Below are 72089 nucleotides of genomic sequence, written 5' to 3' on the forward strand. Positions count from 1 at the left end.
GGGTTTCTTGGCTGAAAGTTTCCTGGAGGGTTAAAGGTAGACGGTCTTGCAAAGTTTTGTGGGCGGGGTGGTCCGTGCCATGGCTTCTTTTGTCCCCACTTGTTCTGGTTCCCTTCCCACTTCCTTTTGTCCCTTGGGGCTTGGGACGAGGTCTGCAGTGATATATTTGTAGGGTTAGGTGCAGGTCTTTCTTTAGGCAATGCAACTTCAATGTCTAAGGCCAGTTTTAGAGCTTCGGAATATGGTAGTCCGCCACGGCTAGCCAATGCTACTCTTATTTTGTGCCTCAAGCCAGCACAAAATTTATCGGACTTCTTCTCATCCGTATCCACTTGATCAGCTCTGTATCTGGACAGGTCAAAGAAGGCGCGATCATATTCCGTTACTGACATTCGTCCTTGTTTCAAGTTGTAGAACTCTGTTTCTTTTTGCTTTTTATAGCTCTTGGGGATGTACTTGTCATAGATTCCTGTCTTGAACTGTTCCCAGGTTAGGTCCTCTAGCTGATGCAGGGTCATTGTCTTTTTGCGGGCCTCCCACCAATAATCTGCTGACCCTGTCAGTTGGAGTGAGGCACAAATCAAGCGCTCATCGTCTGTGCATTGCAGTAAATCAAACAGGCGCTCTAGCGCACGTATCCACGATTCTGCTTCAGCGGGGTCGCCTTATCTGTCAAATGTTGGCGGCTTCTTTTTCAGAAAGGTGTTCACGACCGTTCTATCCACTGTTGGGGCAGGTGGAGGTGAAGGTGATCGAGGTGGAGATGGTGGCGGAGGGTTTACGCGCTGTCCCTCAGGCTCGGGGTGTGGCCCTCTACCACGTCCTCTTCCTCAGGGTTGCCCGATTATTCTTGGCGGCATTTTCTATCGATAAAACATTTTCTTATAAGTTACTATTGTTGGAAAAAAAAATTAATGATTAGGAGAGTAGAGAACTTCAATTTATTCAACAATCATTATGTTAAAGACATAAAGTAAAACATGTATGTATTCGTATAAAAGTTTATGTACACGGAAAAATTGTCTCCACCGAGGACTTTCTTACAACCATTCTTGATGTCGCAAAATATCACATCTGTTACTAAACAGACGTTAGTCAAAATATGTCAAGCCACGGAACACTCTCATGAATGTTTCTGGGATGTCAAAATACTATAGCTAGTCAAAACATAAACCAGAACGGTCTCATAACGGATCCGTTTCTGGAGTACACACATATATACAAAGCTCACATCCCTATCTAGTCAATGATCAGGCTGGTGTCGCAGTGGTACTCGCACCGGTCCCCGGGTCCCCCTCATCTTCCTCTGGCTCCTCTTCGTCCGAACTCTCATCAAGGAGAATAGCTGACTCAATAGTGCTACTCGGAGGATGTGGTCCACGGGTCACAGCTCCCCAATGGCGTATAGCCCATGCGACGGGCCCACGCTCCAGTGATATAGACTCATGGTGACTAGGAATAGTAGGAATCATCGCTCCTGGCAGTGTGTCAGGAGATGTCTCAGAAGGAATAGGCAGTGGCTGTAGGCGACTGGTGCCTACTATGATCTTCTGCTCAACTGACTCATCCTCGTCTGAAAGAGTGGCGGGGGCTTTGCCCCTCCTACGCCTCTCAGCTGCTGCAGCTCGCAACTCTCTCGCCTCGGTGCTAGCCGACCCTACTCCCTCTAGGCTCGGTGCAGGGTCGAGGCTGGCTGGGTAGGGGTCCTCCTCCTCTCCCAAAGGGGGACAAGATGGTCCAGCCTCAAACTCTCCGCGAGCCCGACGCCTCGGTGGAGAGGGCAGAGGTGGGAGAATCAGATCGGGCTGCGGATCTGCTGGCTGCGGGATGACCGGCTCGGGCTGAAGGTCTGCTGGCTGCGGGACCCTTGGGTCTCCTACCGGGGCTAGATCGCCCGGCCGCATATATGGCCCCCTCGGTGCCTGGCCATGTAGGATAAAACACGAGTGAATCTCCCCGATGAACTCAGGAAAATCACCATGAGGGTCGAATAAAGGGGCTGTAGGAAATATATAATCACGAGATCGGTCGATGGCAAAGCCTACCCAATCCGAGGGTAGAAACCTAATAAGCCGCTGGATACCGTCATAGTGAGTCACTCCAAATGGGTGCGCTCTCTCCCAGAGCCACCTGAACTGTGCTAGAAATATCCCAAGATCTACTCCTACCAGCATCACAAATGTGAAACTCAAATTGAAGCACCACTCAAAATTGAATTTTCCAAACAAAGAATATAATCCCAAATCCCGTCACTCTTTCATTCAATTCCATATCAGAAACCGCAACGTACCGGCAAACAGAGGACGTCGTCGTCGGCGCTGCAGACCGCACGGAGGTCGCCGCTGACTTCAACCGTGATTTGTAGTACCGCCTCCGTCAAATTCTCTGCCGTTAGACGCTCGCGCACCAGGTGCGAACTCGCGGTCACCGTCGTCGTCGCTTGGCGTCGCCGCTTCGGAGTGGAGGAATCTCTGTCGTCGCGGTCCAGATCCTCCACCATCGCGTCGATCCTCACGCCGGCGGCCTCTGCTGTTTCTCCGTCGCCGTCGGGTTCGGCCACAGCGGCTACGGTCAGCCACTGCCCCGAGTCGTCGCCGCTGATGTCGGCTTCTCCGCCGGTTCTGTCGCCCCGATTTACCCCGAAAGATGAGTTCTTTACCCAATTTTTATGTTAATTCGTATCTTCGCTTAATTCTGATTGTTGATTTAATTCTGAGTTCAGCGTGGGAGTGATGTATGATGATATGTTGCGCAGGGTATACTAAAAGTTCATGACTTGAAATTGGGAAGGGATTTTACCTTGATAACACGATATTAGTTGTGAAATTGTAGAACCGAAAGGAGTAGCCCACTGAATTTTTGCAGATTCAGTTTCTGTAATTCAATTGATTGAGCTCTCGGTTTCTTGAATTTGTTTCGATTGAGATAAGAAGAATATCAGCCATGTTCTTGAAACTTCTTGCTGATTTTAGTGGAGCAACTTGTGGGGATGGAACTTGATTGTGAATGAACTAATATGGAGGAGTGGCGGTATGGAAAGAGGAGATTAGGGTGGTGAAAGTGATTGTATCTATATGTATAAAAGATGGCTGTGAAAGTGCGTAGGTAGCAAGGCAGCAAGTTGCTAACATTCTCTCCTAATCATTCTCTTTTGTCAGTAGATTTGAAATTCTCTCCTTTCATTAAATGCAGTAATAAATGATATGTCAGAAGATTGATCCTAAAGGATCTGCATCAGATTTAGTTGCTATTTTCTTGCATTAGATTAATCATTTAGAAAAAAAAATTATTTGCTTATTTGTTTGATTTGGTGCAGGAAAATCCAATTCCAGTTCGGAGCTGCTCTCGTTGATGTACCCGATTTTCTTTAGAACAAAGGATGTATTAAATTAAATTTTGTTGGACTTTTGTTGGACGCATCAGACATTAAAATTTTGATTTTGAGATCTTATTTTTTTTTTTTTCAGGTTGTTACAATACAAAAAATATACAAATAAAATACATAATTTATGCATACGTGCCACATATTACAAATATTAAACACAATATAAATAAAATACACAAACACAATATAAATAAAATAAACAAACATTAAATGCACACTAGTACACAATTCACAAAATAAAAATACTAAACACCACTATACAAAAATAAAAACTTTAAACTATAGACAAAATACACTGTCCACACAAAATATGCAATACACACACTACACACACACTACACAAGATACATGCACACACTGTACACAAAAAAATTAAATACAAATATTATAAAACATACTATACATACTCGGGACATACTACGAATATTACACACACTATAAATAAAATACACAAAACACATGCACAACATAAATACATACACACATTGTGCACACACAACATATACTACTACAAAAAAACTATTTATACACTCTGCAACAAATGCACAAATAAAATACACAACTAATACACACGTGGTACATACTACAAACATTAAAAGCGTTATAAATAAAATACGCAAACACAATATAAATAAAACAAACAATACACACAATATTATAAAACATATAATACATATGAGGAACATAATACAAATAGTAATACAAAATACACTACTTGTACACTATACAACAAATGCACAATTAAAATATACAATTTCACACAAGGTACACACTACAAACATTAAACACGATATAAATAAAATACACGAACACAATATAAATAAAATACACACACACACACACAACTCAACGACGCACTATAAAAAATGAATAACATTGCATACATACTATGTACTATACATCATAGCACATAATACACATTGCACATCGTCTGCACATCACACATATATGCACACTTTACACACATACATATTATACAAATATTACACATTGTACAGGAAATACATATACAAAATACAAACATTAAAAAAACACTACACTCAGTACGCGGCACATACTATACACACTGAACATACTATAAATAAAATTTACAAACATACACAAAACACATTTACAATAATAATACTTACATACATTGCAAATGCTATGCTACATATACTAAAACAAAATACTCTATTTATATATTATACAACAAATATATACATAAAATTCACAATTTATACATACATGGCACATACTGCGCACACTCACTACAAACAATTTATACATATGTGGCACATATTATAAATATTAAACACAACATAAATAAAATACACAAACATTAAATGGACCGCACATACTACACACATTATATACAAAATACACACTAGTACACAATTTACAAAATAAACATACTAAACACCACTATACAAAAATAAAAACTTTACACTATAGACAAAATACACACTGTCCACACAAAATACGCAATACACACACTACACTACCCAAAATACGTAATACACACTACACTACACACACACTACACAAGATACATGCACACACATTAAACACATAAATATAAAACAAACAATACACACTGTACACAAAAAACTAAATACAAATATTATAAAACATACTATACATACTCTGCACATACTACGAATATTACACACACTATAAATAAAATACACAAAACACATGCACAACATAAATACATACACACATTGTGCACACACTACAGAAACTATTTCAAAATAAACTATTTATACACTCTGCAACAAATGCACAAATAAAATACACAACTAATACACACGTGGTACATACTACAAACATTAAAAGCGTTATAAATAAAATACGCAAACACAATATAAATAAAACAAACAATACACACAATATTATAAAACATAAAATACATATGAGGCACATAATACAAATAGTAATACAAAATACACTATTTAACACTATACAACAAATGCACAATTAAAATATACAATTTCACACAAGGTACACACTACAAACATTAAACACGATATAAATAAAATACACAAACACAATATAAATAAAACACACACACACAACTGAATGACACACTATAAAAAAATGAATAACACTACATACATACTATGTACTATATATACATCATAGCACACCCTGTGCACATCATACATATACGTACACTTTACCCACATACATATTAAACAAAAATTACACATTGTACACGAAATACATATACAAAATACAAACATTAAAAAAACACAACACTCAGTACGCGGCACATACTAGAAACACTAAACATATTACAAATAAAATATACAAACATACACAAAACATATGTACAACAATAATACTTACATACATTGCAAACGCTACGCTACATATACTAAAACAAAATACTCTATTAACATACTATACAACAAATATATACATAAAATTCACAATATATACAGACACGACACCTACTACGCATACTCACTACAGACAATTTATACTACGCATAAAATTTACAATTTATACTACGCACTAAATGGACTGCACATACAACCCACAGTCACTACGTACACAAAATACACAATTTAAATATACTATACAACAAACGCACACATAAAATACACGATATATACATGACACATACTACAAATATTAAATACTTTATAAATAAAACACACAAACACAATATAAATAACACACACTTCATACACATTGCGCACTATATACACACTATACATACCACAAATATTAAACACACTAAAAATAAAATACACTACACGTGTACTATAAACATACATGCATACATTGCACACACTACTAGCACTAAATACACAATTTATACACTATACAACAATATACATATAAAATACACAATTTATACATACGTGGCACATATTAAAAATATTAAACACAACATAAATAAAATACACAAACACAATATAAATAAAATACACAAACACAATATAAATAAAATAAACAAACATTAAATGGACCTCACATACTACACACATTATATACAAAATATACACTAGTACACAATTCACAAAATAAACATACTAAACACCACTATACAAAAATAAAAACTTTACACTATAGACAAAATACACAATGTCCATACAAAATATGCAATACACACACTACACTACACAAAATACGCAATACACACACTACACTACACATACTACACAAGATACATGCACACACATTAAACACAAATATAAAACAAACAATACACACTGTACACGAAAAACTAAATACAAATATTATAAAACATACTATACATACTCGGCACACACTACACTACACACACTACACTACACACACTCTACACAAGATACATGCACACACATTAAACACATAAATATAAAATAAACAATACACATTGTACATGAAAAACTAAATACAAATATTATAAAACATAATGTACATACTCGGCACATACTACGAATATTACACACTATAAATAAAATACGCAAAACACATGCACAACATAAATACATACACACATTGTGCACACACTACAGATACTATTACAACATAAATTATTTATACACTTTACAACAAATACACAAATAAAATACACAACTAATGCACACGTGGTACATACTACAAACATTAAACACATTATAAATAAAATACACAAACACAATATTATAAAACATACAATGCATATGCGGCACATACTACAAATACTAATACAAAATACACTACTTATACACTATACAACAAATGCACAATTAAAATACACAATTTCACACATGGTACACACTACAAACATTAAACACGATATAAATAAAATACACAAACACAATATAAATAAAACACACACACTACTACATATAATGCACATGTTGCTCACTATACAAAAAAACACGCACTATGCAACACACATTCTATACTCACCATACCATAAAAAAAACACGCACTATGCAACACACATTCTATACTCACCATACCCACACAAGACATTATGGTGTGCACATATTAACAAAATACATGCACTACAAACATACATACACAGTACATATATTGTACACTATACACAAAATACATACTCGTACATTATACACAAAAAAACATACCTAAAGAAAGTACACAAAAAATAACACCCTTTATGCGCCCAGTACAAACAAAATATACCCCCACTGTACACCATATACACAATATACATGCACTACACACAAAGTATACTTACACTACTACACAAAGTATACTAATACATATTATACACTACACGTAAAATTCACACACTTATATACAAAATACTCGTAGTGCCCACACAATAAACACACTGCACTTCACACACTATACACAAAATACACAAAATGTATACACTGCCGGCACTACACAAATACACACACTTTACACATACAGAAAATACAGCCACTATAAACACACTTCATGATGAATGAAGTTGAAGCATCTGCGACATCTGCCAGAAAGTTAAAAGATGAGAAATTGGAGAAAGATGAAAAACCTTGACTTGCTTCAGTATGCTGTCGAGGGAGATTAACGACACTAGCCTTGCATCTTCAGCAGAAGTGGAAGGACTCCGAATAGGTGCAGCGCCACTTTCTAAATTTAACATCTCTGCGTCGTTTTTCATTTGCTGTAAAATCTGATTCGAGTAAACAGTGTTTGCAGAATTTCAGTATTTGAGAAGTGAGGTAACCAAGAAAAAGAGATCCAGCGCGCTATAATACAGACCTTTCTTCTCTTGTGATCAACAGATTCAAGAGCTGAACGTAGCTTAGCTACTTGAGCAAAGTCTTCCGCTGCTTCAGTCGCCAAAGTACCAGCAATATCCTTATGGACCAATATAACCGTAGATATCAGTATGTGAACCATAACAAACCACATTACTGTAAACAATATAAAAAAAGCATACAGTAAAAGATCTAGATAATGGCACTCTGTCCGTAGCTGCACAAAGATGGGAATCTAAAGAAAATGGTAAGAGCATACCTTCAAATGTTGCAGCTGTGAAGTATAAAGACATCTGGCATATTCAGATAACAACTGTCCAAGAGCATCGGTAGTCGGAGGCTGGGCAGCACCAAGTCCAACCATCCATTATTGCTGTAGAGAGAAGTTCCAGCTGACCAGTTGCTCCTGCAGCCGTGTCATCAGCAATGGAAAGGAAATCATTGATTGTTGCTTTGCTTCTAAAATGACAAGGTTAGAATGGCCCATCCACTGTGTGTGGATTTGTTGCTTCGCTAATACAAATTACAAGGAAATCGTTTCAATTTAGTATCTTATTCAGGCTTAAGCTGTTAGAGAGGTGTAACTCATCTATACAGAAATAAAGAATAACATAAACATGCTAGAATGGAAAAGACATTAAATCTAGTGATGAGTACAAATGGAATCAAGAAGGAAAACATGACTAATTTACCTGATCAATTCCACGTATCTTCAGAACTACTGATGACAACTTTGACTTCTTCTCTGGTTTGATATTTACTTTGAACCCTTGAATTCGGTCCCCAACCAGCATATTCCTTGAACTAGAATCGTAACGAACTAGAGATCTTCCTGCGCTCAACTGGAGAAACCTTACATCACGAAAGACATTTTCACTTTTACACTCGATGCTTATCATATTATAATATTTCATGTTTCACTCAAGTAGAAAAATTTGTCTATTCAACTAGTAGATCGACACATGACAGGGAGGCACCTTAATTGATTGTAGCTCCGGTGATCGAGCAAGCCGGGACATTATATAGAAAATCCTAACACGAGAGACAAGCATCGTATCCATCACTCTTCTGGGCTCCATTTTACGAATGAAAGAAAAAACAGCATCTCTTATTTCAGCTAGGATTTCAGGCTCTCTAGAAGCACCTGCCATAATGACTGCAGCCAGTACCTGCACATAGGAAACCAAGCAGTTATCAGGAAGCTATAACCCATTAAAGATGATAGAATTTAAATTTTTAAAAATCGAGTTTTTCTCAGCTGAGACACATACATAACAATGCATAAGGATGCAAATGCATACAAAACAAATCTTATTGATTAACCTAGGCGATAGATCCAAATGTATTGAACACCCTCAAACCATAGAAGGAAAATGTAAATCTTAACAAATACTTCAGAGCTATGTCATTAACACATGCTCTGGAACCAAGCTAATTTTCTTAATCTTCTCAGATGCCAGAATGTTTCTTAAGGCAACTTATTTTGCAGACTGAACTTACTGAGCAGCTGCAATCATGTCATTCTTCAGCACAGTGAATTTCAGCTTTCTCATCATCATGATACCAAAAACTATATGTTGCCGACTGTATTCATAAGAGGAGGTAGAAGGTGCTGACACAGAATACTAAGGCGAGCGTAGAAAAATGCAAGCAAGGAACCGAAGGGTGTCCTCAAGGAAATCCAATCCCCACAAAAAATTATAGAATGATCAAATTTATAAAATGATGAGAGCTAAAATTTGAATGACCGAAAAATTTAAACCATCTGAGACGACATCTGCCAAGCGCTATATATTAAGTTCCAGTCTAGTAACTTGCCTCGGAGGGAGCATATACCTGTCTTGAATCTATTCCAAGCTTTTACCAGCAATGCAAGAACCTATACAAAACAAATGCCCATGATAATGATAGCACCAAGGAAAAATGAAAATTTTGATAACTAATATGTATAGAAGGCAAAATCTTCTCAAAGTGCAGATATTGCAATGCTTATTGTACAGTAAATACTATAAACATTTGTTATAGACCCAATTGCGACTAGGCATTACTAATATGTAATTAAAAATCACAAGAAAAAGTTGGAAATGTGTCGTATTTGGATTTTCTCGATGTGTTAAATTTCTGCAGTACATCTAAGATTATTTCAGTTCATTTCAGAGTACAAAACTTTGATTTTCAATGTAATTGTAACAATAGATCTAAAGGGTCTGGGAAATCTTTTTTATTATAAATGCAATGAACATATATCTCTCTCTGAGTTATGACAGAAACTGCATGATACTTTGATTTTAGAAACCAATACCTCAAGTCCAACAGACTTTGCCATATTTTGAGTTGTTGTGCTGCTGGCCACCTCATCCAGGTATGATACACTTTCAGTTTCACAGAGTTGCAAAAGTTGCAGCGGAAAAAATCACACTTACTTTAAAGAATTAAGGGCATGTTCACACAACCACACCAAGCACAAGTACAAGCACATAAAATTTTAAAGTGTGCTAACTTTACCAACAGTTTTAAGATTTAAACACATATCAACTTATCTTAATTGGAAAGTGCACTCACAATAGATAAAGCTTTAGATTTTAGGCAGGAGATAGCAGCCATGTATGAGGAAATATTGTCTGAGCCCGATAACTTTAAGTTCATGACGGCCTGAACCAGAATCAGAACGCCTCCATTACCCGGTGTGAAAGGAAACCAAAAGTGCACTACTCCTGAATTAAAACAAATAATAAAGACACAAAGGGGGGAAAGGAAAACAGAAAGAATTCAGAAGTGTGAGATTTTATTTAACCGGTAGGATAAAGTTATATGTGCTATTAATAGAACTTGTAATATGCGAAGTCATAAAAGCATACGAAAACCAAAAGGATCAAGATAAAGTGTAAACAGAGACCAAAAAATTATAAGACAGTTACATCCAATCACCTCTACGAGAGTTTCTATTCTCAAAGTTGTAACACCAGTCCCAATGTTATGTAATCCATAAAGCGCACAATGAGAGAAAGTAGCACAGTTAAACGTGATAATTTACTTGCTGAGGTTGATCTAGAAGACCGTGGTAAACCCGATGAGGCAAATTGTATTGACAGCAAAGCACCACTGAGTGACTGCATTGTGGGTTTGAGTAGATTAGCTCACAAAAATAAAGTCGAAAACAAGGTAAAAATAGAAAAAGTATCAAGTGAACTACATCAAAGAAGACAAAGACCATATTACTTGCCTTAGGAAGGGTAGGTGTGTTGTGATGGCTTCATGTAATTAGGAGTCAACTCTCATCTAGAGAACTTGGTGGTCTCTGTTGTAGTGAGATCGAAGAGGGGAATTGCTAATCCACACGAGATGCTGCCAGGTCCGATAAGAGAAAATGATGGGCCTGCAATCTGAAACCAAAATGACCGCGTCGATGATCAGCATTGGCACTATGGGCCAACATCAGGTTAAGTATAAGCCGTTGAAATACTGTTAAGATCCCTCTCTATAAATGCTGCAAAGTGTAGGATATGATGGCAGTATTGTGGCCACTCAATAAGACGGTCCACAAACTGCTCCAATGCCTTACTCCCAAATGAAAACATCATAATGTCATAAATCCAAGGTCAGACTGTAATTCACAATAATAACATTCACTGATAACCTAGGAAGGAACAAACTTCCGAATCTGCAGGCTTCCACAAAGCATCTAAAACAGCTCGTAAAGCAATACCCAACGTAAGGTGAGTCACGCGTTGATGCTTAATGACTGATCTGAAGTAGAAGCATTCACAAAGGATAAACATTATAGGCAAGCTGAAAATTTTACAACATGGTAACATTACAATTAACATAGTTAGGTTGAAGAGTATTTTATGACATTATTTATCTGGGATCATGTTCACTCAGTAAACCAATAATTTGATTTATCAATCATAAACATCAAACGGACAGGTAAAGATAAAAAACTCAAACACAGTAGACTAAGTATAAAACTACCTAACTAGCATATAAGAGATGTTAGGTCAAAATAAATTGTTGAGGAACTTGACCAAACAGATCACTTTAAAAAGAATATGCTGAATTATCACAGTAGCCTCAAGTGCAAAAGGATTGGCACACAGCTTTGAAATCTGACCCAAAAAGAATTTCTTTCCTGCATACAGACAAGAAAAGGGTTACACGTTTAGTGCAACACGTAGAAGAATTCCAAGGACATAAAAATAATAAATTGTTGTATGTATTCCACTTCCTACAACTAAACAAAAAATTATATCTAAATGTATGTACAAAGAAGCGAATAACTAACCACAGATCCTGGTATCGTGTTCTTCAGAATTAGACAAAGCTAGACCAACTTCAATTTTATCAGGTACAAACAAGTGTAGAGCATCAGACTGATTATGCAGAAGTTCTTCATTGATGGATGGCTTTAGTATGAAATGCAGAAGTTAGATTTAATAAATAAAAGTTTGAATATTGAAGCAAATATTGGTTGCAGCTTTATACCCTTCAACTCGCTGGAATAAATAGTGAGGTGGTCAAAACTAAACTGGAGCAGTACTACTCAATGAGACGGTCCAGAAACTGCTCTAATACCTTACTCTCGAAGGAAAACATGGGAATGTCATAAATCCAAGGTTAGACTAAAATTCAAAACAATAACATTAACCAATAACCTAGGAAGGAACAAACTCTTGAATTTGCAAGCTTCCCCAAAGCATCTAAAGCAGCTCAAGCAATACACAGCATATGGTGAGTCACAAGTTGATGCAGCAATACACAGCATATGGTGAGTCACAAGTTGATGCAGCAATACACAACATATGGTGAGTCAGAAGTTGATGCAGCAATACACAAGCAGAAGCATTCACAAAGGATAAACATTACAGGCAAGCTGAAAATTTTAGAACGGGGTAACATTACAACTCATAGTTAAGTTGAATAGTATATTACAACACTATTAATCTGTTCTTATGTTCACTCAGTAAACCAGAATTTGTTGTATCAATCATAATCATCAAACGGACAGGTAAAGAAAACAAACTCAAATATACAGAAATCGAAGTAGTCAAGTATTTACCACATAGTGGCAACAAGCTGCAATTTCCATTCCTGCATTGCAAAAATATTAAAATCATGAGTAAGATCAGTCACCCTGCTACAGTTGGGGCAACACTAACCTCATATAAAGTATCTTTACTTGACACTAATTGAGTCATCAACCAGTTTCCAAGGCCCACGATTTCTTTTTTAGATGCAAGTCCTGCAAACTGAATGCCAAAGTAAAAAGGAAATGTGTGTAGTAAGTAACTGGGAAAGAGCCTATAAAAACATTTAACAGATATATTAAGAAGCCAAGACTTGACAATCAATGGGGTTTACATATCAAAGAAACACTTATATAGCACATATTTGTATAGGGCATATGAGACAAAGAAAAATAGGATGTATCTATGTATGTATGAATTAATTATGCTGCAAGGTAGCAAAAAGTGGATTAGAAAAAGTAGAAAAACGTCAGGCACAGTATAACAAACAAAAATATAATATATGTAACAGATCAATTATAAGCTGCAAAATGCAGCAAAAAATGAATTAAATAAGTAGGAAAAATAGAGGCGCAACAACCAAGAAACAGAAGATCACAAAGCAAGCTCAAAAATCAATAAATAGACTTTTGCCTTCAGTTTTCCACCGTGTCCCCCTCATCTTTTAAGTTAAGAACTCAGTCGCCCACTACCACCCTCGACCTTCAGATCGACTAAGTACTTTCTAGTCTATTTATGTACTAGGAACTATCTCAGAAAACACCTTAGTTCCACGAGAGATAACATTTGCAAGAACGAATCTAAATGCTTAGAGCGGCCTTCAAATTGACTAAGAGTAACACGAGAATATGCTGAATTATCTCAATAGCCTCAAACGCAATGGGATTGGTACACAGCAGCTCTGCAATCTGACTCAAACAGAAAGTCTTTCCTGAATACACAGCCAAGAAAAGGGTTACAGGTTTAGTGCAACAAGTAGAAGAATTCCAAGGAGATAAAAATAATTAAGTGTTGTATGTATTCCACTTCCTACAACTAAATAAAAAATTATGTCTAAATGTATGTACAAAGAAGAGAATAACTAACCACACATCCTGGTATCATGATGATATCGTGTTCTTCAGAATTAGACAAAGCAAGTCCAACCCCAATTTTATCAGGTACCAACAAGTATAGAGCATCATAAAGATTTGGCAATAGTTCTTCATTGATGGCTTTAGTATGAAATGACACACTAAATATCGAACTAAAGTTAGGTTTATTAAATAAATGTTTGAATATTGAAGCAAATATTGGTTGCAGCTTCATACCCTTCAACTCGCTGGAATAAATAGTGAGGTGGTCAAAATTGAACTGGAGCAGTAGTACACTACCCTCCATTCCATCCATTTTGTAATAACAAGTTAAACAATTACCCACACACATCAATTACTTCCCAAACATAAGTCTTGCTCGCCCTCAAGCAAGTTAGATAAATAAGCACATTCACAAGACATTTGATAATCCTCCACCTCAAGTCACGTCAAATCACATGAATCATTTAGAGAAATTAGGTTGAGCCCGAATTCACGCGCGAGTAAGACTTTAGAACAAGAATTGTACACGAACTAATTCCCTAAGAGCTAGGCATCCAATGCTTCAATGTAAGTTCGATTTATGTCTTGGGAGTCTCAAACCATCGTCGCTAATTCATAAAGAGAAGTTCTTCCAGCTATTCTTTATTTTAAGCACATAAGATCTTTCTCCCAAAATCAAGCAAAATTCATCGCTCACAAGTCAATATGATGCATAAATCAAAAGGTCTTTTTCATTTGGATGTAACGGGGCTTTTGGTAAAGGTGTGATCATATTTGGATAAGTAGCTTATCACCATTCTTAAAATGCTAGCACATCCCTCACAACATCCTTCACAATGTCCTTCCCATCTCACTGAATGCGTACAAAATTCTGACAGCTCAACACCCCAAACATGAGATTTTTCTACCATCTAAACCAAGTCATCTTATTCTTTTGAGCATAATTCTGTTTTTTGCTCGATATTCTTTTTTCTAGCCTTGGCTTTTTTAACTCATGAAAGGCTGCCTTTTTATTTTATTTTTTTTACTTGCCTTGGCTTTTTTTTACACATGAAAGGCTGCCTTTTTATTTATTTTTTTCTAGCCTTGGCTTTTTTTTACACATGAAAGGCTGCCTTTTTATTTTTTATTTTTTCAAGCCTTGGCTTTTTTTTACACATTAAAGGCTGCCTTTTTATTTTACTTTTGTTTGAAGAGACAGCTTTTTTCATTTGTATCTCAATATAAATGAATACAACCTAATGAATGTTCCAGGACTTCCATCTTTTCCTTACCACCATAAATACCCTCCCAAGAATGTGCTAGCACTTTAATTTTAGTGACTAGGGTAGAAAATATAGGCCAACAAACGGATATAATAAGTAGGCTAATATAGTGACTTCAAAATTTTCAACAAAGAAATTAGGCTTTTGGGGCTCAAACCGGCTCACTAGTGGTTTATGTAGGGTTAGGCATGTGATAATTTGGATATGAGGCTTTTAGTCCTATTGCCTAAATCATTTTTATGCACCAATATCAACAAGATTGCAACTCATAAAGCTCTCATTCAGTTGATCGGCCCTATGGCTTTTTCAATTAATTTTTCAAAACCGGAATAGTTCTCTCTCCTTAGCTCAAGAAATCGGGCACCAAAGAACACTATTGTCACTGTATTTGAAGCACTGGAAACCTAGTTCTCCAGAAGTTAGTAAGCAACAACAAGTTTACGGACTAACCCTCGAGAGAAACGAACTCTACACTAATAACCCAAAAAAAGTGGTGAAAGTAGTGACAATCAATGGAGAGAAAATCTTGCATGCACACGCAAATAGCAAGTGGTGAAACACTGTTCGTGGAAGCTTTTCGTTCTCACTACAAAGTAGCATAGTACTAGGGCAATTTTTGGATATTTATGAAGCTAATATCCTTTGTTTATCGACTGGTGATGTGTATGAAATCATTAAAAACTAGGGAGATGCACATATTAGAGAGCCGTGACAGACAACCTCTCGAAAATTTACTCTTAATCATAACATGTCAATTAACATTTAAATTCTCTATAAAATTCCACATATCAGGCATGAATGAGAAAAAATAGCAGCTAGGCACTCATGTATAAGTAGGAAACATCTCAAGTTGAGTATATACGGGTTTGAATAACACCCGAAAAAGATGAGAAGTAGAATTACCAGAATCCTCAAAGACCAGGAATTTGACAACTACAAAGATGAGAAGTAGAGCTACTTCTTTTTTCATCAAGGCCGAGTCCAACACAGGAAGCTAGTTGCTCTGCAGTCCACCACTTCCCAAGCTCCTGCAAGAAGAAACAAACTTCATTAAAATCTTATCAAGAAGACAACAAATATGATTATGATAAAAACAGATGCACTTAACATTTTATGGAAAAGGATGACTGATATCCATAGGTTAAGCTAGGTTAAGCCAGAGAGGTTTTACATGGACTAAATGATCTCCGATGCAGAACGAACGATTCGGGACTCAAATTGACTTATAAATAACATACAAAGAAGATTGTCAATCTTAGATATCCTTAAAAATGCATTAAGTACAGAATGCATGCATGCACATAATGATAAATGTGGTGAGTGAAGCAGGTTTATTAAAGAAATGTCAATGCGTTCAGGTAGTAAAAATTCTAATCAGATGACAGGGTAAAATCTAGAAAAACCTGGTTGTTAACAATGCATTCCCGGAACAACTTTTGCTGACACAGGGGCTGTAGAAATTGAAGAGAAGAATCACATTGCTGCCAGAGATGATTCAAGGTCTCTTCAGTAGTAGGGGATGCACTTCTAGATGAATCGTTGGTCTGCAGATACTTGACATCTACACAAACAGCAGCAAATGCTGCCTCTTTGAATATGTACACCTGCCACAAACTCCACTTACTCAGCCACAACATAATTTGATAACACTTTGAAATAACAACAATCAAGAAGATGAAGTGGGAAGATTTATAACATCAAACTAGTAATTTAATGTTCTCAGTTTTCACCAAATCCTGGATTGCTACCTTGTAATACGCAGTCAATGCTTGAGCAACCTCTTGGTAATGTGGAGAAACAATGACTGTCAACAATTGTAGACTGCAAGCTACGAGAGCCGCATGAAGAAGAACCATGTCATTGGGAATGGTGTGAGATTCCTGGATACGAAGTAGTAAGTACATATCTACAAACATCAGATAAATGACCAGGTCAATCAGTTGTTCTGATATCTTCATATCTTCAAGCAATATCTGAAGAAAACATATGATGATATATGAATTAAGGGGCATACTGAGGATGTATACGCATATAACCACATCATAACACGCGTAAAAAATATGTTGCCGATGTTGAGAATGACTATATTTCAAGTACAAAAAACAGGGAAGATAAAATAATAAAGAGCGAGGATCAATGTGAAGATAAGGAGCTGTGAATCAAAGTTATTAAAGGTAAAAGGTTAAAGGGCTCTGGAGAGGTGGAACTAAAAAACCTATAAAGCATTAAGTAGCTCATATCATACAAATGATGGGTGAGTTTATGATCTTAGAAAATAAAATGTAACGACCCGTTAAATCGTTACCTACACGAAAGAATAAACCACGTATCAAATACACTTTCGACAACAAATCGAGACGAAAAGTTGGATAAGAATCGCGTCACATCAGACACGTTTTCCAATTGGATAAGAATCGCGTCACATCAGGCACGTTTTTCAACGCTGCATTAATTACGCGTCACATCGAAACGAAAAGACGTGAATTTTTGTCTTTTATAAATACAACCTCCTTTCATTTCATTTCATTTCTTTCGAAATCGAGAATCCGAGAGAGAGAAGAGAGAGGAGGAGCCGATGGCGGCGGATCCGCGACGGCGGATTCGTGGCAGCGGTGAAGGGAGAGGGACGAATCGTGTCAACGTTTGTTTCTACCGTTCGTTTTTCTTGATTCAAGAAGGTATATTGTTCACTTTCTATCATCCTACCCGTTTTGACCATGTTCTTGAGTCCTACATGCATGTAGAGGGTGTAGGTTTGATAGATCGCAAGTTTAACGGAGGGAAAGTGTGTTTCGTAAGAACTTGTTTGATTTTGCGCTGTTGATTGAAATCATGTGTGTTGGATTGAAATATTTGGTGAATAATATGAGTTTATGTGCAAATATGTGTATGAGGAACGTGTAAGCATGATTATGTGTTATCGAGCATGAAAAAATCGGTGTTTGTGTTGTGGAAGTTTTAAAAACCCTATTTTCGAACTTGAACCAGAAATCTGTGATGCACGACCAGTGACTTATGATCTGTATTTGTCCCATCAAACGAACGAATTTTTCTATGAAATTTTTACTGAGTAAACTTCAAGTTGTTTTCTGTGTCTCGTATAAATTTCAGCCCTTTTTGTCGAAAAATGAATTTTTGAAAAATGTTTGAAGTTGACTGCGCAATTCTGCCAGTAACGTGTGTTCTCGGCCAGAATGTTTCGAAATCTGTTTGAACGACCAAATGACCTCCGATCGATGTGATTCTTGAACTAGATGAAAATTTGAAGTGTCTTCTGAGTCTTGTGAAAATTTCAGCCTTATTGGACATCGTATGAATTTACGGTGAATTTTTCAAATGAACTGCGCAGTGCTACTAGAATTTTATGTTCCGATCAGAGAGTTGCATAAATATTTTGACTGACCAAATGATATGATTTCAGTGTGAAATTTTAACTGGGTGAACTTGAATGTATCTAATGTGTTGTGACCAAATTTTAGCATCATATGAGGAAGGATGAATTTTTGGTGAATTTTTGAAGTTTACTGCGCAATACTGTCAGAAATTATATGTTCTGACCAGAGAGTTCAATATGTGAAATGACTGACTAAATGGCGTGATTTCGATATGAAAATTTTCATGGATGAACTTGAATGTGTCCTCTGTATTGTGACCAAAATTTAGCATCTTTTGAGGTTGGGTGATTTTATAGTAATTTTTACAAAACGGTCGCGCAATTCTGCCAGTTTTCTGCCTTATTAAAATGACACCTAGTTTCAAGATTTAAAAGTGTTATATGATGCATGTATGTCCAAGAAACGTGTTTAAATGTTGAAATCACTTGTGATCAGTTGAAATGTGTTACGCGTGTCTTACACCTATGTGACGTATGCTGGGTTTGGGAAATTGAGGAAAACGACGAGAGAGAAGCGATAGGACATGCATAGTAAGATGATGTTGTGTGAGGCTGACTTGTGTTGTCATTGACAAGGGTGTTGTGTACTCGTGAACTCGAGGATCGAGAGTTGCTAAGTTGGGGTGTGAATTGCTAAGAGAACGAGGTGGGCTTTCTTTTACTAAACTCTTTTACGCTTTCAAAAGTATGATTATGGAGAAATAAGGGTGGTTTAAAGTGTTATGTCATGCCATGATGTTTTGTTTATGAGATTGTTGCCTGATGCCTAGTTCGTCTGAGCTTGCTCCGTTAGGCTATATGGCTGTAATGAATGAATGAAACGAATTCGGGTCTGAGTAGGGCCGCAAACCCTATCAGGCTGTGTACACAAGTGGGATCGTGAGCCGTCCTTGCTAGTCGGCCGGTCTCGTGGGCGAATAGTGTGGCCACACTTTCGTCGCACTATGGAAAGAGAATGTGATTGAATGATTGATGAGAAAGTGGGGAGATTGATTGTCTGGCCAGACTTTGAAATATTTTTGTGTTCTCGTGATATTTCTTAACTACATAAAACTCGAGATCACTGGTATGGATGACATAACTGTTTTTATGAAAATGTTTTTGTCATGAGCCCATTGAGTACAACAAGTACTTTGCATGTGTTTTCCATATGTGCAGGTTGAGCGGGATGTTGCGGTGGATGTTGAGTCGGCATAGGGAATTTGGATGCGTTGTGTCTTCATACATAGGCGTCATCCTTGACTCTCTTTGAAACCTTATTTCCGCTGCTATATATATTTTTGAACTAAAATACTATTCTTTTAAGCTAATTGAGCATTTCTTATGAACTGTTATCCTTAAATGCTATACTTAAATGTTTGACCCTAGGTCACGATCGCCTCGTTTGTAACACCCCTAGTATGGGCGGTCGTGACAGAGTGGAATCAGAGCTTCGTTCTTTCGCTCTGGTCCGAGAGTCTTCTTTCACCTTAAGTCTAGATTAGTAAACCTTAAATTGGAGTGTCATGAAGGCTCAACATCCAAAGCATCACGCTCAACCAAAGAAAGTGAGGTATGTTTTAAGTTGTTGAAAGAATGTGAGATAGATGTATGAAATTGATGATGATATGATGAGGATGTTTTGGCAAGTGTACGCATGTGAATGAATGTTATACGTGAAGCTGAATTTTGATGATATGATTATGTGGAATATGAGTACGATTGACATGAAAATTTAAGCACGTGTGGTATGTTGATCATGATATTGTTATGATGTGATTATATGGAGCATGAGCAAGACTAGTATGATGACTAAGTATGTTTTATATGTGTGAAAGTACTACGACGTGAGCATGTCAACATAGGATGATGGAGTGTTTTACATGAATGACGAAAGTTGATGAGTTGTTTTGAGAATGTTAAAATTTTTAGAAAATAAATGAGTAATCTAAGAATGTTGTTTCAAACATATATGTGAAGTGCATGAGTGTTTTGTTTGGAATACAAATGTGTTATGAGTTTTGAAAGATTTGCATGGTTTGATATGTAGAAAAAAAAAATGGAAAAAGGATTTTGTGGTTGATGTTTTGTAATATTAATGACTCGTTGTCTAGTGGAGTTTGATTGAGGAAAAAATGTTTATGTTATGGAAAGTTGTTAAAAAAAATGAAAAAAAAAAAATTTGAAAAAAAAAAATTTTATAAAAAAAAAAAATTCCTTTTCGATTGGAAAATTTAGCTATGGAAGTGTGATGTTATATATGTTATGAGGTGCGAAGTATGAAGCGTTATTCTATGGAGTGTTTTATACGAGTGATGAAAGTGGATGTTCAAGTATGTTTTGAGTTTTGAGTCAAAACCTTTACTCCAAAGTTGAAAGTGAGATGTGAAAATTTTGATGAAAGTGTGAGAGTCTGAAGAAAATTTTATTTCAAAAGGTTTAAATGATAATGAGAAGTGTGAAAGTGTTTTGCTTTGAGATGTGAAAATGTCGTGTGTTATAGTACTTGTTGTGATATTTTGCTATCTACGAGATGATGAAATGTGTCGTGAACTTAGAGTGCCGAAGATGTAGACCTAGTTGACCACGCGGACCGTAGTTCTAATTTGAAAACTCACCTATTGCTTTCCCGAGCAATGAAAACGAACGAGAATGAAAAGTGGGGCGAAATTTCCAAATTATCGAGATATGAGACTAGAGTATCGAGATAGAGGATGGAGACCAGTGGACCATGAAATTTTTCTATTTCTTGGAATGACGCTATGAACTTTGTATGCGAACATAGAGTGCCTAAGAAGTATGTTAGATTAAATGATATCGAATTTAGTTGTTGACAACTGCAATATCACTTTTCCGAGTGATAGGACAAATGGAAATATGTGGTGTGAACTCGAACTTTATCGAATGATTACAAATTCAGAATCGTTTTTCCCTGAATGACGAGAACAAGGAGAATGCGAAAGGACGTAGCATATGATAAAGAGTTTAAGAAAAGAAGAAGTGCAAATTGAAGAGATGTTCCAAACGAGAAAATGTTCGAGGCAAGAAGAGATGCGAAATGATCCTACAACGGATGTAGAGATCATACCTGCGATCTAATAGATAAATCCGATCTTCGGTCAAACGTAGCGATTCGGCGAAAACGACCGTTATAGCATGTTGAGAGCGCGAGTATAACTACAACGTTTTAAGAAAATGACGATTATCACGTGCAAGGAATATATGAAGATATGGCTTTCGACTACTGTTATTAGTTGTAACGACACGATGAATCTCAACTTGGAATCCGCAATTTAGTAGAACGATGTTACCATGTTCGGCCTCAGAAAGATGAACGAGAGAGTGTGACCCTCGTGGCTATAATGAATGATTTTAATCAGCAGTACTTACTTGGATCCTAAGAAATTCTTTCTACGTTCTTTCGATTAACGGGGAGCCCTGTTCAATTTAAGACTCTGTTTGACTCAAACCTTGCAAGTAATGCTCATTATTTCTTTTTCCTATGTCATGTCATGACTCATTTTTCAGTTCTTGAAAATTTGTGCTTGTCTTTGTAACTTTGGACATCTTGATTAGTAGTCTTCTTTGATTCATCTTTTGTAAGGACAATATTTTGACTTTATGAACTTCCGCCTTTGAGCTTCATTTCTAAAGTTGTTTGCAGTTATGACTTTCAGTACGATCCCATTCCCAAACATGTTTCTTCAAAGGATGGAATATTCTTCTTGGAACTTTTGTACACCTTTTTATTTGGTAACTATGCATGCGGCAAGTTCTTCCTTGCAGAAGTGAAAAATTTTTTTAGCTCAGTTTCACTACACATATTGTTTCATGCTCAATGATTTTTTTTCTGCAACACCAAGTTAAGGCTACTGTGTCTCTTTTTCCTTAACGTGGTTGATCTAGCCGATCTTCCTAAAAAAAAGTTCACTTCACGTTGGTTGCAACCCTGTGAATCCATTGATGTGACATCATTATTCAATAACATGATGTCGTCGAACCATGATCAGTGCTACCTCATGACATTTGTCTATGCTTCTAAATCCTCCCACGATTGATCATCTCGTGTCATGACATGTGTGAACCATCATTCATTGATTTTGCAAATTTGATTTGACAATTGAAATATCTTATTTGGCAGCCTACTATGTAATTTGAGACCTGATTCAGTTTCATCCTGTTTTCAAGGCCTATCTCATATTCTTTCGAGCTCTCGTCAGAAGTAAAGTCTCAACCTTTATGAGTTTATTTGAAACCTTAATTTCCAGAATGAACATGATCAAGATCAATGAAACTTAGACCCTGCCTTACTTTTTCAAACCAATTTATGCAAGTTGGTGATGAGATCTAAAAGAGTCGAACTAGAAGTGTTGTTCTTGTTTTCTTGATTAATTCTACAACCTTTCTGATTAAGACACCTTCAGCAGTGTTGCTACAATTTTGAATTCAGTTCATATCCAAGTAAGACTGCATGATCAATTTTCGAGTTCTTGATACTAGACTTGGAGGAAATGGAGGGGTTGAGCTTTTCGAATGCACACGGGGGAATAAGTTTCTATACTCAGACATGCGTAAAAGTGATGCACCAGCCAGAGGCAAATTTCTTTTCAAACCCCTGGCGACGAGCCGACTATTTTTTGTAAGGGATTTCTTTAAATCGACAAACCTCTATAATCTCCGCATTGCAAGCAACCATGATGATAAGGAAAGGGCGTCCGGCGTATCTTGTGTACTTGAACGGAGAGGAAAGGAAGGAATTGAGAGTGGAAGAAGTGGCAGTAGTACTAGATTTTCTCGATGTGTTTTACAGAAGCTTTGTCTGGACCGCCAACCGACAGACAATTAGAGTTCACTATTGATTTGGAACCAGGGCCTGCGCCAGTATCGAAGGCGCCATACCGAATGGCCCCTAAAGAGTTGGCAGAGTTGAAGATTCAGTTGCAAGAATTGTTAGACTTAGGTTTTATCCGACCTAGTGTGACACCGTGGGGAGCGCCGGTGTTGTTCGTAAAGAAAAAAGGATGAAACGGTGAGAATGTGCATCGATTACCGTGAGCTCGACAAGATGACCTGAAGAATAAGTACCCACTGCCGAGGATTAATTATTTGTTTGACCAACTTCGAGGAGCGGACATATTTTCAAAAAAAAATGGACTTGAGGTCGGGATATCATCAACTTAAGGTCCGACGAGAGGATGTACTTAAAACTGCTTTTCACACTCGTTATGGCCATTATGAATTCGTAGTGATGCCATTTAGGCTGACCAACGCCCCGGCCGTCTTCATGGACTTGATGAACCGAGTTTTCCACGAGTATCTTGACAAGTTCGTGTTAGTCTTCTTCGACGATGTTTTAGTATACTCGAAGAACGAGGAGGAACATGGAGGGCATCTGCAAACTGTGTTGGAAACGTTACGAAGGGAGAAGCTTTATGCCAAGTTTAATAAATATGAATTTTAGTTGACTCGAGTGAACTTTCTTGGTCATATCGTGACGGCAAATGAGATTCAAGTAGACCCCGCAAAGGTTTAGACTGTGCAAAATTTGAAATCGCAGAAAACGCCGAGTGAAATCCGCAGTTTCTTGGGATTGGCGGGATACTACCGATGCTTCATCGAGGGATTCTCTAAAATCGCGAGACCAATGACACAATTGTTGAAGAAAGGAATCAAAGAGGTTTGGACGCCAGAATGCGAGGCGAGTTTCCAACGATTGAAATAAAAGTTGACCACAACACTTGTTCTAACGGTGCCGGCAGCCAACAAGGACTTCGCCGTCTCTACTGATACATCAAAAGTAGGACTTGGATGCGTGTTACTGCAAGATGGGAAGGTGATAGCATATGCTTCCCGACAGTTGAGACCGAATGAGCTGAATTTTCCGACTCATGATTTGGAACTAGCAGCAGTAGTGCACGCACTGAAAATTTGGAGACACCATCTCTATGGAGTGTGATGTGAGATTTATACGGATCATAAGAGTCTCAAGTACTCGAGCAGAAGGAGCTAAACATGCGACAATGACGTTGGTTAGAAGTCGTGAAAGACTATGACTGTGGTATTCACTATCATCCGGGCAAGGCGAACGCAGTAGCCGATGCTTTGAGTAGGAAGAACCAACCGCAAATAGCTTATTTCCTAACGCTAGAGGAAGCGTTGATTCGCGAATTCGATAGAATGAGATTGGAAATAGTAAAAGAGCCCGAGACAGTAGGAGAAAGAATAACGACGCTAGTGATTGAGTCAGATTTGAGAACCAAGCTCATAGAAGCCCAACGACGTGATGAGAAGTTGGAAGAATTTCGTGTGAAGGTGAGAGCCGAGAAGCTCGATCATTATCGTGAGGAGGCGGGTAATGTTTTGACGTACGATGGACGATTGGGTGTGCCGAGCGATGAGGCGCTAAAAGATGAGATTATAAGTGAAGCACAATACGCCTTATACTGTTCACCTAGGAAGTACGAAGATGTATCGAGATTTGAAGCAACGTTTTTGGTGGAATGGGATGAAAGGAGACGTAGCGTCACATGTGGAACGATGTCTAGCGTGCCAACAAGTGAATGCCTTACACCAGCGGCCATATGAGAAGTTGCAACCACTCGAAATTCCCGAATGGAAGTGGGAGCATATAGCCATGGACTTCGTGATGAGTTTGCAAAAGTCACATAAGGGCAACACTGCGATTTGGGTGATTATCGATCGACTGACTAAAAGCGCGCACTTCTTACCGATTAAAGATTTCCTATGGATCGGAAAAATTAGCTAAGATCTACGTGAGTGAGATTGTACGTTTGCATGGAGTGCCAAAGACTTTTGTGTCCGACCGCGATACGAAAATCACATCAAAGTTTTGGATGAGTTTGCAACGAGATTTGGGCACGCAATTGAACTTCAGAACTGCTTATCACCCGCAATCGGATGGACAGTCAGAGAGGACGATTCAAACGCTTGAGAATATGCTACGAGCCGTTGTCTTAGATTGAGAGGAAAGTTGGGAAACTGTTCTGCCGTTGGTTGAATTCACCTACAACAATAACTACCAAGCGACGATCGAAATGGCTCCGTATGAAGCTTTATATGGCAGGAAGTGTCAATCCCCACTATTGGAATGAAGTTGGCGAGAGGAAGATGTTAAGACCCAACGCTATAAAGGAAATGACCGAAATTTTGCATCAAATCCGCGCAAGGATCAAGAAAGCTCAAGATAGGCAAAAGTCGTATGCTGACGTGCGTCGAACGGAAATCAAATTCTACGTTGGTGATAAAGTGTTCTTGAAAGTACCCCCGACGAAAGAAGTTGTGAGGTTTGGAATGTAGGGCAAGTTGAAATCGCGCTTTGTAGGACCGTACGAGTTTATCGATGAAGTAGGTCCTGTAGCGTACAGTTTGGCGTTACCTCCCAGTTTGGGAATGTACGTGTTTGACCCCAAGCATGTGATTCGTCAAGAAAAAGTGATCCTAAACCCCGACATGAGCTACGAGGAAAGGCCAGAGGCAATCCTAGATCGGAAGATACAAGAGTTGCGAAACAAGTCGATAGCATTCGTGAAAGTGTTGGAAACACCATGGTTCCAAGGAAGCCACGTGGGAGTTAGAAGATGGAATTAAAGAAAAGTACCCCGAGTTGTTTATGTAAGACGATCAAATTTCGGGACGAAATTTCTGTTAAGGTGGGTAGAATGTAACGACCCGTTAAATCGTTACCTACACGAAAGAATAAACCACGTATCAAATACACTTTCGACAACAAATCGAGACGAAAAGTTGGATAAGAATCGCGTCACATCAGACACGTTTTCCAATTGGATAAGAATCGCGTCACATCAGGCACGTTTTTCAACGCTGCATTAATTACGCGTCACATCGAAACGAAAAGACGTGAATTTTTGTCTTTTATGAAAATATTTTCTATAAATAAAACCTCCTTTCATTTCATTTCATTTCTTTCGAAATCGAGAATCCGAGAGAGAGAAGAGAGAGGAGGAGCCGATGGCGGCGGATCCGCGACGGCGGATTCGTGGCAGCGGTGAAGGGAGAGGGACGAATCGTGTCAACGTTTGTTTCTACCGTTCGTTTTTCTTGATTCAAGAAGGTATATTGTTCACTTTCTATCATCCTACCCGTTTTGACCATGTTCTTGAGTCCTACATGCATGTAGAGGGTGTAGGTTTGATAGATCGCAAGTTTAACGGAGGGAAAGTGTGTTTCGTAAGAACTTGTTTGATTTTGCGCTGTTGATTGAAATCATGTGTGTTGGATTGAAATATTTGGTGAATAATATGAGTTTATGTGCAAATATGTGTATGAGGAACGTGTAAGCATGATTATGTGTTATCGAGCATGAAAAAATCGGTGTTTGTGTTGTGGAAGTTTTAAAAACCCTATTTTCGAACTTGAACCAGAAATCTGTGATGCACGACCAGTGACTTATGATCTGTATTTGACCCATCAAACGAACGAATTTTTCTATGAAAGTTTTACTGAGTAAACTTCAAGTTGTTTTCTGTGTCTCGTATAAATTTCAGCCCTTTTTGTCGAAAAATGAATTTTTGAAAAATGTTTGAAGTTGACTGCGCAATTCTGCCAGTAACGTGTGTTCTCGGCCAGAATGTTTCGAAATCTGTTTGAACGACCAAATGACCTCCGATCGATGTGATTCTTGAACTAGATGAAAATTTGAAGTGTCTTCTGAGTCTTGTGAAAATTTCAGCCTTATTGGACATCGTATGAATTTACGGTGAATTTTTCAAATGAACTGCGCAGTGCTACTAGAATTTTATGTTCCGATCAGAGAGTTGCATAAATATTTTGACTGACCAAATGATATGATTTCAGTGTGAAATTTTAACTGGGTGAACTTGAATGTATCTAATGTGTTGTGACCAAATTTTAGCGTCATATGAGGAAGGATGAATTTTTGGTGAATTTTTGAAGTTTACTGCGCAATACTGTCAGAAATTATATGTTCTGACCAGAGAGTTCAATATGTGAAATGACTGACTAAATGGCGTGATTTCGATATGAAAATTTTCATGGATGAACTTGAATGTGTCCTCTGTATTGTGACCAAAATTTAGCATCTTTTGAGGTTGGGTGATTTTATAGTAATTTTTACAAAACGGTCGCGCAATTCTGCCAGTTTTCTGCCTTATTAAAATGACACCTAGTTTCAAGATTTAAAAGTGTTATATGATGCATGTATGTCCAAGAAACGTGTTTAAATGTTGAAATCACTTGTGATCAGTTGAAATGTGTTACGCGTGTCTTACACCTATGTGACGTATGCTGGGTTTGGGAAATTGAGGAAAACGACGAGAGAGAAGCGATAGGACATGCATAGTAAGATGATGTTGTGTGAGGCTGACTTGTGTTGTCATTGACAAGGGTGTTGTGTACTCGTGAACTCGAGGATCGAGAGTTGCTAAGTTGGGGTGTGAATTGCTAAGAGAACGAGGTGGGCTTTCTTTTACTAAACTCTTTTACGCTTTCAAAAGTATGATTATGGAGAAATAAGGGTGGTTTAAAGTGTTATGTCATGCCATGATGTTTTGTTTATGAGATTGTTGCCTGATGCCTAGTTCGTCTGAGCTTGCTCCGTTAGGCTATATGGCTGTAATGAATGAATGAAACGAATTCGGGTCTGAGTAGGGCCGCAAACCCTATCAGGCTGTGTACACAAGTGGGATCGTGAGCCGTCCTTGCTAGTCGGCCGGTCTCGTGGGCGAATAGTGTGGCCACACTTTCGTCGCACTATGGAAAGAGAATGTGATTGAATGATTGATGAGAAAGTGGGGAGATTGATTGTCTGGCCAGACTTTGAAATATTTTTGTGTTCTCGTGATATTTCTTAACTACATAAAACTCGAGATCACTGGTATTGATGACATAACTGTTTTTATGAAAATGTTTTTGGCATGAGCCCATTGAGTACAACAAGTACTCAGCCCTGCATGTGTTTTCCATATGTGCAGGTTGAGCGGGATGTTGCGGTGGATGTTGAGTCGGCATAGGGAATTTGGATGCGTTGTGTCTTCATACATAGGCGTCATCCTTGACTCTCTTTGAAACCTTATTTCCGCTGCTATATATATTTTTGAACTAAAATACTATTCTTTTAAGCTAATTGAGCATTTCTTATGAACTGTTATCCTTAAATGCTATACTTAAATGTTTGACCCTAGGTCACGATCGCCTCGTTTGTAACACCCCTAGTATGGGCGGTCGTGACATAAAAACTTTACATCATAGACAAAACACATGCACGACATAAATACATACACACATTGTGCACACACTACCGATACTATTACAAAATAAACTATTTATACACTATGCAACAAATGCACAAATAAAATACACAACTAATACACACGTGTTACATACTACAAACATTAAAAACGTTATAAATAAAATACACAAACAAAATATAAATAAAACAAACAATACACACAATATTATAAAACATACAATACATATGCGCCACATACTACAAATACTAATACAAAATACACTACTTATACACTATACAACAAATGCACAATTAAAATACACAATTTCACACATGGTACACACTACAAACATTAAACACGATATAAATAAAATACACAAACACAATATAAATAAAACACACACACACAACTCAACGACACACTGTAAAAAAAAAGAATAACACTCCATACATACTATTAACTATACATCATAGCACATAACACACATTGCGCACCCTCTGCACATCACACAATACGCTACATATACTAAAACAAAATACTCTATTTATATACTACACAACAAATATATACATAAAATTCACAATTTATACATACGTGGCACCTACTACGCACACTCACTACAGACCAATTTATACTACACATAAAATTCACAATTTATACTACGCACTAAATGGACTGCACATACAACCCACACTCACTACGTACACAAAATACATAATTTAAATATACTATACAATAAATGCACACACTATATACATGATATATACATTACACATACTACAAATATTAACTACTTTATAAAAAAAACACACAAACACAATATAAATAAAACACACTTCATACACATTGCGCACTATATACACACTATAAATAAAATATACTACACATATACTGTAAACATACATGCATACATTGCACACACTACGGGTAGTAGCACAAAGTACACAATTTATACACTATACAACAAATATACACATAAAATATACTCTCTCTGTCCCATTAGAAATGAAACGTTTTCCTTTTCGGTCTGTCCCATTAAAAATGAAACATTTCTAAAAATTGAAACAATACTCTCTCCACTTTTTCTTCTCTCTTACTTTACTCTCTCTTCATTAACTCACAAAACAACACTACATAAAATCTCGTGCCGAAAAGCAAATGTTGCATATTTAATGAGACGGAGGGAGTATAATTTATACATACGTGGCACATATTACAAATATTAAACACAATATAAATAAAATACAAACACAATATAAATTAAATAAACAAACATTAAATGGACCGCACATCCTACACACATTATATACAAAATGCACACTAGTACACAATTCACAAAATAAACATACTAAACACCACTATACATAAATAAAAACTTTACACTATAGACAAAATACACACTGTCCATACAAAATACGCAATACACACAATACACTACACAAGATACATGCACACACATTAAACACATATAAAAAACAAACAATACACATTGTACACGAAAAACTAAATACAAATATTATAAAACATACTATACATACTAGACACATACTATACATACTAAATACAAATATTATAAAACATACTATACATACTAAACCCTAAACACATACTACGAATAATATTACACACACTATAAATAAAATACACAAAACACATGCACAACATAAATACATACACACATTGCGCACACACTACAGATACTATTACAAAATAAACTATTTATACACTCTGCAACAAATACATAAATAAAATACACAACTAATACACACGTGGTTCATACTACAGACATTAAAAATGTTATAAATAAAATACACAAACACAATATAAATACAACAAACAATACACACAATATTATAAAACGTACAATACATATGCGGCACATAGTACAAATACTAAGACAAAATACACTAGTTATACATTATACAACAAATGCACAATTAAAAAACACAATTTCACACATTGTACACACTACAAACATTAAACACGATATGAATAAAATACACAAACAAAATATAAATAAAACACAAACACACACAACTCAACGACACTATAAAAAATGAATAACACTGCATACATACTATGCGGCACATACTACAAATACTAACACAAAATACACTACTTATACACTATACAACAAATGCACAATTAAAATACATATACGTGGCACTTACAATTCACAATTTATACTACGCATAAAATTCACAATTTATACTACGCACTAAATGGACTGCACATACAACCCACAGTCACTACGTACACAAAATACACAATTTAAATATACTATACAACAAATGCATACATAAAATACACGATATATACATGACACATACTGCAAATATTAAATACTTTATAAATAAAATACACAAACACAACTCCATACACATTGCGCACTATATACACACTATACATACCACAAATATTAAACACACTATAAATAAAATACACTACACATGTACTACAAACATACATGCCTACATTGCACACACTACGGGTAGTAGCACAAAATACACAATTTATACACTATACACAATATACATATAAAATACACAATTTATACATACGTGGCACATATTACAAATATTAAACACAACAAAAATAAAATACACAAACACAATATAAATAAAATAAACAACCATTAAATGGATCGCACATACTACACACATTATATACAAAATATACACTAGTACACAATTTACAAAATAAACATACTAAACACGACTATACAAAAATAAAAACTTTACACTATAGACAAAATACACAATGTCCATACAAAATATGCAATACACACACTACACTACACAAAATACGCAATATACACACTACACAAGATACATGCACACACATTAAACATATAAATATAAAATAAACAATACACACTGTACACGAAAAACTAAATACAAATATTATAAAACATACTATACATACTCGGCACATACTACACTATAAATAAAATACACAAAACATATGCACAACATAAATACATACACACCTTGTGCACATTTCAGATACTATTATAAAATAATCTATTTATACACTCTACAACAAATGCACAAATAAAATACACAACAAATACACACGTGGTACATACTACAAACATTAAACATTAAACACGTTATAAATAAAATACACAAACACAATATAAAAAAACAAACAATAGACACAATATTATAAAACATACAACACAAACACTATACAACAAATGCACAATTAAAATACACAATTTCACACATGGTACACACTACAAACATTAAACACGATATAAATAAAATACACACACCCACAACTCAACACACAACACATTTTGCACTCCCTCTACACATCACACATATACGCACACTTTACACATACATATTAAACAAAAACTACACATTGTACACAAAATACATATACAAAATACAAACATTACAAAAACACTACACTCAATACGCAGCCCATACTACAACAACTAAGCCCATACTACAACAACTAAACATACTATAAATAAAATATACAAACATACACAAAACACATGTACAACAAAAATACTTACATACATTGCAAACGCTGCGCTACATATACTAAAACAAAATACTCTATTTATATACTATACAACAAATATATAATCACGGGATCGATCGATGGCAAAGCCTACCCAATCCGAGGGTAGAAACCTAATAAGCCGCTGGATACCGTCATAGTGAGTCACTCCAAATGGGTGCGCTCTCTCCCAGAGCCACGTGCTAGAAATATCCCAAGATCTACTCCTACCAGCATCACAAATGTGAAGTACTCAAGGAGAATGTCCTCGATTGTAGGATAAACCATCTACCAGAAGGCGTGTCGTTCAGATCCTCGTATTTTTATACATAAATATGCGTATAAAACATAAAGAAGTAAACGTGATACGATGCAAATGCTCGGTCATTCCTACGAGTCGTATCCAACTATGCTATTCTTGGGTACTAGAAGCAGTCCTAAAAGTCACTTCTACGTCACATCATACATTTCACAATCATTTGGAACTACTTATTATACCGTTTTTGGTATTGTTGCCTAGCTCAGGAAAGCGTTGGCAAATTTACGATTGTTGTTCTGTTAAGGCTATGTATAAAAAAAATTCAATACACAAAGTGGTAAACCGAAAATACACACTTGTTTCAAAATATAATCACTAACTGTTGCTTTGGTTGAGCGTGTTGGGGGTAGGTGCTGGGAGTCTCTTTCGTTAGACGAAAAGCCTAGCGGAACAATGGTAGGCCGAAGATTATTGAAAAAAAAGACTCTGGGGTTCAGAGCATGAAAGACGGCTCTGATACCACTCTGTCACGACCGCACTTTCTAAGGATAGAAAACACAGTTGATCGCGACTAGGGGATGATTAAAGAAGCGGGAAAGAAAGGGGAAAACAACAATACTCGACCATAGCTCGAAACGAATGGGAATAGTTCGAATAAAACCAGAGCATCTCAACACTAAACATACCACAAATATTAAATACTTTATAAATAAAACACACAAACACAATATAAATAAAACACACTTCATACACATTGCGCACTATATACACACTATACATACCACAAATATTAAACACACTATAAATAAAATACACTACACATGTACTGTAAACATACATGCCTACATTACACACACTACGGGTAGTAGCACAAAATACGCAATTTATACACTATATAACAAATATACACATATTACATACGTGGCACATATTACAAATATTAAACACAATATAAATAAAATACAAACACAATATAAATAAAATAAACAAACATTAAATGGACCGCACATACTACACACATTATATACAAAATACACACTAGTATACAATTCACAAAATAAACATACTAAACACCACTATACAAAAATAAAAACTTTACATCATAGACAAAACACATGCACGACATAAATACATACACACATTGTGCACACACTACCGATACTATTACAAAATAAACTATTTATACACTATGCAACAAATGCACAAATAAAATACACAACTAATACACACGTGTTACATACTACAAACATTAAAAACGTTATAAATAAAATACACAAACAAAATATAAATAAAACAAACAATACACACAATATTATAAAACATACAATACATATGCGCCACATACTACAAATACTAATACAAAATACACTACTTATACACTATACAACAAATGCACAATTAAAATACACAATTTCACACATGGTACACACTACAAACATTAAACACGATATAAATAAAATACACAAACACAATATAAATAAAACACACACACACACAACTCAACGACACACTGTAAAAAAAAAGAATAACACTCCATACATACTATTAACTATACATCATAGCACATAACACACATTGCGCACCCTCTGCACATCACACGCTACGCTACATATACTAAAACAAAATACTCTATTAATATACTACACAACAAATATATACATAAAATTCACAATTTATACATACGTGGCACCTACTACGCACACTCACTACAGACCAATTAATACTAACAATAAAATTCACAATTTATACTACGCACTAAATGGACTACACATACAACCCACACTCACTACGTACACAAAGTACATAATTTAAATATACTATACAATAAATGCACACACTATATACATGATATATACATTACACATACTACAAATATTAACTACTTTATAAAAAAATACACAAACACAATATAAATAAAACACACTTCATACACATTGCGCACTATATACACACTATACATATCACAAATATTAAACACACTATAAATAAAATACACTACACATGTACTGTAAACATACATGCATACATTGCACACATTACGGGTAGTTGCACAAAGTACACAATTTATACACTATACAACAAATATACACATAAAATATACTCCCTCTGTCCCATTAGAAATGAAACGTTTTCCTTTTCGGTCTGTCCCATTAAAAATGAAACGTTTCTAAAAATTGAAACAATACTCTCTCTACTTTTTCTTCTCTCTTACTTTACTCTCTCTTCATTAACTCACAAAACAACACTACATAAAATCTCGTGCCGAAAAGCAAATGTTGCATATTTAATGTGACGGAGGGAGTATAATTTATACATACGTGGCACATATTACAAATATTAAACACAATATAAATAAAATACAAACACAATATAAATTAAATAAACAAACATTAAATGGACCGCACATCCTACACACATTATATACAAAATGCACACTAGTACACCATTCACAAAATAAACATACTAAACACCACTATACAAAAATAAAAACTTTACACTATAGACAAAATACACACTGTCCATACAAAATACGCAATACACACAATATACTACACAAGATACATGCACACACATTAAACACATATATAAAACAAACAATACACATTGTACACGAAAAACTAAATACAAATATTGTAAAACATACTATACATACTAGACACATACTATACATACTAAATACAAATATTATAAAACATACTATACATACTAAACCCTAAACACATACTACGAATAATATTACACACACTATAAATAAAATACACAAAACACATGCACAACATAAATACATACACACATTGTGCACACACTACAGAAACTATTTCAAAATAAACTATTTATACACTCTGCAACAAATGCACAAATAAAATACACAACTAATACACACGTGGTACATACTACAAACATTAAAAGCGTTATAAATAAAATACGCAAACACAATATAAATAAAACAAACAATACACACAATATTATAAAACATAAAATACATATGAGGCACATAATACAAATAGTAATACAAAATACACTATTTAACACTATACAACAAATGCACAATTAAAATATACAATTTCACACAAGGTACACACTACAAACATTAAACACGATATAAATAAAATACACAAACACAATATAAATAAAACACACACACACACAACTGAATGACACACTATAAAAAAATGAATAACACTACATACATACTATGTACTATATATACATCATAGCACACCCTGTGCACATCATACATATACGTACACTTTACCCACATACATATTAAACAAAAATTACACATTGTACACGAAATACATATACAAAATACAAACATTAAAAAAACACAACACTCAGTACGCGGCACATACTAGAAACACTAAACATATTACAAATAAAATATACAAACATACACAAAACATATGTACAACAATAATACTTACATACATTGCAAACGCTACGCTACATATACTAAAACAAAATACTCTATTAACATACTATACAACAAATATATACATAAAATTCACAATATATACAGACACGACACCTACTACACACACTCACTACATACAATTTATACTACGCATAAAATTTACAATTTATACTACGCACTAAATGGACTGCACATACAACCCACAGTCACTACGTACACAAAATACACAATTTAAATATACTATACAACAAACGGACACATAAAATACACGATATATACATGACACATACTGCAAATATTAAATACTTTATAAATAAAACACACAAACACAATATAAATAAAACACACTTCATACACATTGCGCACTATATACACACTATACATACCACAAATATTAAACACACTAAAAATAAAATACACTACACGTGTACTATAAACATACATGCATACATTGCACACACTACGGGTAGTAGCACTAAATACACAATTTATACACTATACAACAATATACATATAAAATACACAATTTATACATACGTGGCACATATTAAAAATATTAAACACAACATAAATAAAATACACAAACACAATATAAATAAAATAAACAAACATTAAATGGACCTCACATACTACACACATTATATACAAAATATAAACTAGTACACAATTCACAAAATAAACATACTAAACACCACTATACAAAAATAAAAACTTTACACTATAGACAAAATACACAATGTCCATACAAATATGCAATACACACACTACACTACACAAAATACGCAATACACACACTACACTACACACACTACACAAGATACATGCACACACATTAAACACATAAATATAAAACAAACAATACACACTGTACACGAAAAACTAAATACAAATATTACAAAACATACTATACATACTCGGCACATACTACACTATAAATAAAATACACAAAACATATGCACAACATAAATACATACACACCTTGTGTGCACATTTCAGATACTATTATAAAATAATCTATTTATACACTCTACAACAAATGCACAAATAAAATGCACATTTCAGATACTATTATAAAATAATCTATTTATACACTCTACAACAAATGCACAAATAAAATACACAACAAATACCCACGTGGTACATACTACAAACATTAAACATTAAACACGTTATAAATAAAATACACAAACACAATATAAAAAAAACAAACAATAGACACAATATTATAAAACATACAATACATATGCAACACATACTACAAATACTAATACAAAATACACTACTTATACACTATACAACAAATGCACAATTAAAATACACAATTTCACACATGGTACACACTACAAACATTAAACACGATATAAATAAAATACACACACCCACAACTCAACACATAACACATTTTGCACTCCCTCTACACATCACACATATACGCACACTTTACACATACATATTAAACAAAAACTACACATTGTACACAAAATACATATACAAAATACAAACATTACAAAAACACTACACTCAATACGCAGCCCATACTACAACAACTAAACATACTATAAATAAAATATACAAACATAGACAAAACACATGTACAACAAAAATACTTACATACATTGCAAACGCTGCGCTACATATACTAAAACAAAATACTCTATTTATATACTATACAACAAATATATACATAAAATTCACAATTTATACATACGTGGCACCTACTACGCACACTCACTACAGACCAATTTATACTACGCATAAAATTCACAATTTATACTTCGCACTAAATGGACTGCACATACAACCAACACTCACTACGTACACAAAATACATAATTTAAATATACTACACAACAAATGCACACATAAAATACACGATATATGCATGACAGATACTACAAATATTAAATACTTTATAAATAAAATACAAAAACACAATATAAATAAAACACCCTTCATACACTTTGCGCACTATATACACATTATACATCCACAAATATTAAACACTATAAATAAAATATAATTCACATGTAATGTAAACATACATGCCTACACTGCACACACTACGGGTAGTAGCACAAAATACACAATTTATACACTATACAACAAATATACACATAAAATACACAATTTTTACATGTGGCACATATTACAAATATTAAGTACAATAAACAAACATTATATGAACCGCACATACTACACACATTATATACAAAATACACAAGTACACAATTCACAAAATAAACATACCAAACACCACTATACAAAAATAAAAACTTTACACTACAGACAAAATACACACTGTCCACTCAAAATACACAATACACACACTACACTACACACACTCTACACAAGATACATGCACACACATTAAACACATAAATATAAAATAAACAATACACATTGTACATGAAAAACTAAATACAAATATTATAAAACATACTGTACATACTCGGCACATACTACGAATATTACACACTATAAATAAAATACACAAAACACATGCACAACATAAATACATACACACATTGTGCACACACTACAGATACTATTACAACATAAATTATTTATACACTTTACAACAAATACACAAATAAAATACACAACTAATGCACACGTGGTACATACTACAAACATTAAACACATTATAAATAAAATACACAAACACAATATTATAAAACATACAATGCATATGCGGCACATACTACAAATACTAATACAAAATACACTACTTATACACTATACAACAAATGCACAATTAAAATACACAATTTCACACATGGTACACACTACAAACATTAAACACGATATAAATAAAATACACAAACACAATATAAATAAAACACACACACACTACATATAATGCACATGTTGCTCACTATACAAAAAAACACGCACTATGCAACACACATTCTATACTCACCATACCATAAAAAAAACACGCACTATAACACACATTCTATACTCACCATACCCACACAAGACATTATGGTGTGCACATATAAACAAAATACATGCACTACAAACATACATACACAGTACATATATTGTACACTATACACAAAATACATACCTAAAGAAAGTACACAAAAAATAACACCCTTTATGCGCCCAGTACAAACAAAATATACCCCCACTGTACACCATATACACAATATACATGCACTACACACAAAGTATACTTACACTACTACACAAAGTATACTAATACATATTATACACTACACGTAAAATTCACACACTTATATACAAAATACTCATAGTGCCCACACAATAAACACACTGCACTTCACACACTATACACAAAATACACATAATGTATACACTGCCGGCACTACACAAATACACACACTTTACACATACAGAAAATACAGCCACTATAAACACACTTCATGATGAATGAAGTTGAAGCATCTGCGACATCTGCCAGAAAGTTAAAAGATGAGAAATTGGAGAGAGATGAAAAACCTTGACTTGCTTCAGTATGCTGTCGAGGGAGATTAACGACACTAGCCTTGCATCTTCAGCAGAAGTGGAAGGACTCCGAATAGGTGCAGCGCCACTTTCTAAATTTAACATCTCTGCGTCGTTTTTCATTTGTTGTAAAATCTGGTTCGAGTAAACAGTGTTTGCAGAATTTCAGTATTTGAGAAGTGAGGTAACCAAGAAAAAGAGATCCAGCGCGCTATAATACAGACCTTTCTTCTCTTGTGATCAACAGATTCAAGAGCTGAACGTAGCTTAGCTACTTGAGCAAAGTCTTCCGCTGCTTCAGTCGCCAAAGTACCAGCAATATCCTTATGGACCAATATAACCGTAGATATCAGTATGTGAACCATAACAAACCACATTACTGTAAACAATATAAAAAAAGCATACAGTAAAAGATCTAGATAATGGCACTCTGTCCGTAGCTGCACAAAGATGGGAATCTAAAGAAAATGGTAAGAGCATACCTTCAAATGTTGCAGCTGTGAAGTATAAAGACATCTGGCATATTCAGATAACAACTGTCCAAGAGCATCGGTAGTCGGAGGCTGGGCAGCACCAAGTCCAGCCATCCAACCATCCATTATTGCTGTAGAGAGAAGTTCCAGCTGACCAGTTGCTCCTGCAGCCGTGTCATCAGCAATGGAAAGGAAATCATTGATTGTTGCTTTGCTTCGGAAATGACAAGGTTAGAATGGCCCATCCACTGTGTGTGGATTTGTTGCTTCGCTATTAAAAATACAAGGAAATCGCTTCAATTTAGTATCTTATTCAGGCTTAAGCTGTTAGAGAGGTGTAACTCATCTATACAGAAATAAAGAATAACATAAACATGCTAGAATGGAAAAGACATTAAATCTAGTGATGAGTACAAATGGAATCAAGAAGGAAAACATGACTAATTTACCTGATCAATTCCACGTATCTTCAGAACTACTGATGACAACTTTGACTTCTTCTCTGGTTTTATATTTACTTTGAACCCTTGAATTCGGTCCCCAACCAGCATATTCCTTGAACTAGAATCGTAACGAACTAGAGATCTTCCAGCGCTCAACTGGAGAAACCTTACATCACGATAGACATTTTCACTTTTACACTCGATGCTTATCATATTATAATATTTCATGTTTCACTCAAGTAGAAAAATTTGTCTATTCAACTAGTAGATCGACACATGACAGGGAGGCACCTTAATTGATTGTAGCTCCGGTGATCGAGCAAGCCGGGACATTATATAGAAAATCCTAACACGAGAGACAAGCATCGTATCCATCACTCTTCTGGGCTCCATTTTACGAATGAAAGAAAAAACAGCATCTCTTATTTCAGCTAGGATTTCAGGCTCTCTAGAAGCACCTACCGTAATGACTGCAGCCAGTACCTGCACATAAGAAACCAAGCAGTTATCAGGAAGCTATAACCCATTAAAGATGATAGAATTTAAATTTTTAACAATCGAGTTTTTCTCAGCTGAGACACATACATAACAATGCATAAGGATGCAAATGCATACAAAACAAATCTTATTGATTAACCTAGGCGATAGATCCAAATGTATTGAACACCCTCATACCATAGAAGGAAAATGTAAATCTTAACAAATACTTCAGAGCTATGTCATTAACACATGCTCTGGAACCAAGCTAATTTTCTTAATCTTCTCAGATGCCAGAATGTTTCTTAAGGCAACTTATTTTGCAGACTGAACTTGCTGAGCAGATGCAATCATGTCATTCTTCAGCACAGTGAATTTCAGCTTTCTCATCATCATGATACCAAAAACTATATGTTGCCGACTGTATTCATAAGAGGAGGTAGAAGGTGCTGACACAGAATACTAAGGCGAGCGTAGAAAAATGCAAGCAAGGAACCGAAGGGTGTCCTCAAGGAGATCCAATCCCCACAAAAAATTATAGAATGATCAAATTTATAAAATGATGAGAGCTAAAATTTGAATGACCGAAAAATTTAAACCATCTGAGACGACATCTGCCAAGCGCTTTATATTAAGTTCCAGTCTAGTAACTTGCCTCGGAGGGAGCATATACCTGTCTTGAATCTATTCCAAGCTTTTACCAGCAATGCAAGAACCTATACAAAACAAATGCCCATGATAATGATAGTACCAAGGAAAAATGAAAATTTTGATAACTAATATGTATAGAAGGCAAAATCTTCTCAAAGTGCAGATATTGCAATGCTTATTGTACAGTAAATACTATAAACATTTGTTATAGACCCAATTGCGACTAGGCATTACTAATATGTAGTTAAAAATCACAAGAAAAAGTTGGAAATGTGTCGTATTTGGATTTTCTCGATGTGTTAAATTTCTGCAGTACATCTAAGATTATTTCAGTTCATTTCAGAGTACAAAACTTTGATTTTCAATGTAATTGTAACAATAGATCTAAAGGGTCTGGGAAATCTTTTTTATTATAAATGCAATGAACATATATCTCTCTCTGAGTTATGACAGAAATTGCATGATACTTTGATTTTAGAAACCAATACCTCAAGTCCAACAGACTTTGCCATATTTTGAGTTGTTGTGTTGCTGGCCACCTCATCCAGGTATGATACACTTTCAGTTTCACAGAGTTGCAAAAGCTGCAGCGGAAAAAATCACACTTACTTTAAAGAATTAAGGGCCTGTTCACACAACCACACCAAGCACAAGTACAAGCACATAAAATTTTAAGGTGTGCTAACTTTACCAACAGTTTTAAGATTTAAACACATATCAACTTATCTTAATTGGAAAGTGCACTCACAATAGATAAAGCTTTAGATTTTAGGCAGGAGATAGCAGCCATGTATGAGGAAATATTGTCTGAGCCCGATAACTTTAAGTTCATGACGGCCTGAACCAGAATCAGAACGCCTCCATTACCCGGTGTGAAAGGAAACCAAAAGTGCACTACTCCTGAATTAAAACAAATAATAAAGACACAAAGGGGGGAAAGGAAAACAGAAAGAATTCAGAAGTGTGAGATTTTATTTAACCGGTAGGATAAAGTTATATGTGCTATTAATAGAACTTGTAATATGCGAAGTCATAAAAGCATAGGAAAACCAAAAGGATCAAGATAAAGTGTAAACAGAGACCAAAAAATTATAAGACAGTTACATCCAATCACCTCTACGAGAGTTTCTGTTCTCAAAGTTGTAACACCAGTCCCAATGTTATGTAATCCATAAAGCGCACAATGAGAGAAAGTAGCACATTTAAACGTGATAATTTACTTGCTGAGGTTGATCTAGAAGACCGTGGTAAACCCGATGAGGCAAATTGTATTGACAGCAAAGCACCACTGAGTGACTGCATTGTGGGTTTGAGTAGATTAGCTCACAAAAATAAAGTCAAAAACAAGGTAAAAATAGAAAAAGTATCAAGTGAACTACATCAAAGAAGACAGAGACCCTATTACTTGCCTTAGGAAGGGTAGGTGTGTTGTGATGGCTTCATGTAATCAGGAGTCAACTCTCATCTAGAGAACTTGGTGGTCTCTGTTGTAGTGAGATCGAAGAGGGGAATTGCTAATCCACACGAGATGCTGCCAGGTCCGATAAGAGAAAATGATGGGCCTGCAATCTGAAACCAAAATGACCGCGTCGATGATCAGCATTGGCACTATGGGCCAACATCAGGTTAAGTATAAGCCGTTGAAATACTGTTAAGATCCCTCTCTATAAATGCTGCAAAGTGTAGGATATGATGGCAGTATTGTGGCCACTCAATAAGACGGTCCACAAACTGCTCCAATGCCTTACTCCCAAATGAAAACATCATAATGTCATAAATCCAAGGTCAGACTGTAATTCACAATAATAACATTCACTGATAACCTAGGAAGGAACAAACTTCCGAATCTGCAGGCTTCCACAAAGCATCTAAAACAGCTCGTAAAGCAATACCCAACGTAAGGTGAGTCACGCGTTGATGCTTAATGACTGATCTGAAGTAGAAGCATTCACAAAGGATAAACATTATAGGCAAGCTGAAAATTTTACAACATGGTAACATTACAATTAACATAGTTAGGTTGAAGAGTATTTTATGACATTATTTATCTGGGATCATGTTCACTCAGTAAACCAATAATTTGATTTATCAATCATAAACATCAAACGGACAGGTAAAGATAAAAAACTCAAACACAGTAGACTAAGTATAAAACTACCTAACTAGCATATAAGAGATGTTAGGTCAAAATAAATTGTTGAGGAACTTGACCAAACAGATCACTTTAAAAAGAATATGCTGAATTATCACAGTAGCCTCAAGTGCAAAAGGATTGGCACACAGCTTTGAAATCTGACCCAAAAAGAATTTCTTTCCTGCATACAGACAAGAAAAGGGTTACACGTTTAGTGCAACACGTAGAAGAATTCCAAGGACATAAAAATAATAAATTGTTGTATGTATTCCACTTCCTACAACTAAACAAAAAATTATATCTAAATGTATGTACAAAGAAGCGAATAACTAACCACACATCCTGGTATCGTGTTCTTCAGAATTAGACAAAGCTAGACCAACTTCAATTTTATCAGGTACAGACAAGTGTAGAGCATCTGATTATGCAGAAGTTCTTCATTGATGGCTTTAGTATGAAATGCAGAAGTTAGATTTAATAAATAAAAGTTTGAATATTGAAGCAAATATTGGTTGCAGCTTTATACCCTTCAACTCGCTGGAATAAATAGTGAGGTGGTCAAAACTAAACTGGAGCAGTACTACTCAATGAGACGGTCCAGAAACTGCTCTAATACCTTACTCTCGAAGGAAAACATGGGAATGTCATAAATCCAAGGTTAGACTAAAATTCAAAACAATAACATTAACCAATAACCTAGGAAGGAACAAACTCTTGAATTTGCAAGCTTCCCCAAAGCATCTAAAGCAGCTCAAGCAATACACAGCATATGGTGAGTCACAAGTTGATGCAGCAATACACAGCATATGGTGAGTCACAAGTTGATGCAGCAATACACAGCATATGGTGAGTCAGAAGTTGATGCAGCAATACACAAGCAGAAGCATTCACAAAGGATAAACATTACAGACAAGCTGAAAATTTTAGAACGGGGTAACATTACAACTCATAGTTAAGTTGAACAGTATATTACAACACTATTAATCTGTTCTTATGTTCACTCAGTAAACCAGAATTTGTTGTATCAATCATAATCATCAAACGGACAGGTAAAGAAAACAAACTCAAATATACAGAAATCGAAGTAGTCAAGTATTTACCACATAGTGGCAACAAGCTGCAATTTCCATTCCTGCATTGCAAAAATATTAAAATCATGAGTAAGATCAGTCACCCTGCTACAGTAGTGGCAACACTAACCTCATATAAAGTATCTTTACTTGACACTAATTGAGTCATCAACCAGTTTCCAAGGCCCACGATTTCTTTTTTAGATGCAAGTCCTGCAAACTGAATGCCAAAGTAAAAAGGAAATGTGTGTAGTAAGTAACTGGGAAAGAGCCTATAAAAACATTTAACAGATATATTAAGAAGCCAAGACTTGACAATCAATGGGGTTTACATATCAAAGAAACACTTATATAGCACATATTTGTATAGGGCATATGAGACAAAGAAAAATAGGATGTATCTATGTATGTATGAATTAATTATGCTGCAAGGTAGCAAAAAGTGGATTAGAAAAAGTAGAAAAACGTCAGGTAGAGTATAACAAACAAAAATATAATATATGTAACAGATCAATTATAAGCTGCAAAATGCAGCAAAGAATGAATTAAATAAGTAGGAAAAATAGAGGCGCAACAACCAAGAAACAGAAAATCACAAAGCAAGCTCAAAAATCAATAAATAGACTTTTGCCTTCAGTTTTCCACCGTGTCCCCCTCATCTTTTAAGTTAAGAACTCAGTCGCCCACTACCACCCTCGACCTTCAGATCGACTAAGTACTTTCTAGTCTATTTATGTACTAGGAACTATCTCAGAAAACACCTTAGTTCCACGAGAGATAACATTTGCAAGAACGAATCTAAATGCTTAGAGCAGCCTTCAAATTGACTAAGAGTAACACGAGAATATGCTGAATTATCTCAATAGCCTCAAACGCAATGGGATTGGTACACAGCAGCTCTGCAATCTGACTCAAACAGAAAGTCTTTCCTGAATACACAGCCAAGAAAAGGGTTACAGGTTTAGTGCAACAAGTAGAAGAATTCCAAGGAGATAAAAATAATAAAGTGTTGTATGTATTCCACTTCCTACAACTAAATAAAAAATTATGTCTAAATGTATGTACAAAGAAGAGAATAACTAACCACACATCCTGGTATCATGATGATATCGTGTTCTTCAGAATTAGACAAAGCAAGTCCAACCCCAATTTTATCAGGTACCAACAAGTATAGAGCATCATAAAGATTTGGCAATAGTTCTTCATTGATGGCTTTAGTATGAAATGACACACTAAATATCGAACTAAAGTTAGGTTTATTAAATAAATGTTTGAATATTGAAGCAAATATTGGTTGCAGCTTTATACCCTTCAACTCGCTGGAATAAATAGTGAGGTGGTCAAAATTGAACTGGAGCAGTAGTACACTACCCTCCATTCCATCCATTTTGTAATAACAAGTTAAACAATTACCCACACACATCAATTACTTCCCAAACATAAGTCTTGCTCGCCCTCAAGCAAGTTAGATAAATAAACACATTCACAAGACATTTGATAATCCTCCACTTCAAGTCACGTCAAATCACATGAATCATTTAGAGAAATTAGGTTGAGCCCGAATTCACGCGCGAGTAAGACTTTAGAACAAGAATTGTACACGAACTAATTCCCTAAGAGCTAGGCATCCAATGCTTCAATGTAAGTTCGATTTGTGTCTTGGGAGTCTCAAACCATCGTCGCTAATTCATAAAGAGAAGTTCTTCCAGCTATTCTTTATTTTAAGCACATAAGATCTTTCTCCCAAAATCAAGCAAAATTCATCGCTCACAAGTCAATATGATGCATAAATCAAAAGGTCTTTTTCATTTGGATGTAATGGGGCTTTTGGTAGAGGTGTGATCATATTTGGATAAGTAGCTTATCACCATTCTTAAAATGCTAGCACATCCCTCACAACATCCTTCACAATATCCTTCCCATCTCACTGAATGCGTACAAAATTCTGACAGCTCAACACCCCAAACATGAGATTTTTCTACCATCTAAACCAAGTCATCTTATTCTTTTGAGCATAATTCTGTTTTTTGCTCGATATTCTTTTTTCTAGCCTTGGCTTTTTTAACTCATGAAAGGCTGCCTTTTTATTTTATTTTTTTTACTTGCCTTGGCTTTTTTTTACACATGAAAGGCTGCCTTTTTATTTATTTTTTTCTAGCCTTGGCTTTTTTTTACACATGAAAGGCTGCCTTTTTATTTTTTATTTTTTCAAGCCTTGGCTTTTTTTTACACATTAAAGGCTGCCTTTTTATTTTACTTTTGTTTGAAGAGACAGCTTTTTTCATTTGTATCTCAATATAAATGAATACAACCTAATGAATGTTCCAGGACTTCCATCTTTTCCTTACCACCATAAATACCCTCCCAAGAATGTGCTAGCACTTTAATTTTAGTGACTAGGGTAGAAAATATAGGCCAACAAACGGATATAATAAGTAGGCTAATATAGTGACTTCAAAATTTTCAACAAAGAAATTAGGCTTTTGGGGCTCAAACCGGCTCACTAGTGGTTTATGTAGGGTTAGGCATGTGATAATTTGGATATGAGGCTTTTAGTCCTATTGCCTAAATCATTTTTATGCACCAATATCAACAAGATTGCAACTCATAAAGCTCTCATTCAGTTGATCGGCCCTATGGCTTTTTCAATTAATTTTTCAAAACCGGAATAGTTCTCTCTCCTTAGCTCAAGAAATCGGGCACCAAAGAACACTATTGTCACTGTATTTGAAGCACTGGAAACCTAGTTCTCCAGAAGTTAGTAAGCAACAACAAGTTTACGGACCAACCCTCGAGAGAAACGAACTCTACACTAATAACCCAAAAAAAGTGGTGAAAGTAGTGACAATCAATGGAGAGAAAATCTTGCATGCACACGCAAATAGCAAGTGGTGAAACACTGTTCGTGGAAGCTTTTCGTTCTCACTACAAAGTAGCATAGTACTAGGGCAATTTTTGGATATTTATGAAGCTAATATCCTTTGTTTATCGACTGGTGATGTGAATGAAATCATTAAAAACTAGGGAGATGCACATATTAGAGAGCCGTGACAGACAACCTCTCGAAAATTTACTCTTAATCATAACATGTCAATTATGCAGAAAGGTTGTCAGGATAACTACAAAAAAACTTGTTAAAATACTTTTAAACCTGACTGCAAATCTCATAATATTGAGAATGAAAAATGAGAAGCAACCAAAAGCAACAAAAAGCAAAAAAAGGAAAGCGAAAACAAACATACTGTTACATGATGCAGTGGAAAAAAACCACAAAGAATAAAGTCGCTAGTAAAGCAACCAAGTCAAAATAAAGATTTTCTTTCCATCCGTTTATGTTTGTTGTCTTGCATCAATCAGCACACAAATCCAATTATAAGTGTAATATAGGACTTTTGAAAATTAACAAAAAAAATAGAGCAATGCCATCTGCCGAAGGGAACACCCCAGGCAGAGGTAACGACAAACACCCCCATACCCTCTCTTGCATCATGTTAGAACGATAGTTAGCCGAGTATAGAACTCGATAAGATATCCACAACAACATGAACAAGTATCACATAGGCTTAGCCTCAATAACCAAGTATGCCACAAAACAATAAGGGCTGCTTAAGCCAAGAAAACGGAAGAACTTAGCCTTAGCGAGAGGTGCAGGCCACCACAGTAGATCACACAATACACTCAATCGTCAAGATCACAATCTCACATAGCTACTGCCCAACTTACAACAAAACAAGAACAAGCATAGTAACTGAGTAACGACGACAACGAAACAACGGGGGAAGGGGGATGTGACTTAGCTTTATCACGCGGAGGCGGCGACACCGCTGGAGAAATCGCACGAACGACGGTGAGGCGCCTTGAGTCCCGCCCGAACAGCGGCAGCAGCGGGAACCTCGCGAAGCATCGACAGCCTCCGACTAGAGCGGAGAGCTCGACGGAGGAGGTTCGGCCGTCGCGCGGAGATAAACCGACGGAGCCCCGGCATCCGTCGAGATGGCGTTCTGACGGGACAGGGGAGGGAAGAGGCGACGCCTCCCCCGCCCCCAAATCGGTAAATCCGCCGATTGGAAGGGAGAACCGGCGGCGAGAAGTCGGAGGCAGTGGCGGCGCTACACCCCACTTATATCGAAAATCTCCAGACTGTGGGAGGTTCCTGAAGTCCGAGAAAGGGGAAACAAGGGAATGCGTGAGATAGAGAGAGAAACGCCGGAGGAGGGCGTGAGCAACGATGACTGATCCTCACCGGGAGTTACGTCGAGATGAGGAAGCAGAAAGGGGATAGGCTGCAGTATGAAATTAGGGATTTGGAAGAGAAATTGATTTGGGGATTTGGCAGAGGGAGAAATCGACGGGTGGTGATAAGGAGTCTGGGCTTTGTGCCTTCTTAATTAATTGGAATTGGGCCACTAAAATATGGACTTCATTTTAACTCTTGGGCCAAGGAAATTAACCAAGAATGGGCCGATTCATGGAGTGTGGGGGAAGTATAAATTAGTTGTTGGCAATAGGAACTCCAAATTAATTTGGCATTCGGGCCGAGAATAATCGTTGGGCTTGAGAATTTATTTTGTCTGGTTGGGAATTATTTAAGGAATTAAGCTGGGAGCTTAATTGATCCAGAATAAATTATTGGGTTACCGAGGATGGAAAATATTAATGTGAGACGCGAAGGGCCGACCGACGCAGTGAAGTCGAGTTAGGATTTAAGAAAATTCCTATAAGCCGAGACTAAGAGATAGATGCTATCCTATAGGATGCATGCATTCTTTTCTCAGAAAAATAGTTCTAATACAAATTAGCGTATTACGCTATTTATTTTCAAAGGAGAAATTATTCAAGGGCAAGTGAGGTCAAACGAGGATTGTTAATTGGAGATGAATAACACTCCATACATACTACAATTGGAGATGAATAACGCTATTTAGTTGTGTGTGTGCGTGTTACACATGGTACACACTGCAAACATTAAACACGATATAAATAAAATACACTAACACAATATAAATAAAACACACACACACAACTCAACGACACACTGTAAAAAAATGAATAACACTCCATACATACTATTAACTATACATCATAGCACATAATACACATTGCGCACCACATCACAGATATACGCACACTTTACACACATACATATTAAACAAAAATTACACATTGTACACAAACATTACAAAAACAATACACTCAGTACGCGGCACATACTACAAACATTACAAAAACAATACACTTAGTACGCGGCACATACTACAAACAGTAAACATACTATAAATAAAATATACAAACATACACAAAACACATGTACAACAGTAATACTTACATACATTGCAAACGCTACGCTACATATACTAAAACAAAATACTCTATATATATACTACACAATAAATATATACATAAAATTCACAATTTATACATACGTGGCACCTACTACGCACACTCACTACAGAACATTTATACTACGCATAAAATTCACAATTTATACTACGCACTAAATGGAAGACACATACAACCCACAGTCACTACACACACAAAATACACAATTTAAATATACTATACAATAAATTCACACACTATATACATTATATATACATTACACAAACACAATATAAATAAAACACACTTCATACACATTGCGCACTATATACACACTATACATACCACAAATATTAAACACACTATAAATAAAATACACTACACATGTACTGTAAACATACATGCCTACATTGCACACACTACGGGTAGTAGCACAAAATAATCAATTTATACACTATACAACAAATATACACATATTACATATGTGGCACATATTACAAATATTAAACACAATATAAATAAAATACAAACACAATATAAATAAAATAAACAAACATTAAATGGACCGCACATATTACACACATTATATACAAAATACACACTAGTATATAATTCACAAAATAAACATACTAAACACCACTCTATAAAAATAAAAACTTTACATTATAGACAAAATACACACGATCCACACAAAATACGCAATACACACACTACACTACACACACACTCCACAAGATACATGCACACACATTAAACACATAAATATAAAACAAACATTACACACTATACACGAAAAACTAAATACAAATATTATAAAACATACCATACATACTCTGCACATACTACGAATAATATTACACACACTATAAATAAAATACACAAAACACATGCACGACAAATACATACACACATTGTGCACACACTACCGATACTATTACAAAATAAACTATTTATACACTATGCAACAAATGCACAAATAAAATACACAACTAATACACACGTGTTACATACTACAAACATTAAAAACGTTATAAATAAAATACACAAACAAAATATAAATAAAACAAACAATACACACAATATTATAAAACATACAATACATATGTGCCACATACTACAAATACTAATACAAAATACACTACTTATACACTATACAATAAATGCACAATTAAAATACACAATTTCACACATGGTACACACTACAAACATTAAACACGATATAAATAAAATACACAAACACAATATAAATAAAACACACACACACACAACTCAACGACACACTGTAAAAAAAAAAGAATAACACTCCATACATACTATTAACTATACATCATAGCACATAACACACATTGCGCACCCTATGCACATCGCACGCTACGCTACATATACTAAAACAAAATACTCTATTTATATACTACACAACAAATATATACATAAAATTCACAATTTATACATATGTGGCACCTACTACGCACACTCACTACAGACCAATTTATACTACACATAAAATTCACAATTTATACTACGCACTAAATGGACTGCACATACAACCCACACTCACTACGTACACAAAATACATAATTTAAATATACTATACAATAAATGCACACACTATATGTCACGACCGCATTTTCAAAGGATAGAAAACACGGTTGATCGCGACTAGGGGAGGATTAAAGAAGCGGGGAAGAAAGGAGAAAATCAACACAACTCGACCATAGCTCGAAACAAATGGGAATAGCTCGAAATAAAATCAGAGTTTTGAACAAAATAGACTTGAGTCTTTTAAGATGCACAACGGAAGCAAATGAACGCGGTTCCATGTATGAAGACATGAACCTCCGAGAGTCAGCACTTCCTCCACCACTTCGCTGCTCAACCTGCACATTTAGAAATATATGCAGGGCTGAGTACAAAAAGTACTCAGTGAACACATTGCCGAAAAATACAAATATACTTTTGAAAATATTGTCAAGCCATCATCACAGTAACACCCAGGGGTTTTATTTAAAAGACCTGAGCTTACTAAAAATCTTTATTCGACTGCGCAGTCTAAGTTCTTTCCATTCTTTGCCATATCTGATCACATTGTGCCGTGGAGATGGTGTTCTCCCACGGTCACCTTACATTCATGTGCCGGGAAGGTGGCCACCTTCCTCGGTTACCTGCTCTACCCAACATGACAGAGGTAGCTTGTGCCGGGAAGGTGGCCACCTTCCTCGGTCACCTGCTCTGACCAACATGTCAGAGGTAGCTTGTGTACACTAGTCCGAGCGGGGACACCACCCTCACTGGGACCCGAATTCGACTTATATCATCATTCATAATTCACTTGGCCGTAGCCAACAGATAGGCATCATACACAAAACATTTATGGCAAGACAACATCATTAAAATCACGAACATGTGTTCGTGTATTCATAAAATACGATTTGTATTTTAGTATAAGAAAGCTCACCTTCATCGTTTAGTTCCTTTAACTTGAATTTCTTACTCCGACCTTACTTGCGGAGATAACCTTTTTGAAAACAAACAACGTACTAATAAGACTCGAGAAATTCACATACTTATAGGAATGCATGCCCCTACTTTATTTCTTTTATCATTTGTTCATCGTTAGAAAATTTTAGAAACTTGCATATTAATTAAACTGATAAATTTAATTAATAGCACTTCTTTATTAAACTTAATTATTTTTTTGTGACTTGAGAACGTTGTCTCCCTCTTTCTTTCCATTTCCTTAGCGGTCGCCCGAGGCGTCGCGCGGCGATGCCGGTCGGCCGCTTACGCCTATAATTCCTCCGTTGGCTCCTCGTGTTTCCCTCCACGATATCGAATTAAAATCCCAAAAATTATAAAAGTGCAAAATTAAATTATCGCAAGTATTTCCCCTCGCAATTACATTTATTTTGAAACTTGGGGTAACTTATTTGTACATCGATTTATCCCGAGAATTAATTAAATAATTCTACACAATTAATTTAATTATCAACTCAATGATTTATTTAATTATCGGTCCAAGCTAAAATTAGTGTTCTATACCATACTAATTATTCTACAAAAACTATAGCAACTTGTATCATAACAAAATATGTTGCTTAACCATTCATTCTTAGGCCCAAAGTCCCTTGGAAATTAATCCGACCCAACAATTCTTCTTGTTCCTTGATAATTCTTGGCCAAGTAATTAATTAATTCTAGCTACTGTAAATTCCAGGGGCTAACCCATAAGCCCAAAAACTTGACCCAATTCTAATTAAACTAGTGGTCCAAAATAGAAGGGTCTCAATTCTAGGATTAAATAAATGACCTCATGGTCCAATTCAACAATTAAATGAGACAGCCCATTTATTCCCTTAATTAAATTCTAGGCCCAATTCCCTTTAATTAATTAAAGTGGCCCAATTAAAAGTCATCCCCTCAATTATACTCCCCTTCATCCATCGTATCTCTCTCTCATTCACCTTCTTTATTTCAATTCTTCCCCAAATCCACCTTCCCATTTGAAATCCCTAAACAAAGGCATAGAGAAACAGCGGTGCCTCTCTTCCTCACGCCTCTCTCTTCTCCGGCGTCAGTGTCCCCCAAGCTGGAGTGCACCGAGCTGCCGGAACCCACGCCAGATCCCTCCGTCGAGATCTCTCTGCATCGAGCTCTCCGTCAGGTTCCTCACGCGGAGGGCTGTCGATTCGAGGGAGGAACGGAGGCGTCGCCTTTCAGCTGTGGTCCGAAACGAGTAGCCGCTGACCGGAGATGCATCGTTGTCCGGTTCTCCGCCGCCGGGTACGCCCCTGTCGTCGCCGTCATCTCCAGATCTCCCTCTCGTTCAGGCCAGCTGCCGTTGCGGAGGCCGCTGTCACCTCGCGCGGCCCCAGGCCCCGTCGCCTCCCCCTTCGTGCGCGTCGCTGCCGTTCGTCCAACCTAGCCATCGTTCATCATCGAACCAACCCCGAAACGTCCCGAAATCAACCCGAACAGCCCCGATTGAACCCCGAAAGGTAAGTCTTTTACCCAATTTTTATGTTAATTCGTATCTTCGATTTTGCCGTGAGAAAGTTCAATTGTTAAATGCTTGAGATATGCTATTAGTTTGGTTGATACTATGATTATGCATATGCTTACATATATTGAAAGAAAAGAAAGGACTTGGTGTTTACCTTTTGATAGGGAAGTAAAGTGTTGTTGGATTGTAGAAATCTCCCTCTTCGGACTCCTCTATGTTTTGTGGGATTGGTGTGTGTAGAGAGAATAGATGGTGTGATGGTGATGTGGGGTGAAGAAAACGATTGTCTATGTATAAAAGATGGCGATGAAAGTGGCTTGGATAGCAAGTTGGTTGTGGCAAGTTGCTAACATTCTTATCCTATCTTCCAGGATCTGCCCATATCTTTTCTTTTTTTTTTTCTTTTATTTTTATTTTGCTTTATTTAATTATTTAAATAATTATTTTAGTATTTATTTAATTGTTTATTTAATTTGGTGTAGGTATAATTCGTCCAAGTTCGTGGTCCTCCGCGTTGAAGTACCCGTTTTCTAAAAACGTACGATGTATAAATTAAGTTTTGTTGGACTTTTGTTGGATGTATCGAAAATTAAAATTTTGATTATGGGACTTTATTTATTTACTTAAATTTATTATATTCATATAGGTGTAATATATATTTACGTGTTCTATTTTCTTGCCTAACGTCAAAACAAACAACGACAATATATCGTAGCTCAGATTTAAATTGCATAAAAGTCACTTATATAAATAATCAAGCTGATAATATAGTTTATAATAATATCGGTTTAGCGGGTTGTTACACTATATACATGATATATACATTACACATACTACAAATATTAACTACTTTATAAAAAAAAATACACAAACACAATATAAATAAAACACACTTCATACACATTGCACACTATATACACACTATTCATATCACAAATATTAAACACACTATAAATAAAATACACTACAAATGTACTGTAAACATACATGCATACATTGCACACACTACGGGTAGTAGCACAAAGTACACAATTTATACACTATACAACAAATATACACATAAAATATACTCCCTCTGTCCCATTAGAAATGAAACGTTTTCCTTTTCGGTCTGTCCCATTAAAAATGAAACGTTTCTAAAAATTGAAACAATACTCTCTCTACTTTTTCTTCTCTCTTACTTTACTCTCTCTTCATTAACTCACAAAACAACACTACTGTAATACCCCGTAAAAAAAAGAGAGAAAAAAATTAAATCAAATTAATCTAATTAGATCTTTTCCTGTTGACTTGGTCACCAAGTCAATAATTCAAATTTAATTAAAGATTTGCAGAGATTTTCCTCCTCCGTGACAAGATTTTCCTCCTCCGTGATCTGCAAATAAAATTGAAAAAAAAACAAATTAAATTGATGCATATCACGTTCAAAAAAAGGGGAACAAAAACCGCACCCCACTCCTTTCCCATGTTCAAAACGGTTCCCCTCAATAAATCTCTCCCAAATCTAAACTATCCATCAGCCAACTCCCCTCTATAATATTCCTATCACAAAATCATTATCAACACGTAATCTTTACATCAAAATTCTCACAAATTCATCTCTTAAGATTATTCTATTCAATACAGTCCAAAATAATTAGCTTTCTATAATCTCAACTCCGATTCCAGGATATTCATCTTGATCGCCATCTCTCCATCTTCACTGTTCCAACCTAAATAAAAATGGAATCTCTCAGATTTTCTGCTCACGTCAGCACTCCGGCGGCTGACTTTCCGGTCACTCGCCGGGCCATGCTCGCTCCGAACCGAGTCGGGTTCAGAGTATCCACGCAGAGCGAGGCTGCTGCGAAGCCTGATCTCAGTGTGATGGTAAACGGGCAGAAAATGCCGAATCCCTTCGTCATCAGGTCGGGTCCGCCCGGAACCAACTACACCGTCATGAAGCGCGCCTTCAACGAAGGCTGGGGCGCTGTTATCGCCAAAACGGTGTCACTGGATTCTTCGAAAGTTGTGAATGTAACCCCTCGGTATGCAAGATTACGGAACAGCCGCTGCGATTCATGGCGACGCTGCAGGCCGGGGGAGTGAAGTGCGACGCCGAGCTGCCGCACGCACTGCAGCAACAGCGACAGCGGCTGTGACTATGTGAAACTGAGAGGCGACGGGCATACTACTACTTGTGGCGGTGGTGGAGCTGAATGACAGTACGGCTGGAAGAACGACGGCGTAGAACGGAGAAACCGAGAGCTGGGAGACATGAGGTAACGAGAATGAGAAGTTTGAATTTATTCTGATTTGGGATGACAAAAGCTATTATGTGGGTAAAATATGAGAAGTTTGAATTTATTCTGATTTGGGATGACAAAAGCTATTATGTGGGTAAAATGTGTGGCTGAAAATAGATAAGTGATTAATGGGCTAATTCTATGTTTAAGTTGGCCGAGAGGAATTATAGAGCTTGAGCATGACTTTTTGAAAGAGTTGGAGTTGGGATGATTAGAATTTATTTCTTGGGCATATGAGGGAGTATGCGTGTGTTTTGGAATGGGATTCGAATGAGATGATTTTTCATCTTTGTTTTATTCCTCTAAAAGAGTTTACATTTTTTTTTAAGTAAGAAGGAAAAGAGGTACACGTATTTTGTGCTTAGGAAAAAGAAAGGATTTTTTTTTTAAAAATTCTTTTATCATATTTGATTAAAAGAGGAAGTGTACATACGGTGGTTTAATTTGGGAGTATAATTTATTTCTTCCTTTGGACCATTTAATTTATTTGGTTTGGGCTTGTTTTAATATAATTTGTTGGGATGTGAGCGGTTGGAAATAATCGAAACACCTAAGCTTTTAATTGGAAAAATTTGTAATCTTGAACAAGGATATTGTGAGCACACACGTAGGATGCATGCATTGTTTTAAATTAATTTTATTTTGCAAAGTCTGATTTGCGCATATTATGTTTTTCGAAAAGGGTGAGCTTGTGCACGTTGTTTGCGGGGGAACAGAAAGTGATTGAGAATTGAACATTTGAGGTGGGCTTTCTTTTTTAAATAAGGACTATGTCCAAAGTATATTTATTTTTGCGAAATATGTTTGTCATGCCATATTTTTGGGTTGCTATGGGACCTATCTGAAGTGGCTTTTGCCATGTATAGTTAATCGAATTCGGGTCTGACTAGGGAGTGAGTCCCTACTCAGGCTAGTGTACACCCCGTAGATCGTGCGCTATCTCTTTGAGTTGGCCGGTCTAGTGGCTTGGAATGTGGCCACATTCCTTGTCATGTATGTTCAGATATGGTATGGTGATGTTGATGATGTTGAGGTTGATGATGATGATGTTGGTGAAATGTTTTAGTGACTCGGGTCCTTTCAAAGTTAAAACCCCGAGGTCACTCGTTAATGGCATGATAAATATTTTTATTAAAAATGTTTTAGGCATGAGTCCACTGAGTGCATCAAGTACTCAGCCCTGCATTTCTTTTTAAAAATGTGCAGGTTGAGCGGTGACGAGCGCGGTGAGTGTTGAGCAGAGCTGGTGAAGATTTGTGTTTGCTTTTAAATGTTCCGAATATATTATGTCTTCATACATAATATTATTCTTCTCTCGAATGCTTCCGCTGAATGTTGGTTTTTTTTTTAGTATGATTTGTTGAGGTATAATCCCTTGAGTTGTTGATCGTTGAGACACTTTGATTTTATTCGAGCTATTCCCATTTGTTTCGAGCTATGGTCGATTTGTGTTGATTTCCCCATTTCTTCCCCGCTTCTTTAACCCTCCCTAGTCGCGATCAACCGTGTTTTCTATCCTTAGAAAATGCGGGTGTGACAACTACATAAAATCTCGTGCCGAAAAGCAAATGTTGCTTATTTAATGTGACGGAGGGAGTATAATTTATACATACGTGGCGCATATTACAAATATTAAACACAATATAAATAAAATACAAACACAATATAAATTAAATAAACAAACATTAAATGGACCGCACATACTACACACATTATATACAAAATGCACACTAGTGCACAATTCACAAAATAAACATACTAAACACCACTATATAAAAATAAAAACTTTACACTATAGACAAAATACACACTGTCCATACAAAATACGCAATACACACAATACACTACACAAGATACATGCACACACATTAAACACATATATAAAATAAACAATACACATTGTACACGAAAAACTAAATACAAATATTATAAAACATACTATACATACTAGACACATACTATACATACTAAATACAAATATTATAAAACATACTATACATACTAAACCCTAAACACATACTACGAATAATATTACACACACTATAAATAAAATACACAAAACACATGCACAACATAAATACATACACACATTGCGCACACACTACAGATACTATTACAAAATAAACTATTGATACACTCTGCAACAAATGCATAAATAAAATACACAACTAATACACACGTGGTTCATACTACAGACATTAAAAATGTTATAAATAAAATACACAAACACAATATAAATACAACAAACAATACACACAATATTATAAAACGTACAATACATATGCGGCACATAGTACAAATACTAAGACAAAATACACTAGTTATACATTATACAACAAATGCACAATTAAAAAACACAATTTCACACATTGTACACACTACAAACATTAAACACGATATGAATAAAATACACAAACAAAATATAAATAAAACACAAACACACACAACTCAACGACACTATAAAAAATGAATAACACTGCATACATACTATGCGGCACATACTACAATTACTAACACAAAATACACTACTTATACACTATACAACAAATGCACAATTAAAATACATATACGTGGAACTTACAATTCACAATTTATACTACGCATAAAATTCACAATTTATACTACGCACTAAATGGACTGCACATACAACCCACAGTCACTACGTACACAAAATACACAATTTAAATATACTATACAACAAATGCATACATAAAATACACGATATATACATGACACATACTGCAAATATTAAATACTTTATAAATAAAATACACAAACACAACTCCATACACATTGCGCACTATATACACACTATACATACCACAAATATTAAACACAAAATACACTACTTATACACTATACAACAAATGCACAATTAAAATACATATACGTGGCACTTACAATTCACAATTTATACTACGCATAAAATTCACAATTTATACTACGCACTAAATGGACTGCACATACAACCCACAGTCACTACGTACACAAAATACACAATTTAAATATACTATACAACAAATGCATACATAAAATACACGATATATACATGACACATACTGCAAATATTAAATACTTTATAAATAAAATACACAAACACAACTCCATACACATTGCGCACTATATACACACTATACATACCACAAATATTAAACACAAAATACACTACTTATACACTATACAACAAATGCACAATTAAAATACATATACGTGGCACTTACAATTCACAATTTATACTACGCATAAAATTCACAATTTATACTATGCACTAAATGGACTGCACATACAACCCACAGTCACTACCTACACAAAATACACAATTTAAATATACTATACAACAAATGCATACATAAAATACACGATATATACATGACACATACTGCAAATATTAAATACTTTATAAATAAAATACACAAACACAACTCCATACACATTGCGCACTATATACACACTATACATACCACAAATATTAAACACACTATAAATAAAATACACTACACATGTACTATAAACATACATGCCTACATTGCACACACTACGGGTAGTAGCACAAAATACACAATTTATACACTATACAACAATATACATATAAAATACACAATTTATACATACGTGGCACATATTACAAATATTAAACACAATATAAATAAAATACACAAACACAATATAAATAAAATAAACAACCATTAAATGGATCGCACATACTACACACATTATATACAAAATATACACTAGTACACAATTTACAAAATAAACATACTAAACACCACTATACAAAAATAAAAACTTTACACTATAGACAAAATACACAATGTCCATACAAAATATGCAATACACACACTACACTACACAAAATACGCAATATACACACTACACAAGATACATGCACACACATTAAACATATAAATATAAAATAAACAATACACACTGTACACGAAAAACTAAATACAAATATTATAAAACATACTATACATACTCGGCACGTACTACACTATAAATAAAATACACAAAACATATGCACCACATAAATACATACACACCTTGTGCACATTTCAGATACTATTATAAAATAATCTATTTATACACTCTACAACAAATGCACAAATAAAATACACAACAAATACACACGTGGTACCTACTACAAACATTAAACATTAAACGCGTTATAAATAAAATACACAAACACAATATAAAAAAACAAACAATAGACACAATATTATAAAACATACAATACATATGCAGCACATACTACAAATACTAATACAAAATACACTACTTATACACTATACAACAAATGCACAATTAAAATACACAATTTCACACATGGTACACACTACAAACATTAAACACGATATAAATAAAATACACACACCCACAACTCAACACATAACACATTTTGCACTCCCTCTACACATCACACATATACGCACACTTTACACATACATATTAAACAAAAACTACACATTGTACACAAAATACATATACAAAATACAAACATTACAAAAACACTACACTCAATACGCAGCCCATACTACAACAACTAAACATACTATAAATAAAATATACAAACATACACAAAACACATGTACAACAAAAATACTTACATACATTGCAAACGCTGCGCTACATATACTAAAACAAAATACTCTATTTATATACTATACAACAAATATATACATAAAATTCACAATTTATACATACGTGGCACCTACTACGCACACTCACTACAGACCAATTTATACTACGCATCTGAGACGACATCTGCCAAGCGCTTTATATTAAGTTCCAGTCTAGTAACTTGCCTCGGAGGGAGCATATACCTGTCTTGAATCTATTCCAAGCTTTTACCAGCAATGCAAGAACCTATACAAAACAAATGCCCATGATAATGATAGCACCAAGGAAAAATGAAAATTTTGATAACTAATATGTATAGAAGGCAAAATCTTCTCAAAGTGCAGATATTGCAATGCTTATTGTACAGTAAATACTATAAACATTTGTTATAGACCCAATTGCGACTAGGCATTACTAATAAGTAGTTAAAAATCACAAGAAAAAGTTGGAAATGTGTCGTATTTGGATTTTCTCGATGTGTTAAATTTCTGCAGTATATTTAAGATTATTTCAGTTCATTTCAGAGTACAAAACTTTGATTTTCAATGTAATTGTAACAATAGATCTAAAGGGTCTGGGAAATCTTTTTTATTATAAATGCAATGAACATATATCTCTCTCTGAGTTATGACAGAAACTGCATGATGCTTTGATTTTAGAAACCAATACCTCAAGTCCAACAGACTTTGCCATATTTTGAGTTGTTGTGTGCTGGCCACCTCATCTAGGTATGATACACTTTCAGTTTCACAGAGTTGCAAAAGCTGCAGCGGAAAAAATCACACTTACTTTAAAGAATTAAAGGCCTGTTCACACAACCACACCAAGCACAAGTACAAGCACATAAAATTTTAAGGTGTGCTAACTTTACCAACAGTTTTAAGATTTAAACACATATCAACTTATCTTAATTGGAAAGTGCACTCACAATAGATAAAGCTTTAGATTTTAGGCAGGAGATAGCAGCCATGTATGAGGAAATATTGTCTGAGCCCGATAACTTTAAGTTCATGACGGCCTGAACCAGAATCAGAACGCCTCCATTACCCGGTGTGAAAGGAAACCAAAAGTGCACTACTCCTGAATTAAAACAAATAATAAAGACACAAAGGGGGGAAAGGAAAACGAGAAAGTAATCAGGAATGAAGAAAGAATTCGGAAGTGTGAGATTTTATTTAACCGGTAGGATAAAGTTATATGTGCTATTAATAGAACTTGTAATATGCGAAGTCATAAAAGCATAGGAAAACCAAAAGGATCAAGATAATGTGTAAACAGAGACCAAAAAATTATAAGACAGTTACATGCAATCACCTCTACAAGAGTTTCTGTTCTCAAAGTTGTAACACCAGTCCCAATGTTAATGTAATCCATAAAGCGCACAATGAGAGAAAGTAGCACAGTTAAACGTGATAATTTACTTGCTGAGGTTGATCTAGAAGACCGTGGTAAACCCGATGAGGCAAATTGTATTGACAGCAAAGCACCACTGAGTGACTGCATTGTGGGTTTGAGTAGATTAGCTCACAAAAATAAAGTCAAAAACAAGGTAAAAATAGAAAAAGTATCAAGTGAACTACATCAATGAAGACAAAGACCCTATTACTTGCCTTAGGAAGGGTAGGTGTGTTGTGATGGCTTCATGTAATTAGGAGTCAACTCTCATCTAGAGAACTTGGTGGTCCCTGTTGTAGTGAGATCGAAGAGGGGAATTGCTAATCCACACGAGATGCTGCCAGGTCCGATCAGAGAAAATGATGGGCCTGCAATCTGAAACCAAAATGACCGCGTCGATAATCAGCATTGGCACTATGGCGGCCAACATTAGGTTAAGTATAAGCCGTTGAAATACTGTTAAGATCCCTCTCTATAAATGCTGCAAAGTGTAGGATATGATGGCAGTATTGTGGCCACTCAATAAGATGGTCCACAAACTGCTCCAATGCCTTACTCCCAATTGAAAACATCATAATGTGATAAATCCAAGGTCAGACTGTAATTCACAATAATAACATTCACTGATAACCTAGGAAGGAACAAACTTCTGAATCTGCAGGCTTCCACAAAGCATCTAAAACAGCTCGTAAAGCAATACCCAACGTAAGGTGAGTCACGTGTTGATGCTTAATGACTGATCTGAAGTAGAAGCATTCACAAAGGATAAACATTATAGGCAAGCTGAAAATTTTACAACATGGTAACATTACAATTAACATAGTTAGGTTGAAGAGTATTTTATGACATTATTTATCTGGGATCATGTTCACTCAGTAAACCAATAATTTGATTTATCAATCATAAACATCAAACGGACAGGTAAAGATAAAAAACTCAAACACAGTAGACTAAGTATAAAACTACCTAACTAGCATATAAGAGATGTTAGGTCAAAATAAATTGTTGAGGAACTTGACCAAACAGATCACTTCAAAAAGAATATGCTGAATTATCACAGTTGCCTCAAGTGCAACAGGATTGGCACACAGCTTTGAAATCTGACCCAAAAAGAATTTCTTTCCTGCATACAGACAAGAAGAGGGTTACACGTTTAGTGCAACACGTAGAAGAATTCCAAGGACATAAAAATAATAAATTGTTGTATGTATTCCACTTCCTACAACTAAACAAAAAATTATATCTAAATGTATGTACAAAGAAGCGAATAACTAACCACACATCCTGGTATCGTGTTCTTCAGAATTAGACAAAGCTAGACCAACTTCAATTTTATCAGGTACAGACAAGTGTAGAGCATCTGATTATGCACAAGTGTAGAAGCAACTTCAATAAAAAACGAAAAACTAGAAAATAAAAATTATCACCAAAATTGCTATTAAAAATTAAAAACTCGAAAGGAAATACAACGAAAACTGTGAAAATAAAAATTAAGCCCCAAAAAATAGTAAAATGTATTTTTCGACCGAAATCCAACGTCTAAAAATCCTAAACCCAAACCCTAAACCGTAAATCCTAGGCCCTAACACGGACATCGCGATTTATAAGTGTTCAGAAAATCCTTAAAACTGAAAAGGAACAAAAAATGAAAACTAGAAAATTTAAAATTTTGCCACAATAAATTAAATTATTTTTTTCGTGTACAATGTGAAATGGCCAGAGTCCATTGTCCAAAAAACGTAGTCATATCAATGGCCTTTTTAAAAAAGTTTTGAAAGCCCTAAAAACTCTAAAGGAATTAAAATGAAAACTAGAGAATTGGCCGTAATCCATTTTCTGAAAAATATAGTCAAAACAAAGAAATCGATATTTATGAGTGCGTAGAATACCCTAAAAACTCATTATAAAATAAAACGAAAACTAGTAAAATTAAAATTGGGCCCCAAATACAGTAAATTGTGTTATTCGGCCAAAATCCATTGTCCAAAAACCCTAAACTCTAGACCATAAACCTTGTCCCTAAACCACAAATCCTAAACCCTAAACAAGGACATCGCTATTTATAAGTGTTACGAAAATCCCGAAAACTCACAAGGAAATGACACGAAAACTAGAATATTAAAAATAATAATCCAAAAATAAAGTAAATTAATTTTTTTCATATATGATGTGAAATGGCCAAAATTCATTGTCCAAAACAGTATTCAAAACAAGGACAACACTATTTATAAGAGTTTAGAAAATCCTAAATACTCTAAAGAAAAGAAAACAAACACTAGAAAATTGGCCTTAGTCCATTGTCTAAATATTATAGTCAAAACTAAAGGAAATCACTGTATTTATAATTGTTTAGAATACCCTAAAAACACATTAGGAAATAAAATGAAAACTAGAAGTTAAAATTTATTCCCAAAATTGCTATTAAAACTTTTAAACTCAAAACGAAACAAAATGAAAACTAAGAAATTAAAAATAAGCTCCAAAAATTAGTTAATTGTGTTTTCCGGCAAAAATCCATCGTCTAAAAAACCCTAAACCTAATCCCTAACCATAAACCTTAACCCCTAAACCCTAAACCCTATACCCTAAACCCGTCTAGAGCCTTTGTCCTAGCGGCATTGAGTTTAGACATTATTATTTGAGGTGCCGAGTTCGAGCCATCTTGATATCATTTTAAATTTCCTCCTTTATACATGAGTTTTTTTATAAATTTAAACCTTACAACAATTACAAATTTACAATTCACTAAAGACTTGAAGTCTTAAACAATAAATTAAAATACAAAGAGACTACAGCAAAGCTATTTACAAATTAGAAAAAAAGACTTGAATCACTTTAATTTTTGAACAATAAATTTATAAGTATATACTCATGGTCGGCGAAGGAGATGTTTCTACATAACTAAATTGATAACACCCTTAGCAATTCAACCTTAAATGTTGAGTTTAGTCTAACAATCAACAATTATGGTAGAATTGTCAAAAGTTTCCCGGATTTAGTCTTATAGAAAAGTCTCCTTCACCGACTAGAGTATATACAAATACAATTATTTAATTGTATTAGCATATTTTAAAGTTGAAACAAATAAAAAAAAGAAATAAAAGAAAAAAGGACTTGAGCTCAACTTAAATTTAAAATTTAAGTTAAGGTGCCTACGTATCCTCAATGCTCATTTGCATTGGGGAATAAAAGTCCACGTAGTTGTCTTACCTTACTTACCTATTTGGCTTGGCCGGCGGTTGACGGTTGGGCTACGACGCTTCACCCCGGTGAATTATTCACCCGATTCCTCCGAACGAGTATCCCAATCAGGTTCTTGTTGCACATGGTTCAAAAACCGCCGGTTCCGGTTCGGACCAGCGGTTCATGGTTCAAGATTTCCTTGAACCTGAACCGGCCCGCCGAGGTTCCCGGCGGTTCTGGCGGCAGCTCAAAACACGAAAACCTGGGGATCAAATTTTTTTTCCTTTTTCTTATTTATTTATCTATGAAATTTACGTAAAAGAATTCAAATAATCACGATAAAAATTACAATTTTTTTATATAAATTTAAGTGAGACTACAATTCTACAAGTTACAACTTACAACAATTACAAATTTACAATTCACTAAAGACTTGAAGTCTTAAACAATAAAATAAAATACAAAGAGACTACAGCAAAGCTATTTACAAATTAGAAAAATAGACTTGAATCACTTTAAGTTTTGAACAATAAATTTATAAGTATATATTCATGGTCGGCGAAGGAGATGTTTCTACATAACTAAATTGATAACACCCTTAGCAATTCAACCTTAAATGTTGAGTTTAGTCTAACAATCAACAATTATGGTAGAATTGTCAAAAGTTTCCCGGATTTAGTCTTATCGAAAAGTCTCCTTCACCGACTAGAGTATATACAAATACAATTATTTAATTGTATTAGCATATTTTAAAGTTGAAACAAATAAAAAAAGAAATAAAAGAAAAAAGGACTTGAGCTCAACTTAAATTTAAAATTTAAGTTGAGGTGCCAACGTATCCTCAATGCTCATTTGCATTGGGGAATAAAAGTCCACGTAGATGTCTTACCTTACTTACGTATATGGCTTGGCCGGCGGTTGACGGTTGGGCTACGACGCTTCACCCCGGTGAATTATTCACCCGATTCCTCCGCACGAGTATCCCAATCAGGTTCTTGTTGCACACGGTTCAAAAACCGCCGGTTCCGGTTCGGACCAGCGGTTCACGGTTCAAGATTTCCTTGAACCTGAACCGGCCCGCCAAGGTTCCCGGCGGTTCTGGCGGCTGTTCAAAACACGAAAACCTGGGGTTCGAATTTTTTTTTCTTTTTCTTATTTATTTATCTATGAAATTTACGTAAAAGAATTCAAATAATCACGATAAAAATTGCAATTTTTTTATATAAATTTAAGTGAGACTACAATTCTACAAGTTACAACTTACAACAATTACAAATTTACAATTCACTAAAGACTTGAAGTCTTAAACAATAAATTAAAATACAAAGAGACTACAACAAAGCTATTTACAAATTAGAAAAAAAGACTTGAATCACTTTAAGTTTTGAACAATAAATTTATAAGTATATACTCATGGTCGGCGAAGGAGATGTTTCTACATAACTAAATTGATAACACCCTTAGCAATTTTGGGAATAAATTTTAACTTTCTGGTTTTCATTTTATTTCCTACTGTGTTTTTAGGGTATTCTAAACAATTATAAATATATTGATTTCCTTGAGTTTTGACTATAATATTTAGATAATGGACTAAGGCCAATTTTCTAGCCTTTATTTTATTTTCTATTGAGTATTTAGGGTTTTCTAAACACTTATAAATAGTGATGTCCTTGTTTAAGGTTTAGGGTTTAGGGTTAAGGGTTTTTTTTATAAAAAAAACTCCTGTATAAAGGAGAAAATTTAAAATGATATCAAGTGGCTCATACTCGGCACCTCAAATAATAATGTCCATGCTCAATGCCGCTAGGGCAAAGGCTCTAGACGGGTTTAGAGTATAGGTTTTAGGGTTTAGGGGTTAAGGTTTATGGTTAGGGATTAGGTTTAGGGTTTTTTAGACGATGGATTTTTGCCGGAAAACACAATTAACTAATTTTTGGAGCTTATTTTCTTAGTTTTCGTTTTGTTTCGTTTTGAGTTTAAAAATATTAATAGCAATTTTGAGAATAAATTTGAACTTCTAGTTTTCATTTTATTTCCTACTGTATTTTTAGAGTATTCTAAACAATTATAAATACAGTGATTTCCTTTAGTTTTGACTATAATATTTAGACAATGGACTAAGGCCAATTTTCTAGTCTTTATTTTCTTTTCTTTAGAGTATTTAGGGTTTTCTAAACTCTTATAAATAGTGTTGTCCTTGTTTTGAATACTGTTTTGGACAATGAATTTTGGACATTTCACATCATATAAGGAAAAAAATTAATTTACATTATTTTTGGATTATTATTTTTAATATTCTAGTTTTCGTTTCATTTCCTTGTGAGTTTTCGGGATTATCGTAACACTTATAAATAGCGATGTACTTGTTTAGGGTTTAGGATTTGTGGTTTAGGGACAAGGTTTATGGTCTAGAGTTTAGGGTTTTGGACAATGGATTTTGGCCGAATAACACAATTTACTGTATTTGGGGCCTAATTTTGATTTTACTAGTTTTCGTTTTATTTCATAATGAGTTTTTAGGGTATTCTACGCACTCATAAATATCGATTTCTTTGTTTTGACTATATTTTTCAGAAAATGGATTACGGCCAATTCTCTAGTTTTCATTTTAATTCCTTTAGAGTTTTTAGGGTTTTCAAAACTTTTTTAAAAAGGCCATTGATATGACTACGTTTTTTGGACAATGGACTCTGGCCATTTCACATTGTACACGAAAAAAATAATTTAATTTATTGTGGCAAAATTTTAAATTTTCTAGTTTTCATTTTTTGTTCCTTTTCAGTTTTAAGGATTTTCTAAACACTTAGAAATCGCGATGTCCGTGTTAGGGCCTAGGATTTACGGTTTAGGGTTTGGGTTTAAGATTTTTAGACGTTGGATTTCGGTTGAAAAACACATTTTACTATTTTTTTGGGGCTTCATTTTTATTTTCGTAGCTTTCGTTGTATTTCCTTTCGAGTTTTTAATTTTTAATAGCAATTTTGGTGATAATTTTTATTTTCTAGTTTTTCGTTTTTTTCCTACTGAAATTTAAGGGTATTCTAAACACTTATAATTATTGATTTCTTTGATTTAACTATACTTTTCATACAATGGATTACGACCAATTTTCTAGTTTTCAATTTATTTCCTTTAGAGTTTTTAAGGTTTTCTAAATTCTATTAAAAAGTGTTGTTCTTGGTTTTACTACATTTTTTGGATAATGAATTTTGACTATTTCACATCATATAAGGAATAAAATTAATTTATTATTTTGTGATTATTTTTAATTTTCTAGATTTCATTTTATTTCCTTTTTCATTTTTTAGGATTTTCTAAACACTTATAATAGTGATGTTTTTGTTTAAGGTCTAGGGTTTAGGGTTTTTCTATAAAAAAAACTCATGTATAAAGGAGGAACTTAGAAATGATATCAAGAGGGCTCGAACTCGGCACCTCAAAACAATAATGTTTAAGCTCCATGCCGCTAGGACAAAGGCTCTGGATGAGTTTGGGTTTTGGGTTAGAGATTAGGTTTAGGGTTTTTTGACGATGGATTTTAGCCGGAAAACACAATTAACTGTTTTTTGAAGCTTATTTTTAATTTCTTAGTTTACGTTTTGTTTCGTTTTGAGTTTTAAAATTTTAATAGCAATTTTGGGAATAAATTTTAACTTTCTGGTTTTCATTTTATTTCCTACTGTGTTTTTAGGGTATTCTAAACAATTATAAATATAGTGATTTCCTTGAGTTTTGACTATAATATTTAGACAATGGACTAAGGCCAATTTTCTAGCCTTTATTTTATTTTCTATTGAGTATTTAGGGTTTTCTAAACACTTATAAATAGTGATGTCCTTGTTTAAGGTTTAGGGTTTAGGGTTAAGGGTTTTTTTATAAAAAAAACTCCTGTATAAAGGAGAAAATTTAAAATGATATCAAGATGGCTCGAACTCGGAACCTCAAATAATAATGTCTAAGCTCAATGCCGCTAGGGCAAAGACTCTAGACGGGTTTAGAGTATAGGGTTTAGGGTTTAGGGGTTAAGGTTTATGGTTAGGGATTAGGTTTAGGGTTTTTTAGACGATGGATTTTTGCCGAAAAACACAATTAACTAATTTTTGGAGCTTATTTTTAATTTCTTAGTTTTCGTTTTGTTTCGTTTTGAGTTTAAAAATATTAATAGCAATTTTGGGAATAAATTTGAACTTCTAGTTTTCATTTTATTTTCTACTGTGTTTTTAGAGTATTCTAAACAATTATAAATACAGTGATTTCCTTTAGTTTTGACTATAATATTTAGACAATGGACTAAGGCCAATTTTCTAGTCTTTATTTTCTTTTCTTTAGAGTATTTAGGGTTTTCTAAACTCTTATAAATAGTGTTGTCCTTGTTTTGAATACTGTTTTAGACAATGACTTTTGGACATTTCACATCATATAAGGAAAAAAATTAATTTACATTATTTTTGGATTATTATTTTTAATATTCTAGTTTTCGTTTCATTTCCTTGTGAATTTTCGGGATTTTCGTAGCACTTATAAATAGTGATGTACTTGTTTAGGGTTTAGGATTTGTGGTTTAGGGACAAGGTTTATGGTGTAGAGTTTAGGGTTTTGGATTTGGCCGAATAACACAATTTACTGTATTTGGGGCCTAATTTTAATTTTACTAGTTTTCGTTTTATTTCATAATGAGTTTTTAGGGTATTCTACGCACTCATAAATATCGATTTCTTTGTTTTGACTATATTTTTCAGAAAATGGATTACGGCCAATTCTCTAGTTTTCATTTTAATTCCTTTAGAGTTTTTAGGGTTTTCAAAACTTTTTTAAAAAGGCCATTGATATGACTACGTTTTTTGGACAATGGACTCTGGCCATTTCACATTGTACACGAAAAAAAAAATTTAATTTATTGTGGCAAAATTTTAAATTTTCTAGTTTTCATTTTTTGTTCCTTTTCAGTTTTAAGGATTTTCTAAGCACTTATAAATCGCGATGTCCGTGTTAGGGCCTAGGATTTACATTTAAGGGTTTGGGTTTAAGATTTTTAGACGTTGGATTTCGGTTGAAAAACACATTTTACTATTTTTTTGGGGCTTCATTTTTATTTTCGTAGCTTTCGTTGTATTTCCTTTCGAGTTTTTAATTTTTAATAGCAATTTTGGTGATAATTTTTATTTTCTAGTTTTTCGTTTTTTTCCTACTGAAATTTAAGGGTATTCTAAACACTTATAATTATTGATTTCTTTGATTTAACTATACTTTTCATACAATGGATTACGACCAATTTTCTAGTTTTCAATTTATTTCCTTTAGAGTTTTTAAGGTTTTCTAAATTCTATTAAAAAGTGTTGTTCTTGGTTTTACTACATTTTTTGGATAATGAATTTTGACTATTTCACATCATATAAGGAATAAAATTAATTTATTATTTTGTGATTATTTTAATTTTCTAGATTTCATTTTATTTCCTTTTTCATTTTTTAGGATTTTCTAAACACTTATAATAGTGATGTTTTTGTTTAAGGTCTAGGGTTTAGGGTTTTTCTATAAAAAAAACTCATGTATAAAGGAGGAACTTAGAAATGATATCAAGAGGGCTCGAACTCGGCACCTCAAAACAATAATGTTTAAGCTCCATGCCGCTAGGACAAAGGCTCTGGATGAGTTTGGGTTTTGGGTTAGAGATTAAGTTTAGGGTTTTTTGACGATGGATTTTAGCCGGAAAACACAATTAACTGTTTTTTGAAGCTTATTTTTAATTTCTTAGTTTACGTTTTGTTTCGTTTTGAGTTTTAAAATTTTAATAGCAATTTTGGGAATAAATTTTAACTTTCTGGTTTTCATTTTATTTCCTACTGTGTTTTTAGGGTATTCTAAACAATTATAAATATAGTGATTTCCTTGAGTTTTGACTATAATATTTAGACAATGGACTAAGGCCAATTTTCTAGCCTTTATTTTATTTTCTATTGAGTATTTAGGGTTTTCTAAACACTTATAAATAGTGATGTCCTTGTTTAAGGTTTAGGGTTTAGGGTTAAGGGTTTTTTTATAAAAAAAACTCCTGTATAAATGAGAAAATTTAAAATGATATCAAGATGGCTCGAACTCGGCACCTCAAATAATAATGTCTAAGCTCAATGCCGCTAGGGCAAATGCTCTAGACGGGTTTAGAGTATAGGGTTTAGGGTTTAGGGGTTAAGGTTTATGGTTAGGGATTAGGTTTAGGGTTTTTTAGACAATGGATTTTTCCCGGAAAACACAATTAACTAATTTTTGGAGCTTATTTTTAATTTCTTAGTTTTCGTTTTGTTTCGTTTTGAGTTTAAAAACTTTAATAGCAATTTTGGGAATAAATTTGAACTTCTA

General features: G+C 34.9%; 1 protein-coding gene and 3 long non-coding RNA genes across 21 annotated transcripts; all 4 read right to left on the reverse strand.

Moving 5' to 3' along the window:
• Positions 1-10620: 10620 nt before the first annotated feature.
• LOC121783733 lies at positions 10621-11170 on the reverse strand. 2 transcript variants are annotated; one of them, XR_006046636.1, is made up of 3 exons: positions 11093-11170; positions 10987-11000; positions 10621-10710 (listed from the first exon to the last, which is right to left on the reverse strand). It is a non-coding gene; the product is annotated as an uncharacterized LOC121783733 (long non-coding RNA). The 2 variants fall into 2 exon arrangements; XR_006046635.1 differs by having other exon boundaries at positions 10627-10772; positions 11093-11168.
• Positions 11171-12503: 1333 nt separating this feature from the next.
• LOC121783729 (kinesin-like protein KIN-14A) lies at positions 12504-43027 on the reverse strand. Of its 12 annotated transcripts, none has more exons than XM_042181892.1 (14): positions 42950-43027; positions 42844-42857; positions 42478-42567; positions 42218-42313; positions 41752-41794; positions 41064-41084; positions 40893-40947; positions 40608-40767; positions 40168-40322; positions 39910-40008; positions 39680-39820; positions 13235-13304; positions 13115-13146; positions 12504-12755 (listed from the first exon to the last, which is right to left on the reverse strand). In XM_042181892.1, the coding sequence occupies exons 9-14, from the start codon at positions 40282-40284 to the stop codon at positions 12711-12713; spliced, it is 504 nt and encodes a 167-aa protein (XP_042037826.1). In that variant the 5' UTR covers positions 40285-40322; positions 40608-40767; positions 40893-40947; positions 41064-41084; positions 41752-41794; positions 42218-42313; positions 42478-42567; positions 42844-42857; positions 42950-43027; the 3' UTR covers positions 12504-12710. The 12 variants fall into 12 exon arrangements, with proteins under 12 accessions (XP_042037826.1, XP_042037824.1, XP_042037821.1 ...); XM_042181890.1 differs by having other exon boundaries at positions 42478-42629; positions 42950-43013; XM_042181887.1 differs by having other exon boundaries at positions 42844-43021.
• A 114-nt stretch (positions 43028-43141) lies between these two features.
• LOC121783730 lies at positions 43142-46276 on the reverse strand. Of its 6 annotated transcripts, none has more exons than XR_006046632.1 (5): positions 45064-46276; positions 44390-44995; positions 44198-44310; positions 43888-44044; positions 43142-43298 (listed from the first exon to the last, which is right to left on the reverse strand). It is a non-coding gene; the product is annotated as an uncharacterized LOC121783730 (long non-coding RNA). The 6 variants fall into 6 exon arrangements; XR_006046631.1 differs by having other exon boundaries at positions 43142-43662; XR_006046630.1 differs by lacking the exon at positions 43142-43298 and having other exon boundaries at positions 43794-44044; positions 44390-44777; positions 44964-44995; positions 45084-46276.
• Positions 46277-52102: 5826 nt separating this feature from the next.
• Positions 52103-54625, reverse strand: LOC121784006. Its single transcript, XR_006046688.1, has 3 exons — positions 54407-54625; positions 52708-52767; positions 52103-52129 (listed from the first exon to the last, which is right to left on the reverse strand). It is a non-coding gene; the product is annotated as an uncharacterized LOC121784006 (long non-coding RNA).
• Between the last annotated feature and the right edge of the window lie 17464 nt (positions 54626-72089).

Source organism: Salvia splendens, chromosome 21, assembly GCF_004379255.2.
Source record: "Salvia splendens isolate huo1 chromosome 21, SspV2, whole genome shotgun sequence".
NCBI lineage: Eukaryota > Viridiplantae > Streptophyta > Magnoliopsida > Lamiales > Lamiaceae > Salvia > Salvia splendens.

Excerpts from the sequence above, each read along its gene's own strand:
- LOC121783729 (XM_042181892.1), bottom strand. The coding sequence starts at position 40,284 with ATGGATGGTTGGATGGCTGGACTTGGTGCTGCCCAGCCTCCGACTACC. Across the intron at positions 40,009-40,167 it reads CACAGCTGCAACATTTGAAG|GATATTGCTGGTACTTTGGC; the intron begins GTATGCTCTTAC and ends TTGGTCCATAAG. Across the intron at positions 13,305-39,679 it reads GCATACTGAAGCAAGTCAAG|TTTGCAGGACTTGCATCTAA; the intron begins GTTTTTCATCTC and ends TTTGGCATTCAG.